Genomic DNA, 72,089 nt, shown 5'->3' on the forward strand with positions numbered 1-72,089 from the left:
AAAGACAGGGTCCTGAAAAAGGGACGTTTCTTTTTTTGCTGAGTTTGTATGGTTACACTGTAGGTGAAAGTAATTTCTGAATGTACCAATGTTATGTGTCTCTGTCCCTCTCTCTCTCCATCTCTTCTTTAGCAAGCAGCCATGTTGTCATTTCACTGGGAAACTGTTTACAGTCTCCAGACAATAACCGGTGCAGAGTGTGTATTTTTATCCTGTGTTCCCATTTAATTAGCTAGTAAATAAATAATTAAATAAATTTGTGTAGTTCTGAATCATAAGTAAGGCTTAGGTTTTTGCAGATGCAATGAGGTTACGAATGTTCAGAATGATAGTGACTGTTTATTACATGTGATAGGTAAAGACCTTTTAGAGTTTAATTCAGGAGATGGTAGCTCTTTAAAGAACCTCACCTGTGGTGCCAGTAACGTTCGTCGTCTTCCTCTGATGAGGAGTAAGAGAGGTCGGACCAATTTGCAGCGTAGTAAGGGTCCATTTTAATAAGACAAACTGAACACTACAAAAATACAAAATAACAAAGTGAAACAAACGAAACGGTCCCGTGTGGAAACAAACACTAACACGGAAAATAATCACCCACAACTCAAAAGTGAAACCAGGCTACCTAAATGTGGTTCTCAATCAGGGACAATGATATACAGCTGCCTCTGATTGAGGTACCATACCATGCCAAATAACAGAAATCCCAAAACAATAAAAAAGGAACATAGACAACCCACCATACTAAAACAAATACATAATAAAAGAACTAAGGTCAGAATGTGACAGTGCCCCAGATCATAATGAATTCATTGTTGCATGATTAATTTAATCGGGTAACAATTCAAATTGAATTAGATAAATAAAAGTCCACAGATTAAAGTTAAAGTCAAGTCATGACATGGCATAACACAACAGATGAGATCAACTGGAATGACACTCTGGCTCATGGTCACACAAAAACATCTGTGAGGAAACCACCACCCTAAATATTCCAATGAGCCACCGTCCGTACATTTACATTTTCACTAAAACAGGAAAGAACCCTTTTCTGAACTGCAAAGATCTATTGCGTGGCTCAAATGGTTATTTGAGTCATTATGCTTCCACATAGAACCATTACCCTTCCCAAAGAACCCTTGAAGAACCCTCTTTTATTAGTGTGTACTGAAGATGTACCATAGGCAGACACTGTCCTGTCAGCTGCTTAACAAAGTGTCTAGTCCTGCTGGCGTTTAAGTACTGATTGTAAACTATCCGAAAGAGGCAATTATGAAACATCTCTCACCTCTCGGTGGATTGTGGCCCAAATGTTGCCCTTTAGGAATATAATGAGTCACATCCCCAAGTCAATAAATTATCAGAATTGTTCTCCATCCATCAATCCACAGAGGTTAAGATATGTACATCTCAATGAGATCCGTTAAGTTTTAGCCTCGGACATCATATTTCCCTGTGATGCACATCAAAGTAGTAAGGGATGCAAGTCTGACATTTGATGCAAGTACAGCTTTAGAGGATGAAGGATTGGCTTGGCCAGACAGGTCAGAAATAGCACGTCACTGTGTTCTTAGCCTCTGCTTTAGACATGTTTACAGGGTGGTGCCTAAAATGTCAATCTGCTCCCCATATAATGTGCTTTGGACCTTTGTAGTGAAATAAGTGCACTAAACAGGTAATAGGAATATTTTTTAAATATTGAGGTGGCTGCATCACTGATTATACTCTCATTCATTCTCACTCTCATATTCTCATTCAGTGCAGCATCAGATTCACAACAAAATTAGTTGGGATGAGACAGTGTTATGGGGGGTGGGGTGATCCTCAGATGTCTGTCAGATTTAAGATATTATCACAGGCCCAGCTGGTGTGTGTGTTTCCTTCTTGCTGAGTCTTTTCTCATCGATTTTCTGTCTTTATATCAGGAGTGACTGATAAACTGGGCCCTTTCTTCCCTGACGCAGATACACGGTTGCACTACACACACGCACACGCACACAGCTGTGTTACCATTGTCTGCTCTGTTCTGGGAGGCTGGAAGGAAGGGGAAAATAGAGACAGACATATAGTCACGATGAAAGGCAATGGAACTCAACTTCAACTGATATGCTGCAATATTGTTGTCCCAAACCCTATTTATAGTGCACTATGTTTGACCAGCGCTGTCCCAAATGGAAAAAGTAATGCAATGCACTATAAAGGGAATAGGGTGCCATTTGGAATGTAGACGAGCTCTTCTCTGGTGTTTAGGAGATCATAACCTAATGTGAAAATGACAGCTGCAGTTGTGTGCATGGTGGCCTTTCACCGCTGCCAGCCTGAGTTTCTAAAACTTCTGCACACACGCACGCTCACACGCACGCGCACGCACGCACGCACGCACGCACGCACACACACACACACACACACACACACAGAGTTACAACTTAAATAAATTGGCTAAAGCCCTCAAATGCCCACTCTGAAAGGCATCTATTGTGTTGTTTCACTGTGACTTATGACTGGGTTATGAATTTTGCATCGAGGCTAATTATCTTCCGTGGAGGGTTTGAAGTAAATTTGTGGATTTAATTGCACCATTTGGGTTAATTAGCATATAGGATGTGAATGAATAAGCGTCTTTCATCTTAATATGTTAATTGTGACATTAATGCATCAACGAGCATGTCAAGACTCTGGCAGTGATGGGCTATGCTCTTTCTATCAGACTACACAATTAGCTAATGGATAAAATAAAAGCATCAATGGACTTTGAGTCGCTTCCCCAGGCTGATATTATGAGTAAACTATTCTCAAAATGGTTGATATCCTAATCAAAGCTGCATTCGGGGTGCATACCAAATGGCACCCTATTCCCTACAAAGTGCACTACTAGGCCTTCTACTGGACCCTGGTCAATAGTAGCCTTAGAGCAGAGGATCTGTCTTCATCTGTTACCATCGATATCCACCATTATAATGCATGTTGTTGTCTTCCTCAAAACTCCTAAGATGTTATATGTTATCATTAAATCATAAATCATATGAGGGAAGTATAGTGATTAAGACATCCATTATCAGACATTCCTGGCACTGGTTGCTCTTATAGAATATACTTTACAGTAGACTGTACTTCCTCTTCATAATTCTCACTCAGCACCCTGCATCCTCCTAAGCTAAGTCTATCTCTGGCTAGCGTCTCACAGGACAGGAGAGGTAAGAGAGGAGACCCAGACTGTGTCCCGAATGCACTCTATTCCCTATGTAGTCCCAAAGCCCTTATGGGATGTAGTGCACTATGTAGGAAATAGGGTACCATTTGGGATGTAGACAGAGTGGAAGCAAGGCCAAACCTTTAATTGCTCCTCTGGCTTGACTCTGTGAGCTATTGTTGTCCTCGTAATGAAAATGTATTAACCTTCCTGACTCTCATTTTCACTCTTGGAAATGAAGGCCAAATAGAATTTGCAGAGACCAACCTAGTGTAAAATATATAATGTATTTTTTCTACAGCAAAGTTCATCTAACCCAATCTAGCCTCTTTTCTTCTGTTCATTTGTGTGAGGCCATAATTAATGCAGTGTAATTGCAGGGCAGATGCATGTAATGTTTGGGGTTAATTGGACTTGGAGAATAACAGTGTGTTATTGTTTGGATCTTTCACCTTCTGCTAGTTGGATATAAAGGGTTGTTTGAAAAGTCAACTTTTCCATTGTGTTTTTGTACCAATTCTACCAATTAACTAGAACCAACCTCAATCAACGTCTATATTGAACGGTCCAAAGCACAGTCTGTTAGATTCATTATGAAATTATATCACATACTGTACATTTCAAAATTGGTGCCAAACATTAGCGCACCTTTCACACTGAAGTACCTGTTCACTTCCATCAGTTGGGGTTAAAACGTTTTATTGACTTTCACCAGAACAGAAATATCTCATCTGAGCCAACCCAAAGACAAGTTTTGTGTACTGTTTACAGAAGAATACACACACAGGAATTTCACTTGTTTTTGCTAATCGTATTTGTTTGTTTTAAACAAGGTGAACCTCAGAAAAGGTTAGAGACGGGAGGGAGATTGGGAGAGAAATTCAGAATCAACTGTTACATTCAGGTGCTTGCCTCTCAAAGATATAGTAAAATAATAACCACAAATAACAAATGGAGTATTGATGGATTAGTGCAGTAGGCTACACAATACTGTATCCAGAGGTGAAACTAGTATTCTTTTCTTCTTGTTGCGGGACATTTTTTATGGGCCTAATCGTAGATTTCCATATAGAGTCCCTATTAATTCAATAGGATCTCTGTGGGCCTAGTCTTAAAGGTTTGTCATTTAACTTTTAAAATGAATGACCTTTTATTGTGGCATAAACACAACCAGTCATGATGTTTTCATCTGATTGTCAAACAATCCCATTAAAGGGCTCCTTTTCTAGGCTACCCCGCATATGTCCATCCACTCGCAACATACCGTATTTCCAGCCTCCAAACAGTGGTGAATGGAAAGAGACATTTGGTGATTGTGCATCCACTGCTGTCTCTGTATCGGCCACTCATCTCTGCCTCATCTGACCACAGAGCATTTCGGAAAGTTCGCTCTACCACCCGTTTTCAAGTCCATTCGCACATTTTTTATGCCTCTGACATGAGGTAATGCTAAAAAGTGGTGTAATTGTCATGCTGGTGAATGAGGACCCAAAAGCGACTTGGCGAAAACAGAGTATTTAATCCAGAATAAACTTTACAAAACAAAAAGCATAATACTACACGTAAAGACGAGAACAGACTGGAGACTTGATCGAGAACTGCAGGTTGCCTCGGGAAGGCACTTGAACCTAGCAGACTCAGACACCTGCTCACCACGCAGCATCTGAGGGAAACACGACACGACAGGGCAAAACATAGACACAGCACGGTGAATTATAAATGAGGATCCGACAGGGCAGGTACGGGAAACAAGGAGAGAAATAGGGACTCTAATCAGGGAAAAGGATCGGGAACAGGTGTGGGAAGACTAAATGATGATTAGGGGAATAGGAACAGCTGGGAGCAGGAACGGAACGATAGAGAGAAGAGAGAGCGAGAGAGTGAGAGAGGGAGGGGGAGAGAGAGGGATAGAAAGAGGGAAAGAACCTAACAAGACCAGCAGAGGGAAACGAATAGAATGGGAAGCACAGGGACAAGACATGATAATAAATGACAAAACATGACAGTACCCCCCCACTCACCGAGCGCCTCCTGGCGCACTCGAGGAGGAATCCTGGCGGCAACGGAGGAAATCATCAATGAGTGAACGGTCCAGCACGTCCCGAGACGGAACCCAACTCCTCTCCTCAGGACCGTAACCCTCCCAATCCACTAAGTATTGGTGACCCCGTCCCCGAGAACGCATGTCCATGATCTTATGTACCTTGTAAATAGGTGCGCTCTCGACAAGGACGGGAGGGGGGGAGGGAAGACGAACGGGGTGCGAAGAAAGGGCTTAACACAGGAGACATGGAAGACAGGATGGACGCGACGAAGATGTCGCGGAAGAAGCAGTCGCACAGCGACAGGATTGACGACCTGGGAGACACGGAACGGACCAATGAACCGCGGAGTCAACTTACGAGAAGCTGTCGTAAGAGGAAGGTTGCGAGTGGAAAGCCACACTCTCTGGCCGCAACAATACCTAGGACTCTTAATCCTGCGTTTATTGGCGGCTCTCACAGTCTGTGCCCTGTAGCGGCAAAGTGCAGACCTCACCCTCCTCCAGGTGCGCTCACAACGTTGGACAAACGCTTGAGCGGAGGGAACGCTGGACTCGGCAAGCTGGGAAGAGAATAGAGGAGGCTGGTAACCCAGACTACTCTGAAACGGAGATAACCCGGTAGCAGACGAAGGAAGCGAGTTGTGAGCGTATTCTGCCCAGGGGAGCTGTTCTGCCCAAGACGCAGGGTTTCTGAAAGAAAGGCTGCGTAGTATGCGACCAATCGTCTGATTGGCCCTCTCTGCTTGACCGTTAGACTGGGGATGAAACCCGGAAGAGAGACTGACGGACGCACCAATCAAACGACAGAACTCCCTCCAAAATTGTGACGTGAATTGCGGGCCTCTGTCTGAAACGGCGTCTAACGGGAGGCCATGAATTCTGAACACATTCTCGATAATGATTTGTGCCGTCTCCTTAGCGGAAGGAAGTTTAGCGAGGGGAATGAAATGTGCCGCCTTAGAGAACCTATCGACAACCGTAAGAATCACAGTCTTCCCCGCAGACAAAGGCAGACCGGTAATGAAGTCTAGGGCGATGTGAGACCATGGTCGAGAAGGAATGGGGAGCGGTCTGAGACGACCGGCAGGAGGAGAGTTACCCGACTTAGTCTGCGCGCAGTCCGAACAAGCAGCCACGAAACGGCGCGTGTCACGCTCCTGAGTCGGCCACCAAAATCGCTGGCGAATAGACGCAAGAGTGCCTCGAACACCGGGATGACCAGCTAACTTGGCAGAGTGAGCCCACTGAAGAACAGCCAGACGAGTGGAAACAGGAACGAAAAGGAGGTTACTAGGACAAGCGCGCGGCGACGCAGTGTGCGTGAGTGCTTGCTTAACCTGTCTTTCAATTCCCCAGACTGTCAACCCGACAACACGCCCATAAGGAAGAATCCCCTCGGGATCAGTAGAAGCCACAGAAGAACTAAACAGACGGGATAAGGCATCAGGCTTGGTGTTCTTGCTACCCGGACGGTAAGAAATCACAAACTCGAAACGAGCGAAAAACAACGCCCAACGAGCTTGACGGGCATTAAGTCGTTTGGCAGAACGGATGTACTCAAGGTTCTTATGGTCTGTCCAAACGACAAAAGGAACGGTCACCCCTCCAACCACTGTCGCCATTCGCCTAGGGCTAAGCGGATGGCGAGCAGTTCACGGTTACCCACATCATAGTTGCGCTCAGATGGCGACAGGCGATGAGAAAAATAAGCGCAAGGATGAACCTTATCGTCAGACTGGAAGCGCTGGGATAGAATGGCTCCCACGCCTACCTCTGAAGCGTCAACCTCGACAATGAATTGTCTAGTGACGTCAGGAGTAACGAGGATAGGAGCGGACGTAAAACGTTCTTTTAGAAGATCAAAAGCTCCCTGGGCGGAACCGGACCACTTAAAACACGTCTTGACAGAAGTAAGAGCTGTGAGAGGGGCAGCAACTTGACCGAAATTACGAATGAAACGCCGATAGAAATTAGCGAAACCTAAAAAGCGCTGCAACTCGACACGTGACCTTGGAACGGGCCAATCACTGACAGCTTGGACCTTAGCGGAATCCATCTGAATGCCTTCAGCGGAAATAACGGAACCGAGAAAAGTAACGGAGGAGACATGAAAAGAACACTTCTCAGCCTTTACGTAGAGACAATTCTCTAAAAGGCGCTGTAGAACACGTCGAACGTGCTGAACATGAATCTCGAGTGACGGTGAAAAAATCAGGATATCGTCAAGATAGACAAAAACAAAGATGTTCAGCATGTCTCTCAGAACATCATTAACTAATGCCTGAAAAACAGCTGGCGCATTGGCTAGACCAAACGGCAGAACCCGGTACTCAAAATGCCCTAACGGAGTGTTAAACGCCGTTTTCCACTCGTCCCCCTCTCTGATGCGCACGAGATGGTAAGCGTTACGAAGGTCCAACTTAGTAAAGCACCTGGCTCCCTGCAGAATCTCGAAGGCTGATGACATAAGGGGAAGCGGATAACGATTCTTAACCGTTATGTCATTCAGCCTCGATAATCCACGCAGGGGCGCAGAGTACCGTCCTTCTTCTTAACAAAAAGAACCCCGCCCGGCCGGAGAGGAAGAAGGCACTATGGTACCGGCGTCAAGAGACACAGATAAATAATCCTCGAGAGCCTTACGTTCGGGAGCCGACAGAGAGTATAGTCTACCCCGAGGAGGAGTGGTCCCCGGAAGGAGATCAATACTACAATCATACGACCGGTGAGGAGGAAGGGAGTTGGCTCGGGACCGACTGAAGACCGTGCGCAGATCATGATATTCCTCCGGCACTCCTGTCAAATCGCCAGGTTCCTCCTGAGAAGTGGGGACAGAAGAAATGGGAGGGATGGCAGACATTAAGCACTTCACATGACAAGATACGTTCCAGGATAGGATAGAATTACAAGACCAATTAATAGAAGGATTATGACATACTAGCCAGGGATGACCCAAAACAACAGGTGTGAAAGGTGAACGAAAAATCAAAAAAGAAATAGTCTCACTGTGGTTACCAGATACTGTGAGAGTTAAAGGTAGTGTCTCAAATTTGATACTGGGAAGATGACTACCATCTAAGGCAAACATGGGCGTAGGCTTGTCTAACTGTCTGAAAGGAATGTTATGTTTCCGAACCCATGCTTCGTCCATGAAACAACCCTCAGCCCCAGAGTCAATCAAGGCACTGCATGTAGCACCCGAACCGGTCCAGCGTAGATGGACCGACATAGTAGTTGTCATGTTTGTCATTTATTATCATGTCTTGTCCCTGTGCTCCCCATGCTATTCGTTTCCCTCTGCTGGTCTTATTTGGTTCTTTCCCTCCTTCTATCCCTCTCTCTCCCCCTCCCTCTCTCACTCTCTCGCTCTCTCTTCTCTCTATCGTTCCGTTCCTGCTCCCAGCTGTTCCTATTCCCCTAATCATCATTTAGTCTTCCCACACCTGTTCCCGATCCTTTCCCCTGATTAGAGTCCCTATTTATTCCTTTGTGATCCGTTCCTGTCCCGTCGGTTCCTTGTATTGTATTCACCATGCTGTGATTGCGTTTCGCCCTGTCCTGTCGTGTTTTTGCTATGATTGTGTATCGCCCTGTCCTGTCGTGTTTTTGCCTTCATCAGATGCTGCGTGTGAGCAGGTGTCTCTGTCGACTACGGCCTGCGCCTACCCGAAGCGACCTGCAGTCTGTGGCCGCTTCTCCAGTTGTTTCCCTCTACAAGTCTAGAGGATTTCTGTTATTCCGTTTTGGACTTAAATAAACTCTGTTTCTGTTAAGTCGCTTTTGGGTCCTCTTTCACCTGCATGACAGAAGGAACCGACCAAGGAATGGACCCAGCGACTACAGACGCTCGTTACACTGCCGTCAGGATCCAAGGAGCCATGCTCGGCAGACACGAGCAGGAATTGTCTGCTGCTCGCCATGCCGTGAAGAACCTGGCCGCTCAGGTTTCCGACCTCTCTGGACAGTTCCAGAGTCTACGTCTCGTGCCACCTGTTACTTCCTGGCCTGCCGAGCCTCCAGAACCTAGGGTTAATAACCCACCTTGCTACTCCGGGCAGCCCACTGAGTGTCGCTCCTTTCTCACGCAGTGTGAGATTGTGTTCTCTCTCCAACCCAACACATACTCTAGAGAGAGAGCTCGGGTTGCTTACGTCATTTCACTCCTTACTGGCCGGGCTCGAGAATGGGGCACAGCTATCTGGGAGGCAAGGGCTGATTGCTCTAACAAATTCCAGAACTTTAAAGAGGAGATGATTCGGGTTTTTGACCGTTCAGTTTTTGGTAGGGAGGCTTCTAGGGCCCTGGCTTCCTTATGCCAAGGTGAACGGTCCATAACGGATTATTCTATTGAGTTTCGCACTCTTGCTGCCTCTAGTGAGTGGAACGAGCCGGCGCTGCTCGCTCGTTTTCTGGAGGGACTCCACGCAGTGGTTAAGGATGAGATTCTCTCCCGGGAGGTTCCATCAGATGTGGATTCTTTGATTGCTCTCGCCATCCGCATAGAACGACGGGTAGATCTTCGTCACCGGGCTCGTGGAAGAGAGCTCGCATCAACGGTGTTTCCCTGCTCCGCATCGCAACCATCTCCCTCCTCTGGCTTTGAGACTGAGCCCATGCAGCTGGGAGGGATTCGCATCTCGAATAAGGAGAGGGAATGGAGGATCACCAACCGCCTGTGCCTCTATTGCGGAGTTGCTGGACATTTTGTTAATTCATGTCCAGTAAGAGGCCAGAGCCCATCAGTAAGCGGAGGGCTACTGGTGAGCGCTACTACTCAGGTCCCTTCATCTAGATCTTGTACTACTATGTCGGTCCATCTACGCTGGACCGGTTCGGGTGCTACATGCAGTGCTTTGATTGACTCTGGGGCTGAGGGTTGTTTCATGGACGAAGCATGGGCTCGGAAACATAACATTCCTTTCAGACCGTTAGACAGGCCTACGCCCATGTTTGCCTTAGATGGTAGTCATCTTCCCAGTATCAAATTTGAGACACTACCTTTAACTCTCACAGTATCTGGTAACCACAGTGAGACTATTTCTTTTTTGATTTTCCGTTCACCGTTTACACCTGTTGTTTTGGGTCATCCCTGGCTAGTATGTCATAATCCTTCTATTAATTGGTCTAGTAATTCTATCCTATCCTGGAACGTTTCTTGTCATGTGAAGTGTTTAATGTCTGCCATCCCTCCCGTTTCTTCTGTTCCTACTTCTCAGGAGGAACCTGGCGATTTGACAGGAGTGCCGGAGGAATATCATGATCTGCGCACGGTCTTCAGTCGGTCCCGAGCCAACTCCCTTCCTCCTCACCGGTCGTATGATTGTAGTATTGATCTCCTTCCGGGGACCACTCCTCCTCGAGGTAGACTATACTCTCTGTCGGCTCCCGAACGTAAGGCTCTCGAGGATTATTTGTCTGTGTCTCTTGACGCCGGTACCATAGTGCCTTCTTCTTCTCCGGCCGGGGCGGGGTTCTTTTTGTTAAGAAGAAGGACGGTACTCTGCGCCCTGCGTGGATTATCGAGGGCTGAATGACAACGGTTAAGAATCGTTATCCGCTTCCCCTTATGTCATCAGCCTTCGAGATTCTGCAGGGAGCCAGGTGCTTTACTAAGTTGGACCTTCGTAACGCTTACCATCTCGTGCGCATCAGAGAGGGGGACGAGTGGAAAACGGCGTTTAACACTCCGTTAGGGCATTTTGAGTACCGGGTTCTGCCGTTCGGTCTCGCCAATGCGCCAGCTGTTTTTCAGGCATTAGTTAATGATGTTCTGAGAGACATGCTGAACATTTTTGTTTTTGTCTATCTTGACGATATCCTGATTTTTTCTCCGTCACTCGAGATTCATGTTCAGCACGTTCGACGTGTTCTACAGCGCCTTTTAGAGAATTGTCTCTACGTAAAGGCTGAGAAGTGCTCTTTTCATGTCTCCTCCGTTACTTTTCTCGGTTCCGTTATTTCCGCTGAAGGCATTCAGATGGATTCCGCTAAGGTCCAAGCTGTCAGTGATTGGCCCGTTCCAAGGTCACGTGTCGAGTTGCAGCGCTTTTAGGTTTCGCTAATTTCTATCGGCGTTTCATTCGTAATTTCGGTCAAGTTGCTGCCCCTCTCACAGCTCTTACTTCTGTCAAGACGTGTTTTAAGTGGTCCGGTTCCGCCCAGGGAGCTTTTGATCTTCTAAAAGAACGTTTTACGTCCGCTCCTATCCTCGTTACTCCTGACGTCACTAGACAATTCATTGTCGAGGTTGACCTTCAGAGGTAGGCGTGGGAGCCATTCTATCCCAGCGCTTCCAGTCTGACGATAAGGTTCATCCTTGCGCTTATTTTTCTCATCGCCTGTCGCCATCTGAGCGCAACTATGATGTGGGTAACCGTGAACTGCTCGCCATCCGCTTAGCCCTAGGCGAATGGCGACAGTGGTTGAGGGGGCGACCGTTCCTTTTGTCGTTTGGACAGACCATAAGAACCTTGAGTACATCCGTTCTGCCAAACGACTTAATGCCCGTCAAGCTCGTTGGGCGTTGTTTTTCGCTCGTTTCGAGTTTGTGATTTCTTACCGTCCGGGTAGCAAGAACACCAAGCCTGATGCCTTATCCCGTCTGTTTAGTTCTTCTGTGGCTTCTACTGATCCCGAGGGATTCTTCCTTTGGGCGTGTTGTCGGGTTAACAGTCTGGGGAATTGAAAGACAGGTTAAGCAAGCACTCACGCACACTGCGTCGCCGCGCGCGCGCTTGTCCTAGTAACCTCCTTTTCGTTCCTGTTTCCACTCATCTGGCTGTTCTTCAGTGGGCTCACTCTGCCAAGTTAGCTGGTCATCCCGGTGTTCGAGGCACTCTTGCGTCTATTCGCCAGCGCTTTTGGTGGCCGACTCAGGAGCGTGACACGCGCCGTTTCGTGGCTGCTTGTTCGGACTGCGCGCAGACTAAGTCGGGTAACTCTCCTCCTGCCGGTCGTCTCAGACCGCTCCCCATTCCTTCTCGACCATGGTCTCACATTGCCTTAGACTTCATTACCGGTCTGCCTTTGTCTGCGGGGAAGACTGTGATTCTGACGGTTGTCGATAGGTTCTCTAAGGCGGCACATTTCATTCCCCTCGCTAAACTTCCTTCCGCTAAGGAGACGGCACAAATCATTATTGAGAATGTATTCAGAATTCATGGCCTCCCGTTAGACGCCGTTTCAGACAGAGGCCCGCAATTCACGTCACAGTTTTGGAGGGAGTTCTGTCGTTTGATTGGTGCGTCCGTCAGTCTCTCTTCCGGGTTTCATCCCCAGTCTAACGGTCAAGCAGAGAGGGCCAATCAGACGATTGGTCGCATACTACGCAGCCTTTCTTTCAGAAACCCTGCGTCTTGGGCAGAACAGCTCCCCTGGGCAGAATACGCTCACAATTCGGTTCCTTCGTCTGCTACCGGGTTATCTCCGTTTCAGAGTAGTCTGGGTTACCAGCCTCCTCTGTTCTCATCCCAGCTTGCCGAGTCCAGCGTTCCCTCCGCTCAAGCGTTTGTCCAACGTTGTGAGCGCACCTGGAGGAGGGTGAGGTCTGCACTTTGCCGTTACAGGGCACAGACGGTGAGAGCCGCCAATAAACGCAGGATTAAGAGTCCAAGGTATTGTTGCGGCCAGAGAGTGTGGCTTTCCACTCGCAACCTTCCTCTTACGACAGCTTCTCGTAAGTTGACTCCGCGGTTCATTGGTCCGTTCCGTGTCTCCCAGGTCGTCAATCCTGTCGCTGTGCGACTGCTTCTTCCGCGACATCTTCGTCGCGTCCATCCTGTCTTCCATGTCTCCTGTGTTAAGCCCTTTCTTCGCACCCCGTTCGTCTTCCTCCCCCTCCCGTCCTTGTCGAGAGCGCACCTATTTACAAGGTACATAAGATCATGGACATGCGTTCTCGGGGACGGGGTCACCAATACCTAGTGGATTGGGAGGGTTACGGTCCTGAGGAGAGGAGTTGGGTTCCGTCTCGGGACGTGCTGGACCGTTCACTCATCGATGATTTCCTCCGTTGCCGCCAGGATTCCTCCTCGAGTGCGCCAGGAGGCGCTCGGTGAGTGGGGGGTACTGTCATGTTTGTCATTTATTATCATGTCTTGTCCCTGTGCTCCCCATGCTATTCGTTTCCCTCTGCTGGTCTTATTTGGTTCTTTCCCTCCTTCTATCCCTCTCTCTCCCCCTCCCTCTCTCACTCTCTCGCTCTCTCTTCTCTCTATCGTTCCGTTCCTGCTCCCAGCTGTTCCTATTCCCCTAATCATCATTTAGTCTTCCCACACCTGTTCCCGATCCTTTCCCCTGATTAGAGTCCCTATTTATTCCTTTGTGATCCGTTCCTGTCCCGTCGGTTCCTTGTATTGTATTCACCATGCTGTGATTGCGTTTCGCCCTGTCCTGTCGTGTTTTTGCTATGATTGTGTATCGCCCTGTCCTGTCGTGTTTTTTGCCTTCATCAGATGCTGCGTGTGAGCAGGTGTCTCTGTCGACTACGGCCTGCGCCTACCCGAAGCGACCTGCAGTCTGTGGCCGCTTCTCCAGTTGTTTCCCCTCTACAAGTCTAGAGGATTTCTGTTATTCCGTTTTGGACTTAAATAAACTCTGTTTCTGTTAAGTCGCTTTTGGGTCCTCTTTCACCTGCATGACAGTAGTACAAGATCTAGATGAAGAGACCTGAGTAGTAGCGCTCACCAGTAGCCCTCCGCTTACTGATGGGCTCTGGCCTCTTACTGGACATGAATTAACAAAATGTCCATCAAATCCGCAATAGAGGCACAGGCGGTTGGTGATCCTCCGTTCCCTCTCCTTAGTCGAGATGCGAATCCCTCCCAGCTGCATGGGCTCAGTCTCAGAGCCAGAGGAGGGAGATGGTTGCGATGCGGAGCAGGGAAACACCGTTGATGCGAGCTCTCTTCCACGAGCCTGGTGACGAAGATCTACCCGTCGTTCTATGCGGATGGCGAGAGCAATCAAAGAGTCCACACTGGAAGGAACCTCCCGAGAGAGAATCTCATCTTTGACCACTGTGTGGAGTCCCTCCAGAAAACGAGCGAGCAGCGCCGGCTCGTTCCAGTCACTAGAGGCAGCAAGAGTACGAAACTCTATAGGGTAATCCGTTATGGATCGATCACCTTGGCATAGGGAAGCCAGGACCCTAGAAGCCTCCCCACCAAAAACTGAACGGTCAAAAACCCGAATCATCTCCTCTTTAAAGTTCTGGTAATTGTTAGAACAATCAGCCCTTGCCTCCCAGATAGCTGTGCCCCACTCTCGGGCCCGGCCAGTAAGGAGTGTAATGACGTAAGCAACCCGAGCTCTCTCTCTAGAGTATGTGTTGGGTTGGAGAGAGAACACAATCTCACACTGGGTGAGAAAGGAGCGGCACTCAGTGGGCTGCCCGGAGTAGCAAGGTGGGTTATTAACCCTAGGTTCTGGAGGCTCGGCAGGCCAGGAAGTAACAGGTGGCACGAGACGAAGACTCTGGAACTGTCCAGAGAGGTCGGAAACCTGAGCGGCCAGGTTCTCCACGGCATGGCGAGCAGCAGACAATTCCTGCTCGTGTCTGCCGAGCATGGCTCTTTGGATCTCGACGGCAGTGTTACGAGCGTCTGTAGTCGCTGGGTCCATTCCTCGGTCGGATCCTTCTGTCATGCTGGTGAATGAGGACCCAAAAGCGACTTGGCGAAAACAGAGTATTTAATCCAGAATAAACTTTACAAAACAAAAAGCATAATACTACACGTAAAGACGAGAACAGACTGGAGACTTGATCGAGAACTGCAGGTTGCCTCGGGAAGGCACTTGAACCTAGCAGACTCAGACACCTGCTCACCACGCAGCATCTGAGGGAAACACGACACGACAGGGCAAAACATAGACACAGCACGGTGAATTATAAATGAGGATCCGACAGGGCAGGTACGGGAAACAAGGAGAGAAATAGGGACTCTAATCAGGGAAAAGGATCGGGAACAGGTGTGGGAAGACTAAATGATGATTAGGGGAATAGGAACAGCTGGGAGCAGGAACGGAACGATAGAGAGAAGAGAGAGCGAGAGAGTGAGAGAGGGAGGGGGAGAGAGAGGGATAGAAAGAGGGAAAGAACCTAACAAGACCAGCAGAGGGAAACGAATAGAATGGGAAGCACAGGGACAAGACATGATAATAAATGACAAAACATGACAGTAATAGCCTAAAGTTTTCTTGACATTTTGTTCGAATTACTGTGATAGTTTCATGTTTTACCGGTACGACATACCCCCACTATTTATTTTGCAGGGACGCTGTACCGGACCATCCTGCCTTACTTTCACCTCTGACTGTATCTCATATACTTTCTTCCCTACCCTTTGTGTATTACAGAAGGCTAATGTTCTCAGCCAACTAAGCAATATTCAGGAGTGTGTATTGGAGTGCATCCAAAAATCCATTCACCTGTCATTCTAAATGGAGGCAGAGAGCACTTGTAGAGCAGAGCTAGCTGGCTGGCTAACACACTGACTCTCCCCTTTCACTGTGTTTCTGCTGGTCAGCGGGGGAGGTGTTAACAGATCTGATTGACAGGCGGAGCAGCTTTAATCCTGAAGGTAACGTGGTCAAAGTTTTCTCTCTCTCTTGCTGTTTACATTGACACAGCTAATAAAGAAAAGTGAAATGAACAAAACAAAATTAACAGTAAACATTACACATGCAAGTCTCAAAGGAATAGACACATTTAAAATGTCATATTATGGTTAGGTACAGTGTTATAATGATGTGCAGATAGTTAAAGTACAAAAGGGAAAATAAATAAACATAAATATGTGTTGTATTTAAAATTGTGTTTATTCTTCACTGGTTGCCCTTGTCTTGTGGCAACAGGTCACAAATATTGCTGCTGTGATGGCACACTGTGATATTTCACAGAACAGATATGGGAGTTTATCAAAATGTGATCAAATTGTAATTATTTGTGGATGTAATCTGAGGGAAATGTGTGTTTGGGCAGTGTGCACATAGATAGGCCATGCTCACTGAATCTGTACATAGTCAAAGCCTTCCTTAATTTTTGTGGTCAGGTATTTTGCCACTGTGTACTCTTTGTTTAGGGCAAAATAGCATTCCAGTTTGCTCAGTTTTTTGGTAAATTCTTTCCAATGTGTTAAGTAATTATTTTTTGTTTTCTCATGATTTGGTTGGCTCTAATTGTGCTGCTGTCCTGGGGCTCTGTGGGGTGTGTTTGTATTTGTGAGCAGAGCCCCAGGACCAGCTTGCTTATGGGACTCTTCTCTAGGTTCTCTAGGGGATTACTTTGTTATAGAAGATTTGGGAATCATTTCCTTTTAGGTGGTTGTAGAATTTAAGGGATCTTTTCTGGATTTTGATAATTAGCGGGAATGAGCCTAATTCTGCTCTGCATGCATTATTTGGTCTTTTTTACGTTGAACACAGAGGATGTTTTTGCAGAATTATGCATGCAGAGTCTCAATTTGGTGTTTATCCCATTTTGTTCATTCTTGGTTGGTGAGTGGACCCCAGACCTCACAAAAATAAAGGGCAATGGGTTCTATAACTGATTCAAGTATTTTTAGCCAGATCCTAATTGTAATGTCGAATTTTATGGTCCTTTTGATGGTGTAGAAGGCCATTCTTGCCTTTTCTGTCAGATCGTTCATAGCTTTGTGAAGGTTACCTGTGGGGCTGATGTTAAATGCTGAAGTAGGTACTGTATAGTTTTTTGTGTGCTCTAGGGCAACGGTGTCTAGATGGAATTTGTTTTTGTGGTCAGGCAACAAGACCTTTTTGCAACACCATTATTTTTGTCTTACTGAGATTTTCTGTCAGGGCCCAGGTTTGGTGCTGCTGTAGGCCTTCTTCGGTTGGGGACAGAAGCACCAGATCATCAGGAAACAGTACACATCTGACTTCAGATTCTAGTAGGCTGCTGCAGATTGTTCTAGTGCACACGCCAATTTGTTGACAAATACGGTGCTGTAACGGCGTTCGTCTGTTGAAGAAAAAGAGTCGGACCGAAATGCAGCGTGTTGGTTACTCATGACTTTAATGAAAAGAATCGCGGTACATGAAATAACTGAATACTAAATACAAAAACAACAGAACGGAACGTGAAACTTATTACAGCCTATCTGGTGAATACTACACAAAGACAGGAACATACACCCACGAAATACAAAGCGAAACTATGGCTCCCTAAATACGGTTCCCAATCAGAGACAACGAGGATCACCTGACTCTGATTGAGATTCGCTTCAGGCAGCCAAGCCTATACAACACCCCTAATTAGCCGCGATCCCAAATACTACAAACCCCAATACGAAAACAACATATAAACCCATGTCACACCCTGGCCTACCCAAACATATAACAAAAACACAAAATACAATCACCAAGGCATGACAGGTGCCTTGCAAAAGTATTCACCCCCCTTGGCATTTTTCCTATTTTGTTGCATTTAAATAGATTTTTATTTGGATTTCATGTAATGGACATACAAAAAATAGTCCAAAATTGGTGAAGTGGAAAAATAAGTCAATAACTCAAAATCAAAAACAGAAAAGTGGTGCGTACTCACCTCCTTAGCTATGAAGTCCCTAAATAAGATCTGGAGCAACCAATTACCTTCAGAAGTCACATATTTAGTTAAATAAAGTCCACTTGTGTGCAATCTAAGTGTCACATGACCTGTCACATGATCTCAGAATATATACACCTGTTCTGAAAGGCCACACAGTCTGCCACACCACTAAGCAAGGGCACCACCAAGCAAGTGAAACAATGAGGACCAAGGAGCTCTCCAAACAAGTCAAGGACAAAGTTGTGGAGAAGTACAGATCAGGGTTCGAACATGCCACAGAACGCCATTAAATCCATTATTAAAAACTGGAAGAAATATGGAACCACAACAAACCTGCAAAGAGAGGTCCGCCCACCAAAACTGGCCTAGCGTAGTCAGGGTTAGGGAGGGTTTGGCCGGTAGGGATATCCTTGTCTCATCGCACACTAGCTACTCCTGTGGGTGCAGTGCACGCTAACCAGGTCGCCAGGTGCACGGTGTTTCCTCCGACACATTGGTGCGGCTGGCTTCCGCTGTGTTGGGTTCTGTTTCAGAGGACGCATGGCTTTCGACCTTCGTCTCTCCCGAGTCCATACCGGAGACAAGATAGTAACAACTAACAATTGGATACCAGAAACCAATATACACAGGCAGTTAGAAAAGGCTATCTTTTTCAAGCAGAAATTTGCTTCCTGCAACACAAACTCAAAAAAGTTCTGGGACACTGTAAAGTCCATGGAGAATAAGAACACCTCCTCCCAGCTGCCCATTGCACTAAGGATAGGAAACACTGTCACCACCGATAAATCCACTATAATTGAGAATTTCAATAAGCATTTTTCTACGGCTGGCCATGCTTTCCACCTGGCTTCCCCGGTCAACAGCACTGCACACCGCACAGCAATTCGCCCAAGCCTTCCCCATTTCTCCTTCTCCCAAATCCAGTCAGCTGATGTTCTGAAAGAGCTGCAAAATCTGGACCCCTACAAATCAGAAAAATCAGACAATCTGGACCCTTTCTTTCTAAAAAAATATATGCCGAAATTGTTGTTACTAGCCTGTTCAACCTCTCCTTCATGTCATCTGAGATTCCCAAAGATTGGAAAGCAGCTGCAGTCACTCCCCTCTTCAAAGGGGGGGGGGACACTCTTGACCCAAACTGCTACAGACCTATATCTATCCTACCCTGCCTTTCTAAGGTCTTCGAAAGCTAAGTCAACAAACAGATTACTGACCATTTCGAATCCCACCATACCTTCTCCGCTATGCAATCTGGTTTCAGAGCTGGTCATGGGTGCACCTCAGCCACGTTCAAGGTCCTAAATGATATCTTAACCGCCATCGATAAGCAACAATACTGTGCAACCATATTCATTGACCTGGCCAAGGCTTTCGACTCTGTCAATCACCACATCCTCATCGGCAGACTCGATAGCCTTGGTTTCTCAAATGATCAAAATCAAATCAAATCAAATTTATTTATATAGCCCTTCGTACATCAGCTGATATCTCAAAGTGCTGTACAGAAATCCAGCCTAAAACCCCAAACAGCAAGCAATGCAGGTGTAGAAGCACGGTGGCTAGGAAAAACTCCCTAGAAAGGCCAAAACCTAGGAAGAAACCGAGAGAGGAACCAGGCTATGTGGGGTGGCCAGTCCTCTTCTGGATGTGCCGGGTGGAGATTATAACAGGACATGGCCAAGATGTTCAAATGTTCATAAATGACCAGCATGGTCGAATAATAATAAGGCAGAACAGTTGAAACGGGAGCACAGCACAGTCAGGTGGACTGGGGACAGCAAGGAGTCATCGGGCACGGTCCTAGGGCTCAGGTCCTCCGAGAGAGAGAAAGAAAGAGAGAATTATAGAGAGCATATGTGGGGTGGCCAGTCCTCTTCTGGCTGTGCCGGGTGGAGATCATAACAGAACATGGCCAAGATGTTCAAATGTTCATAAATGACAAGCATGGTCGAATAATAGTAAGGCAGAACAGTTGAAACTGGAGCAGCAGCATGGCCAGGTGGACTGGGGACAGCAAGGAGTCATCATGTCAGGTAGTCCTGGGGCATGGTCCTAGGGCTCAGGTCCTCCGAGAGAGAGAAAGAAAGAGATAAGGAGAGAATTAGAGAACGCACACTTAGATTCACACAGGACACGAAATAGGACAGGAGAAGTACTCCAGATATAACAAACTGACCCCAGCCCCCTGACACATAAACTACTGCAGCATAAATACTGGAGGCTGAGTCAGGAGGGGTCAGGAGACACTGTGACCCCATCCGAGGACACCCCCGGACAGGGCCAAACAGGAAGGATATAACCCCACCCACTTTGCCAAAGCACAGCCCCCACACCACTAGAGGGATATCTTCAACCATCAACTTACCATCCTGAGACAGGGCTGAGTATAGCCCACAAAGATCTCCGCCACGGCACAACCCAAGGGGGGGGGGCAACCCAGACAGGACGAACACAACAGTGAATCAACCCACTCAGGTGACGCACCCCCTCCAGGGACGGCATGAGAGAGCCCCAGTAAGCCAGTGACTCAGCCCCAGTAATAGGGTTAGAGGCAGAGAATCCCAGTGGAAAGAGGGGAACCGGCCAGGCAGAGACAGCAAGGGTGGTTCGTTGCTCCAGAGCCTTTCCGTTCACCTTCACACTCCAGGGCCAGACTACACTCAATCATATGACCCACTGAAGAGATGAGTCTTCAGTAAAGACTTAAAGGTTGAGACCGAGTTTGCGTCTCTGACATGGGTAGGCAGACCGTTCCATAAAAATGGAGCTCTATAGGAGAAAGCCCTGCCTCCAGCTGTTTGCTTAGAAATTCTAGGGACAATTAGGAGGCCTGCGTCTTGTGACCGTAGAGTACGTGTAGGTATGTACGGCAGGACCAAATCAGAGAGATAGGTAGGAGCAAGCCCATGTAATGCTTTGTAGGTTAGCAGTAAAACCTTGAAATCAGCCCTTGCTTTGACAGGAAGCCAGTGTAGAGAGGCTAGCACTGGAGTAATATGATCAAATTTTTGGGTTCTAGTCAGGATTCTAGCAGCCGTATTTAGCACTAACTGAAGTTTATTCAATGCTTTATCCGGATAGTCGGAAAGTAGAGCATTGCAGTAGTCTAACCTAGAAGTGACAAAAGCATGGATTAATTTTTCTGCATCATTTTTGGACAGAAAGTTTCTGATTTTTGCAATGTTACGTGGATGGAAAAAAGCTGTCCTTGAAATGGTCTTGATATGTTATTCAAAAGAGAGATCAGGGTCCAGAGTAACGCCGAGGTCCTTCACAGTTTGATTTGAGACGACTGTACAACCATTAAGATTAATTGTCAGATTCAACAGAAGATCTCTTTGTTTCTTGGGACCTAGAACAAGCATCTCTGTTTTGTCCGAGTTTAATAGTAGAAAGTTTGCAGCCATCCACTTCCTGAAACACATTTTCTGAAATAACACACACTCACTAAACCCTCTGTAAATAACTCAGTTCTTAACGTAAAGACTTAAAACTCAGGATTCTGTAAAGGCATAACCCAATCAGGATATGAGTTTATTTATAGCTTCCTGTGCCAACCGGAAGTGCCTTAAATGGTGTCACAGTGGCAGTTTCCAAGGGTTAAAAAGGTCAGATCTTTTCAAAACTTCATATGTGTGATTAGGCAACCCCCATAAACTGTAAGTCAGTCATTTCTCCCAACAGATGTCAAAGAAAAGCTCTCTCTCACACACACACACACAGAAACACACACACAGCAAGGATGGAGTGACAAAGTGCGGTGCTTAAAGACACACAAAGCCTAAAATGGCATTTCCATATTCCCTAGGCCATGCCGAGTTCAACGAGATGCCCCGCTTGACCGTAGCTCGCTCGGCCTAAGCACAGCGACCATTAGAAAAGTAGGCCCAAAATGAAGGCTGGCCCTCAATGTCATTTGCTTTTGGGTGACAGTGAGAGAACTGTTAGAGTGAGAAGCACAATTCGACCTCAGGTACGTTCCTAAGGTCCTCACGATCCGTGCAAGCCTAACCTTGACCATGTGGCATTAACCCTTAACAGTTAAAAGAAGGTGTTTACATCAAACAGTTTGCATTGACCTCTCTCCCCATAGGAATACATTGCCTGCACCTCTAAATTCAACCTGAAGCCTATGTGGGTTATGAATGCCTAATGAACCTGTCTTTGGTAACAGTCCATCAGGCCAGTATGAGGTCTACCTGTGTTGATTCTAAGCTTCCTGGACCAACCGGAAGTGGTTAAAATCACCCTAAAAGTGTATATCCATACCCTGCCTGCAGTTTGATAGACATAGTGCATTCAACCCTGTGTAAACCAGTCAATTCTAAACATAAAGACTTAAAACTCAGGATTCTGTAACAGCATACCCCAGTGAGGATATGTGTTGACTTATAGCTTCCTGTGCCAACCGGAAGTGCCATAAGTGGTGTCTCTTGGGCTGTTTCGAGGGGGTTAAAAAAGTCAGATCTGTCCAAAACTTCATATGTGTGATTAGGCAACCCTCATGAACTGTAAATCAGTCATTTTTCCCATAAAATTTCAAAGGAAAACTAAATCACACAGACACACAACTTGGAAGGAGGGACGTATTGGGGTGCACAGTGCCTCCAATAGTTAGCTTTGTTCGAGCTAAAAAAGAAACGTCAGACCTAGAGTTCTGAAACTTTAGAAACCTGTTCTAGACCTCAGGTCGATAGTGCATGGTGAGTTAGGTGGCTCTAGAATGTTCTCGGACCGAGAAACAGCCTCGTACATTTGCAATGACTTCAATTCATTTTGACCATTACGAAAATGACAACATTTAGAAAAGTCTCAGAGACACAAGACTAGGTGCATTGAAACTGGCTCGGCCCATAGTGACGGACCTCAATGTTTCTGTCCGATAGCTCATTCAAGGACCCATAGCAAGGCATGGAAAAAAGTGGATTTTCAGCACCAATTAGGGTTTTGCTCGGACACCAAATGACCGATCGAGCCGAAACTTGGGATTCGGGGTCGCCTCAGCTAGGCCTACACGTAACATAAGAAATGGACCCGCAGCTAGAACGTAACTACGTGTTTTATGTTTTTTTATGGTTTGAACCAAAGGCGTTGTGAATTTTGGGCCAGCTCTGAAGTATGTGATAGTTGGCTACTAAACGAGTTGGAAAAAGTGGGTTTAGTGTCAGTTTGTATCAGTTTGGTGTCAGAATGATATCTAATTGACTGATGGACGGTGACTTGCTGGTGACTCTTGTCCATTTGCAATATGTTTAAACAGTGAGGTACCATCACCAAAAGTGACATTCTGAAATCAACCCTAACGAGCCATTGAGATGAACCAGAATCACTGCCCAGCCATCCCGAGTTCATCGGGCCAGTCAATTTCACATTCCTGCAGGATTTTTATAGCATGACAATTTCGTGATGGTACCTGCCCATTGAACCATATTGCAAATGCACGTGCACTTGCAATATGATTGTATAGTGAAAAAACATCACCAAATGGACACGATGAAATCAACACAACGAGTGATGGAAAGGTACAACTATCACTGCTCGGCCATCCTGTGTTCATCAGGCCAGTCAATTTTGCATTTTTGAGCATGTCAAATTTCATATGGTAAATGCCCATTGAAACATATTGCAAATGCATGTGCATTTGCAATTTGATTCTATAGTGAAAAAAACATCACAAAATGGATGAAATCAACACAACGAGTGATGGAAAGGAACAACTATCACTGCCCGGCCATCCAGAGTTCATCAGGCCAGTCAATTTTGCATTTCTGCAGGATTTTTGATGATGTCAAATTTCTTATGGCATTTGGCCCCCAAAAAAGTAACTTTTGACTTCCTATGAAATCATATTGTAAATGGAACAATCATATTCCTTATGCACAAGTAAAAAAAAATTATGATAATAAAATACAACTAAAGTATGTTGATACAGTTCTTATACGTGTGTAATTAACACAACATTTGAAAGAATTTCGAAAAACGGTCCAGAAAGCACTTTTTTAAGGGTGTGTGAAGTTTTTTACAAAATTTTGACATTTTTGACTTTTGACTTCCTATGAAATCATATTAAAAATGGACAAAACATATTACTTATGCGCATGTAAAAATTAAAATATATATGACAATAAAATTGGACAAAAGTATATTCATACAGTTCTAAAACACGTGTAATTGACAAAAAAAATCGAAAGAATTTCGAAAAACGGCCCAGAAAGCACTTTTCTAAGGGGTGATAAGTTTTTGACAAAAAATTCATTTTTTCAAAATTTTGCTTTTGGAGGTTGACTTGGGTTACATTTCCAATATGAAAATCCATGGTGGAGCGGATTCGCCACCTGTTGAATTTTTAAAGTGTTACAACTGGCAATTGCCATATGGCATTTGCAATACACTTTGCATGAATCAACGCCGAATTGGGTGGTATTGGACAATGTGTATATGGTTTGTCCGATGCCAATGACTTCCCATTCATTTTTGTCCAATACAGGGGGGTCTTCCCTTACAACTTCACTACTCTGGACGGTTCTGACTTAGAATATGTGGACAACTACAAATACCTAGGTGTCTGGTTAGACTGTAAACTCTCCTTCCAGACTCACATCAAACATCTCCAATCCAAAGTTAAATCTAGATTTTGCTTCCTATTTCGCAACAAAGCATTCTTCACTCATGCTGCCAAACATACCCTTGTAAAACTGACCATCCTACAGATCCTCGACTTTGGCAATGCCTCCAATACCCTACTCAATAAATTGGATGCAGTCTATCACAGTGCCATCTGTTTTGTCACCAAAGCCCCATATACTACCCACCACTGCGACCTGTACGCTCTCGTTGGCTGACCCTCGCTTCATACTCGTCGCCAAACCCACTGGCTCCAGGTCATCTACAAGACCCTGCTAGGTAAAGTCCCCCTTATCTCAGCTCGCTGGTCACCATAGCAGCACCCACCTGTAACACGCGCTCCAGCAGGTATATCTCTCTGGTCACCCCCAAAACCAATTCTTCCTCTGGTCATATAGAGGGAGGGTCCTGATAATCAACAACCTGGTGGCATCTTCCCTGTGGCATAAACTAGCTGTGGCTTTTACTCTGCGGTGCTGAGGGCGTGGCAGCTGTTAAGGCCCACACGAGAACGGGGTGTGGAGCCTGGATTGTGGGTGTGGGAGGAGCCCATCATCCATCCCTTTGATATTGGTTCAGTCGGCCACCCTCCAGAGGTGACTGATGGCAGCGGGTTTACTAAGGCTGGGTGACCTGCGACTGCTGGGACAGGAGAGGTGGAAAACCCTGGAAGTCCTGGCACAACAAACAGGAATAGTGTCTCTTAGGCTGCTGGAGAGATTCCTGGAGGAGGTTCTTGAGGCACTGTCTGTGTCGGTAATGCGGGTGTTTGAGCAGCCAAAGGGGGAGGGGCCACCAATGTTTCCGCCATTGCAGGTCAATCAATCGATCAAATTTATTTATAAAGCCCTTTTTACATCAGCCGATGTCACAAAGTGCTATACAGAAACACAGCATACAACCCCAAACAGCAAGCAAAGCAGTTGTAGATGTAGAGGCATGGTGGCTAGGAAAAACTCCAAAGGAACCAGGCTCTGAGAGGTGGCCAGTCCTCTTCTTGCTGTGCCGGGTGGAGATTATAACAGAACATGGCCAAGATGTTCAAATGTTAATAGATGACCAGAAGGTCAGATAATAATAATCACAGTGGTTGTAGAGGGTGCAACAGGTCAGGACCTCAGGAGTAAATGTCAGTTGGCTTTTCATAGCCAGTCATTCAGAGTTAGGGACAGAAGGTGTGGAAGAGAGTCCAAAACAGCAGGTCCGGGACAAGGTAGCACCTCCAGTGAATAGGTCAGGGTTCCATAGCCGCAGGCAGAACAGTTGAAACTGGAGCAGCAGCAAGACCAGGTGGACAGGGGACAGCAAGGAGTCATCAGGCCAAGTAGTCCTGAGGCATGGTTTTAGGGCTCAGGTCCTCTGAGAGAGAGAAAGAGAGAGAGAGAAAGAGATTCAATTCAAATTATTCAAATAAGGAGAAGGCCAAATGTGTTTTGTTGAATTTTCTGTTTGCTGAGGCAAAGTTGTCTATTTGGCTAACAAGTAGGAACAGGGTCAAATGTGGGTACATAACAGACCCTTTTCTATTATTTAATGGGATGGTCTCAGCGTACCTTCCGGTGGAATTTGAGTTCTACAAAATGATAAAAATGTGTGGAGATGTTTCAGGAGATATGGTGTGTCAGAGGGCAGTCTGTACAGCTGGGGAAGATGTTTTGTATATACGGTTGTAGAAGTTGTGAGGTTTTTGTCATTGTGATGTGTGGTGTTGTTTTGTATCGTGGGGTAGAGGGTAGGTGAGTATGGTATGCTATGCAGTACTGCAGTACAGGATATATGGTGTTATATTATTTTAAGGGGGGGGGGGGGGTTAAGGTTTTAATGGAATGAGAATGTTTAATTAAAGAAAGACAAAAAGTCCAAGTCTCTCTGTTATGCAGGTGAATGAGGACCCAAAAGCGACTTAGCGAAAACAGAGTCTTTATTCCAGTAAATGGCAAAAGTAATAATCCTGGAAAACTCAAGACGAAAACAAAACAGGAAAAAACTTAAATCCACTCGTAGTAACGAGGACAGACTGGAGACTCGACCATTGACTGCAGGTTGCTTCGGGAAGGCACCGACCGTAGCAGACTAAGACACCTGCTCACACGCAGCATCTGAAGGAGACAAGACACGACAGGGCGAGACAAGGACACAGCACAGCGAACATCATACAAGGATCCGACAAGGACAGAAGTGGAAAACAAGGGGAGAAATAGGGACTCTAATCAGAGGACAAAATAGGGGACAGGTGTGAAAAGACTAAATGAGTGAGTAGGAGAATGAGGAACAGCTGGGAGCAGGAACGGAACGATAGAGAGAAGAGAGAGAGGGAGGGGGAGAGAGAGGGATAGAAAAAAGGGAACGAACCTAATAAGACCAGCAGGGGGAAACGAATAGAAGGGAAAGCACAAGGACAAGACAATATATGACAAAACATGACACTCTCTCTCTCTCTCTCATTAATTAACAAAATCAATAACAACATAATTCAAAATATTCAAGATTGTGACAAACAGGACAATCAGTATCAAAAATATTTTTAGTCAAGGGTGGTGGGATGGGGTTTTATTAGAAATAAGCAAGAAAATAAGTAAATAAATAGGTAAATAACAAATAATCAGCAAAGTTCAAAATTAACTGCTCCTCCAAAACCAACTCTGTAGATTTCAAAGTCTCTGGCAAATAAATGCAGAATGCAAAATGCATTTCCTCGAATCCTCACGACTTCAAAAGCTATCAGATTTATTTTCATTGGTAATGGAGGGAGGAGAAGTAGTTTAAACACCTCTCCAAAGAATGATTATGTTTCCGCCGAACCACCACTCTGCCAGGGAAACTTAATCCAAACTGAATGATGCTGTATCATGGACGGATGCCTTCACAACAGTCAAATGACTTCCATTCTCCCTCTGCTGCCAATGTGGCACACACACATTCTAATACTCTCGCATGCTCACACAATCCTGAGCCTCTGCTTTAAACCAGGATATTGAAGTCGGAAGAGCGGCCTCAAATGTATGATTGATCTCTGTATGTGAGGGGGAACTTTAAATTGATTATGTTGTTTAGCAGTAAATAACACAAGGGAAGGCAGAAGGACTCACACACAGCCCACGTTTATTGATCTGACCACTCAGATACACACACACACACACTCTCAGATCAATGTAATTCATGGCCTGTCATTGTCGTGCTGCTGTCTCCCACCAGTGAAAGGAAACTGATAGGATTAGACGTTGTCTGATGCTCTGTTCTCTATTATAGAGATGTACCTGAGGATTATGACCCCTAGCCCACCCACAGCAGAACCTCAACTATTTAGTATGACATTACTTTGACAGAGGGTTCTGACATTTTCATAATCCCTGGGTGTGTCCCAAACGCAACCCTATTTCCTATTTTGGTGCAATACTTTTGATATTTTGACGTTGGCCCATGCACTAAATAGGGATTAGGGTGCAATTTGGGATGCAGACATAATCCCTGTGTCTCATCTCTTACTATACAATAAGTACCTGTCTGAAAATACCTATAGTGTGTTCCTGTAATGCAAGTATATGGTTTCATGCAGAGAACTATAGCGGTTATAGATATAGACCTAGTTCAGGTCTTTGAGACAATCCCTCAATGCCTTATTTCTGTTAAAGCACCATTCTTGTCTGTGGCCCCAGTGGGGCCTTCCTGGGTGTGTAGTGTGGCCCCAGAATGAGGCCCCTAAGAGGGTCCCCTGCTCCTCAACACCCAGACACATTTATCAGCCTCCTCTTTTTCTCCTCTTGTTACGTCTCACCTGTCTGAGAGGAGGCACCATCTCAAAACTTTGTCAGCTCTTATTGAAGGCGCAATCTGGGTTACAAACAACAAAGTAGGTATCTCCCCACTTTGTTTAGGCAAACAGCTGAGGGATGGAGCTAGGGATATTAAATGTCTCAAATTGCATAGATGGAGCTATGGATTGAAGGACTGACCATCTTTAACATCAAAATGATTGTTTTAACCATATTCACTGAGGCATTTATAAGTTTGATTCTTTTAGAATCAATGACTATACATAATTTAATTAGAAGTAAAAAAAAGTGATGTACCAATCCCAAATTGCCCCTTTAAAAACTCATCCAGGGCTCTCTCCATCTCTTCTCTCTACAGTACATCCCCATGCTGAACCACACACTGTAAATTTCTCAGTAGCACCCGGGCGGCGGTCGCTCTGGGCTCTATTACAGGTTCTGCAGGGCTGACAACATGCACCAGATCCACATACAGGGACCAGGACTGGATAGGAGCACAACAGGGGACTTTCCTGGGACAATTCAGGTGAATGATTTGATGTCACTGAGGAAGGGAAGTCCCACTTGGGTCGGTTGATCCAAATTTAAGGTCTAAACCCTGCTACTCAACTGAGCTATGATTGTCTGTTGTTTACACGCCTGTGAATATGAGCATATTTATAATGCGTGTCACAATGTGCTTCTCCAATCTGTGTCTCAAATTATAATTATTTTTTACCTTCTGTATCAATGTGTGTCACTAAAGATGGCATACATTTTTCTTTTCCTTCACTGTAAATACTATGTGGACCTTCCTCATTTTTCTTTTCATAACGCATAATTGTTTGCTTTCACACCTGTGTCCCGGGTTTTTAATGGGACAATCTGGGATTGGTACATTTCTTTTTTTATCTACACACCACAAATACCACAAGAATCCACAACCACATGTGCAATGCGTTTTCCCTTTTTCACTACCTACTATGTTTCACAATAGTCTATCCAATTCAGTAAATAGAAGGTTCCCAACCCCTCTTTTACGCTGCTGCTAATCTCTGTTTATCTTATATGCATAGTCACTTTAACTATATGTTCATGTACATACTACCTCAATTGGCCTGACCAACCAGTGCTCCCTCACATTGGCTAACCGGGCTATCTGCATTGTGTCCCTCCACCCGCCAACCCCTCTTTTTACGCTACTGCTACTCTCTGTTCATCATATATGCATAGTCACTTTAACCATACCTACATGTACACACTACCTCAATAAGCCTGAATAACAGGTGTCTGTATATAGCCTTGATACTCTTTTTTCAAATGTCTTTTTACTGTTGTTTTACTTCTTTGCATACCTACACACACACACACACACACACACACACACACACACACACACACACACACACACACACACACACACACACACACACACACACACACACACACACACACACACACACACACACACACACACACACATACACACCTTTTTTTTCTCGCACCATTGGTTAGAGCCTGTAAGTAATCATTTCACTGTAAGGTTTACACCTGTTGTATCCGGTGCACGTGACAAATAAACTTTGATTTGATTTGACATCAAATTAGTGTTCTTTTTTTTTTACACTAAATAACCAGGTTTCCATCCAACCTTTTTACGCGAGTAAAATACATGCAGGATTTTAAAAAAGACTACAGGCCTGACGGAAAAAGCAAATTTGCTGGTAAACTTTCTAAATGTAGACAAAAACAAAATAAGCTAGACAAGGTGGGATATTTTCTGTAGGTAATATTAATTTCGTGAGAAATGGCCATGGGAATGTTTTATGTGCAAATATTGATATAATAACCATCATGTCGAAGTTAACTTGGAGTCACACATGTTGTGTGGTCCTCCCACCACGACTCGGGAAAGGATGCAGTTTATTAAGCTACAGATGAAATAAGTTATGATGAACTTCACAGGGTGGTGAAAGCGCAAGGTGATGAGCTTGATGCTCCTTTCCAATAAATATCGAGGATCTTAATCTGGTGACATGATGATTTTTGCTTGGCTGCAGTTTGACAAATAAAAAATAATCTTGCTCACTTCGCCATAAAAATCTCATCACGTAGGCTATACCAGAGATATGTACATAATGAAGATATGCTCATGTCTGTCCCAAAGGTGGGAAGACAGGCCAGCACATACAACTCTGTTGCCAATTAGATAGAAACCTAGCTAATGAAACTACTTTTTGAGTCATCTCCTAAAGCATATGGTATTGCTATTATCTAGCTTCAGCCTGTACAGCTACCCCTTACAGACTTGGGGATAAAAGACGAAGACAGTGATAGAAAGAGCATAACAGACTAGCTCTTCTCTTTTAAAGTGACATATTCCCATTTCAGTCTGGCTTTGAACTCTCTTTGAATTGCATTGCACATTCCCTCTGAACTAATATTGTCTCAAAGCAAAGTACCAGTTGTCAACGTGTTTCCTATAATAAATAGAGCACAGAGATGAGCAGTACACATTCACGTTAACGTTGTTTTTCAAATGTAAGGACAGTTTGTGTCAGAAAATTGGTTATACTACTCTGAATGTTCAAACATGCAATTTCCCCACTGTGCTAATTTGAATCAGCGTTGGCATCGTACACAATTAAAGCTGAAATCATAGGGCGAAACTGTCACGTCAGTTTGGAATACTAGAAGAACAAAGGAGTACCATTTTATTTTTAGCACGCTGCCATATGCTCCTCTCCTCCGTTTCATGAATGAACAAAACCAATAACAATGCAGTTGGGGGCGAACAGTGGCGCTTTTCACTTAATGTGGATTTCAGCTTTAGGCTGTAGAACGCATTTGGCACAATGGTTTTATTTTTAAAAAACGTGTCCAGACAAACTCTCAGTTGTACCACAGACATTGTGTAAAATGTGTTGTAAAACAGTTGTACAACCTGAGTGTGTACAGGGCCTGGTACTGTAATATCCACCATCTCTCTCTGGCTGATTGAACGGCTGGAAATTGTTGTGCGTTAGTCCTCATGTCCCCAGACATCAGTATAGACCTGTAGACCTGATTGTAAATGAACGATCTCAAGGTAACCATTCAGCTAAATCACTACAGTCATTTACATCTGTTATCCCCACAATGGAATTGATTAATGTAGTTAACAAATTAATAAACATATTGCCTTTACATGAAAGGACCCAGTATCGCTACACTGGTAGACTGACTGTACAGTATTACCATATTACCATACTTCCTGTTTGGCCCTGTCCGGGGGTGTCCTCGGATGGGGCCACAGTGTCTCCTGACCCCTCCTGTCTCAGCCTCCAGTATTTATGCTGCAGTAGTTTATGTGTCGGGGGGCTAGGGTCAGTTTGTTATATCTGGAGTACTTCTCCTGCCACCGTGCTTCTACACCTGCATTGCTTGCTGTTTGGGGTTTTAGGCTGGGTTTCTGTACAGCTCTTTGAGATATCAGTTGATGTACGAAGGGCTATATAAATACATTTGATTTGATTTGATTTGATATTATTGATTGACCTCTTACTACTAAGTAGTAAGTAAGTCACACACAAACGCATGCACGCATGCACATTGCATGCACACAGTATTTATTTTTTTATTTCACCTTTATTTAACCAGGTAGGCAAGTTGAGAACAAGTTCTCATTTACAATTGCGACCTGGCCAAGATACAGCAAAGCAGTTCGACACGTACAACAACAGAGAGTTACACATGGAGTAAACAAACATACAGTCAGTAATACAGTAGAAACAAGTCTATATACGATGTGAGCAAATGAGGTGAGATAAGGGAGGTAAAGGCAAAAAAGGCCATAGTGGCAAAGTAAATACAATATAGCAAGTAAAACACTGGAATGGTAGATTTCCAGTGGAAGAATGTGCAAAGTAGAAATAAAAATAATTGGGTGCAAAGGAGAAAAATAAATCAATAAATAAAATAAATACAGTAGGAAAAGAGGTAGTTGTTTGGGCTAAATTATAGATGAGTTATGTACAGGTCCAGTAATCTGTGAGCTGCTCTGACAGCTGGTGCTTAAAGCTATTGAGGGAGATAAGTGTTTCCAGTTTCAGAGATTTTTGTAGTTCATTCCAGTCATTGGCAGCAGAGAACTGGAAGGAGAGGCGGCCAAAGAAAGAATTGGTTTTGGGGGTGACCAGAGAGATATACCTGCTGGAGCGCGTGCTACAGGTGGGTGATGCTATGGTGACCAACGAGCTGAGATAAGGGGGGACTTTACCTAGCAGGGTCTTGTAGATGACCTGGAGCCGGTGGGTTAGGCGACGAGTTTGAATCGAGGGCCAGCCAACGAGAGCGTACCGGTCATAATGGTGGGTAGTATATTGGACTTTGGTGACAAAACCGATGGCACTGTGATAGACTGCATCCAATTTGTTGAGTAGGGTATTGGAGGCTATTTTGTAAATGACATTGCTGAAGTCAAGGATTGGTAGGATGGTCAGTTTTACAAGGGTATGTTTGGCAGCATGTGTGAAGGATGCTTTTTTGCGAAGTAGGAAGCCAATTCTAGATTTAACTTTGGATTGGAGATGTTTGATGTGGGTCTGGAAGGAGAGTTTGCAGTCTAACCAGACACCTAGGTATTTGTAGTTGTCCACGTATTCTAAGTCAGAGCCGTCCAGAGTAGTGATGTTGGACAGGCGGGCAGGTGCAGGCAGTATAGTATAGCTACTCGTCTACATCCCTACACATTTAATAACATTGTTTTAGGTTGGTACCATTCTTTGACTCTCAATAGTCACCTTGTAAAAAAGCCAGATAAAAGTATACACTACACAACAACAATACTCCACTGTTGCATTATTATCCACGTTCAAAGAGTCTGGCTGAAAGCAATATAAAGTTCTTTAAAATAGCAAATACATGAAGTGAATTGAAATAGTTGGAGTACTCACACTGACATCAGGAACAGCACCTAACCCTCAGATACAGACACAAAATGAATAGTGTCTATGAGGATAAACTTTTCCTTTATTTTAGGCTGGAGGGATCAAGTTGGCACCCTATTCCCTATGGGCCAAAAGTAGTACACGATTAAGGGGAAAGCGATCTATTTGGGACACAGACAATGGTTTAACTCAGTTTAGGAATATGGAGAGGTTGGGTTGGTCACCTCTCAGTGGATCAGGCTCTAATACCAGGTATTACAATGGCACATCTCTTGAAATAATGGGGTTATGGCTCTCTTTGCTTCAAAAGCCATCATAAACCTGCATAATATTAAACATCTGCTGAGATTACGCTGCGTGAAGATATTAGCATTCACGTGTTGCATTCTATTCTGCCTGATTGTTTTTTTTTTTTTGTCTTTGTTGCTTGGGAGATGGAAGGTTGGGGACTCAGGATGATTCTGGAGGTAAATGAAAAATGAAATGGTAATTAAATGTGAGATGGAAGTAGCGGGGTTGTCAAAGGAGAGAAATTGAGGAAGTGGAGGCATTAGGTGTTTTAAAGGATTTCTGCTGCTGTGGGGGCAGCGAGAGAAAGAGAGAGCCTGCAGCACTGGGATGGAACAGTGGAGCCATTGTTTGGCCACAGACAGATCTCAATAAGGCCCTGCTAATTTATTACACAACTCTCATTACTGAGAGGCTCTGGCCCTCACAGGTGTTGCTCTATTAAAACGTGATGCATTACCATTAACTCTGCTTGGTAGCTAGGGTTCCACTCTGTCCGACTGGCTCCATGAAAAATGCACACTCTTAGATAAAAGGGTTCCATAAGGGTTCTTTGAAGAAGGATAGGGTTCTACCTAGAACCTTTAACATCCTAAGAATTGTTTTTGGAAGAAACGGTTATTTGATAATTCTTTGGAAGGCAAGAAGGGTTCTACATAGAACCATATATCATATTTCCCAGCATGCTCTATTGCAAGGTGATTTTCAGAATTGCTTGTTTTAATATCGGTTTTGCATGTACATTGATTCATACATGTTATGCTACACAAATAAAAATTGTATATATTTTTATAAACTAATCAAATTTGTTAGTAGTTTAACTGAGATGGTTGTTCCAGTTTAGATGATTGAGCTAGTCTCAGTATTCCATCTTCCCTACCCTGGCAGTCATTCTGAATTCAGGTTGTTGTTCCAATAGGAATTAAACATCACTTTGCAAGCCAGCACAATGTGACTTGCAGGCCTGATGTGGCCTGTAAAGCATAAGTGTCCTAATAACACTATGTTAGGGTATAACTACGCCCTCAAAGAAAGGCTTCGTAATATATGCCATAAATAATATGATTTTAAAGGCTAATATGGATGGTGGAACCATTCATAGAAGAATAACCATCCAAAGAGTGTTCATAGAGAGTTCTAGGTAACCATTTTACAGGGAGTTCTATGAAGAACCTGACAAAACTCTCCCTTTCTGCATCCTTTGACTCTCTATGTCCCCTATCTTCCAGGACGGCTCGGTCCTCCCCTCCCGCTCCGTGGCTTGACGACTCATTGCGAGCTCACAGAACAGGGCTCCGGGCAGCCGAGCGGAAATGGAGGAAAACTCGCCTCCCTGCGGACCTGGCATCCTTTCACTCCCTCCTCTCTACATTTTCCTCCTCTGTCTCTGCTGCTAAAGCCACTTTCTACCACTCTAAATTCCAAGCATCTGCCTCTAACCCTAGGAAGCTCTTTGCCACCTTCTCCTCCCTCCTGAATCCTCCTCCCCCTCCCCCCTCCTCCCTCTCTGCAGATGACTTCGTCAACCATTTTGAAAAGAAGGTCGACGACATCCGATCCTCGTTTGCTAAGTCAAACGACACCGCTGGTTCTGCTCACACTGCCCTACCCTGTGCTCTGACCTCTTTCTCCCCTCTCTCTCCAGATGAAAACTCGCGTCTTGTGACGGCCGGCCGCCCAACAACCTGCCCGCTCGACCCTATCCCCTCCTCTCTTCTCCAGATCATTTCCGGAGACCTTCTCCCTTACCTCACCTCGCTCATCAACTTATCCCTGACCGCTGGCTACGTCCCTTCCGTCTTCAAGAGAGCGAGAGTTGCACCCCTTCTGAAAAAACCTACACTCGATCCCTCCGATGTTAACAACTACAGACCAGTATCCATTCTTTCTTTTCTCTCCAAAACTCTTGAACGTGCCGTCCTTGGTCAGCTCTCCCGCTAATCTCTCTCAGAATGACCTTCTTGATCCAAATCAGTCAGGTTTCAAGACTAGTCATTCAACTGAGACTGCTCTTCCATGTATCACGGAGGCTCTCCGCACCGCTAAAGCTAACTCTCTCTCCTCTGCTCTCATCCTTCTAGACCTATCGGCTGCCTTCGATACTGTGAACCATCAGATCCTCCTCTCCACCCTCTCCGAGTTGGGCATCTCCGGCGCGGCCCACGCTTGGATTGCGTCCTACTTGACAGGTCGCTCCTACCAGGTGGCGTGGCGAGAATCTGTCTCCTCACCACGCACTCTCACCACTGGTGTCCCCCAGGGCTCTGTTCTAGGCCCTCTCCTATTCTCGCTATACACCAAGTCACTTGGCTCTGTCATAACCTCACATGGTCTCTCCTATCATTGCTATGCAGACGACACACAATTAATCTTCTCCTTTCCCCCTTCTGATGACCAGGTGGCGAATCGCATCTCTGCATGTCTGGCAGACATATCAGTGTGGATGACGGATCACCACCTCAAGCTGAACTTCGGCAAGACGGAGCTGCTCTTCCTCCCGGGGAAGGACTGCCCGTTCCATGATCTCGCCATCACGGTTGACAACTCCATTGTGTACTCCTCCCAGAGCGCTAAGAACCTTGGCGTGATCCTGGACAACACCCTGTCGTTCTCAACTAACATCAAGGCGGTGGCCCGTTCCTGTAGGTTCATGCTCTACAACATCCGCAGAGTACGACCCTACCTCACACAGGAAGCGGCGCAGGTCCTAATCCAGGCACTTGTCATCTCCCGTCTGGATTACTGCAACTCGCTGTTGGCTGGGCTCCCTGCCTGTGCCATTAAACCCCTACAACTCATCCAGAACGCCGCAGCCCGTCTAGTGTTCAACCTTCCCAAGTTCTCTCACGTCACCCCGCTCCTCCGCTCTCTCCACTGGCTTCCAGTTGAAGCTCGCATCCGCTACAAGACCATGGTGCTTGCCTACGGAGCTGTGAGGGGAACGGCACCTCAGTACCTCCAGGCTCTGATCAGGCCCTACACCCAAATAAGGGCACTGCGTTCATCCACCTCTGGCCTGCTCGCCTCCCTACCACTGAGGAAGTACAGTTCCCGCTCAGCCCAGTCAAAACTGTTCGCTGCTCTGGCTCCCCAATGGTGGAACAAACTCCCTCACGACGCCAGGACAGCGGAGTCAATCACCACTTTCCGGAGACACCTGAAACCCCACCTCTTTAAGGAATACTTAGGATAGGATAAATTAATCCTTCTCACCCCCCCCCCCCCTTAAAATATTTAGATGCACTATTGTAAAGTGGCTGTTCCACTGGATGTCATAAGGTAAATGCACCAATTTGTTAGTCGCTCTGGATAAGAGCGTCTGCTAAATGACTTAAATGTAAATGTAAAAGGGTTCCCCTATGGGGACAAACTGAAGAACCCTACATGGTCTACTTAGCACCTTTTTTTTCTTAGAGTAAAGACAGCAGAAGGTACCATTTAAACAGGAGGGCTTGGTAGGTCAGTTCAATCTGGTGGGGGCCATTATATATTGGTTTGTTTGCAGAGATGATTGTTATCAGACAGATGGTATCTCTTGCTTGAATGTGATCAAATCGAATCCAAAGCTGATTTCAATAACGCATGTATGCTGTGTCTGTCTATCAGTGTGTTTTTGTCTTACGATATCCCATTGACTATCAATGAGTCTCTCTCTCTCTCTCTCTCTCTCTCTCTCTCTTGCCCTGTGTATGAACTGTGTGGAGTAAGTTAAATGCGTCATAGCAGTGTACCCTTGAGGGTGTGTACTAAACTCCACATGAAAAGAGCCACGACAATCATTGCCTTTCTCCCCATTCTGTTATGCAGGTGAATGAGGACCCAAAAGCGACTTGGCGAAAACAGAGTTTTTAATCCAGTAAAGATACTTTACAAAACAAAAGGCATAATACTACTCGTAAAGACGAGAACAGACTGGAGACTTGATCAAGAACTGCAGGTTGCCTCGGGAAGGCACTTGAACCTAGCAGACTCAGACACCTGCTCACCACGCAGCATCTGAGGGAAACACGACACGACAGGGCAATACATAGACACAGCACGGTGAATATAGACAAGGATCCGACAGGGCAGGAACGGAAAACAAGGAGAGAAATAGGGACTCTAATCAGGGAAAAGGATCGGGAACAGGTGTGGGAAGACTAAATGATTGATTAGGGGAATAGGAACAGCTGGGAGCAGGAACGGAACGATAGAGAGAAGAGAGAGCGAGAGAGTGAGAGAGGGAGGGGGAGAGAGAGGGATAGAAAGAGGGAAAGAACCTAATAAGACCAGCAGAGGGAAACGAATAGAAGGGGAAGCACAGGGACAAGACATGATAATCAATGACAAAACATGACAGTACCCCCCCACTCACCGAGCGCCTCCTGGCGCACTCGAGGAGGAACCCTGGCGGCAACGGAGGAAATCATCAATAAGTGAACGGTCCAGCACGTCCCGAGACGGAACCCAACTCCTCTCCTCAGGACCGTAACCCTCCCAATCCACTAAGTATTGGTGACCCCGTCCCCGAGAACGCATGTCCATGATCTTACGTACCTTGTAAATAGGTGCGCTCTCGACAAGGACGGGAGGGGGAGGGAAGACGAACGGGGTGCGAAGAAAGGGCTTGACACAGGAGACATGGAAGACAGGATGGACGCGACGAAGATGTCGCGGAAGAAGCAGTCGCACAGCGACAGGATTGACGACCTGGGAGACACGGAACGGACCAATGAACCGCGGAGTCAACTTACGAGAAGCTGTCGTAAGAGGAAGGTTGCGAGTGGAAAGCCACACTCTCTGGCCGCAACAATACCTTGGACTCTTAATCCTGCGTTTATTGGCGGCTCTCACAGTCTGTGCCCTGTAACGGCAAAGTGCAGACCTCACCCTCCTCCAGGTGCGCTCACAACGTTGGACAAACGCTTGAGCGGAGGGAACGCTGGACTCGGCAAGCTGGGATGAGAACAGAGGAGGCTGGTAACCCAGACTACTCTGAAACGGAGATAACCCGGTAGCAGACGAAGGAAGCGAGTTGTGAGCGTATTCTGCCCAGGGGAGCTGTTCTGCCCAAGACGCAGGGTTTCTGAAAGAAAGGCTGCGTAGTATGCGACCAATCGTCTGATTGGCCCTCTCTGCTTGACCGTTAGACTGGGGATGAAACCCGGAAGAGAGACTGACGGACGCACCAATCAAACGACAGAACTCCCTCCAAAACTGTGACGTGAATTGCGGGCCTCTGTCTGAAACGGCGTCTAACGGGAGGCCATGAATTCTGAACACATTCTCGATAATGATTTGTGCCGTCTCCTTAGCGGAAGGAAGTTTAGCGAGGGGAATGAAATGTGCCGCCTTAGAGAACCTATCGACAACCGTAAGAATCACAGTCTTCCCCGCAGACAAAGGCAGACCGGTAATGAAGTCTAGGGCGATGTGAGACCATGGTCGAGAAGGAATGGGGAGCGGTCTGAGACGACCGGCAGGAGGAGAGTTACCCGACTTAGTCTGTGCGCAGTCCGAACAAGCAGCCACGAAACGGCGCGTGTCACGCTCCTGAGTCGGCCACCAAAAGCGCTGGCGAATAGACGCAAGAGTGCCTCGAACACCGGGATGACCAGCTAACTTGGCAGAGTGAGCCCACTGAAGAACAGCCAGACGAGTGGAAACAGGAACGAAAAGGAGGTTACTAGGACAAGCGCGCGGCGACGCAGTGTGCGTGAGTGCTTGCTTAACCTGTCTTTCAATTCCCCAGACTGTCAACCCGACAACACGCCCATAAGGAAGAATCCCCTCGGGATCAGTAGAAGCCACAGAAGAACTAAACAGACGGGATAAGGCATCAGGCTTGGTGTTCTTGCTACCCGGACGGTAAGAAATCACAAACTCGAAACGAGCGAAAAACAACGCCCAACGAGCTTGACGGGCATTAAGTCGTTTGGCAGAACGGATGTACTCAAGGTTCTTATGGTCTGTCCAAACGACAAAAGGAACGGTCGCCCCCTCCAACCACTGTCGCCATTCGCCTAGGGCTAAGCGGATGGCGAGCAGTTCACGGTTACCCACATCATAGTTGCGCTCAGATGGCGACAGGCGATGAGAAAAATAAGCGCAAGGATGAACCTTATCGTCAGACTGGAAGCGCTGGGATAGAATGGCTCCCACGCCTACCTCTGAAGCGTCAACCTCGACAATGAATTGTCTAGTGACGTCAGGAGTAACGAGGATAGGAGCGGACGTAAAACGTTTTTAGAAGATCAAAAGCTCCCTGGGCGGAACCGGACCACTTAAAACACGTCTTGACAGAAGTAAGAGCTGTGAGAGGGGCAGCAACTTGACCGAAATTACGAATGAAACGCCGATAGAAATTAGCGAAACCTAAAAAGCGCTGCAACTCGACACGTGACCTTGGAACGGGCCAATCACTGACAGCTTGGACCTTAGCGGAATCCATCTGAATGCCTTCAGCGGAAATAACGGAACCGAGAAAAGTAACGGAGGAGACATGAAAAGAGCACTTCTCAGCCTTTACGTAGAGACAATTCTCTAAAAGGCGCTGTAGAACACGTCGAACGTGCTGAACATGAATCTCGAGTGACGGTGAAAAAATCAGGATATCGTCAAGATAGACAAAAACAAAGATGTTCAGCATGTCTCTCAGAACATCATTAACTAATGCCTGAAAAACAGCTGGCGCATTGGCGAGACCAAACGGCAGAACCCGGTACTCAAAATGCCCTAACGGAGTGTTAAACGCCGTTTTCCACTCGTCCCCCTCTCTGATGCGCACGAGATGGTAAGCGTTACGAAGGTCCAACTTAGTAAAGCACCTGGCTCCCTGCAGAATCTCGAAGGCTGATGACATAAGGGGAAGCGGATAACGATTCTTAACCGTTATGTCATTCAGCCCTCGATAATCCACGCAGGGGCGCAGAGTACCGTCCTTCTTCTTAACAAAAAGAACCCCGCCCCGGCCGGAGAGGAAGAAGGCACTATGGTACCGGCGTCAAGAGACACAGATAAATAATCCTCGAGAGCCTTACGTTCGGGAGCCGACAGAGAGTATAGTCTACCCCGAGGAGGAGTGGTCCCCGGAAGGAGATCAATACTACAATCATACGACCGGTGAGGAGGAAGGGAGTTGGCTCGGGACCGACTGAAGACCGTGCGCAGATCATGATATTCCTCCGGCACTCCTGTCAAATCGCCAGGTTCCTCCTGAGAAGTGGGGACAGAAGAAATGGGAGGGATGGCAGACATTAAACACTTCACATGACAAGAAACGTTCCAGGATAGGATAGAATTACTAGACCAATTAATAGAAGGATTATGACATACTAGCCAGGGATGACCCAAAACAACAGGTGTAAAAGGTGAACGAAAAATCAAAAAAGAAATAGTCTCACTGTGGTTACCAGATACTGTGAGAGTTAAAGGTAGTGTCTCAAATCTGATACTGGGAAGATGACTACCATCTAAGGCAAACATGGGCGTAGGCTTGTCTAACTGTCTGAAAGGAATGTCATGTTTCCGAGCCCATGCTTCGTCCATGAAACAACCCTCAGCCCCAGAGTCAATCAAGGCACTGCATGTAGCACCCGAACCGGTCCAGCGTAGATGGACCGACATAGTAGTACATGATCTAGATGAAGAGACCTGAGTAGTAGCGCTCACCAGTAGCCCTCCGCTTACTGATGAGCTCTGGCCTTTTACTGGACATGAATTGACAAAATGTCCATCAAATCCGCAATAGAGGCACAGGCGGTTGGTGATCCTCCGTTCCCTCTCCTTGGTCGAGATGCGAATACCTCCCAGCTGCATGGGCTCAGTCTCTGAGCCAGAGGAGGGAGATGGTTGCGATGCGGAGCAGGGAAACACCGTTGACGCAAGCTCTCTTCCACGAGCTTGGTGACGAAGATCTACCCGTCGTTCTATGCGGATGGCGAGAGCAATCAAAGAGTCCACACTGGAAGGAACCTCCCGAGAGAGAATCTCATCTTTGACCACTGCGTGGAGTCCCTCCAGAAAACGAGCGAGCAGCGCCGGCTCGTTCCAGTCACTAGAGGCAGCAAGAGTGCGAAACTCTATAGAGTAATCCGTTATGGATCGATCACCTTGGCATAGGGAAGCCAGGGCCCTAGAAGCCTCCCTACCAAAAACTGAATGGTCGAAAACCCGAATCATCTCCTCTTTAAAGTTCTGGTAATTGTTAGAACAATCAGCCCTTGCCTCCCAGATAGCTGTGCCCCACTCTCGAGCCCGGCCAGTAAGGAGTGAAATGACGTAAGCAACCCGAGCTCTCTCGCTAGAGTATGTGTTGGGTTGGAGAGAGAACACAATATCACACTGGGTGAGAAAGGAGCGGCACTCCGTGGGCTGCCCGGAGTAGCAAGGTGGGTTATTAACCCTAGGTTCCGGAGGCTCGGCAGGCCAGGAAGTAACAGGTGGCACGAGACGAAGACTCTGGAACTGTCCAGAGAGGTCGGAAACCTGAGCGGCCAGGTTCTCCACGGCATGGCGAGCAGCAGACAATTCCTGCTCGTGTCTGCCGAGCATGGCTCCTTGGATCTCGACGGCAGTGTTACGAGCATCTGTAGTCGCTGGGTCCATTCCTTGGTCGGATCCTTCTGTTATGCAGGTGAATGAGGACCCAAAAGCGACTTGGCGAAAACAGAGTTTTTAATCCAGTAAAGATACTTTACAAAACAAAAGGCATAATACTACTCGTAAAGACGAGAACAGACTGGAGACTTGATCAAGAACTGCAGGTTGCCTCGGGAAGGCACTTGAACCTAGCAGACTCAGACACCTGCTCACCACGCAGCATCTGAGGGAAACACGACACGACAGGGCAATACATAGACACAGCACGGTGAATATAGACAAGGATCCGACAGGGCAGGAACGGAAAACAAGGAGAGAAATAGGGACTCTAATCAGGGAAAAGGATCGGGAACAGGTGTGGGAAGACTAAATGATTGATTAGGGGAATAGGAACAGCTGGGAGCAGGAACGGAACGATAGAGAGAAGAGAGAGCGAGAGAGTGAGAGAGGGAGGGGGAGAGAGAGGGATAGAAAGAGGGAAAGAACCTAATAAGACCAGCAGAGGGAAACGAATAGAAGGGGAAGCACAGGGACAAGACATGATAATCAATGACAAAACATGACACATTCATTCACCATACACCATCTGTATGTACTCCGCATGATAATTTCTGACTTGAGAAATATGCTTTTGCCACGTGTGATGGTGGTACCACGGATGATGGTGGTGATGAGTGGCTTTTGCAATGCAGAGTGTACTGTAAAGATGACTTGCAGTAATGTATGATTTGAACTCAAGTGCTATGGGCACAAGACAGATACACCTGCATGTGACTAAATCTATGGGCCGATGAGGTCTTTTGGAAGTGGTTGTGATGAGGAAATATGTGTCCCAAATCACACCCTATTCTCTATATAGTGCACTACTTTTAACCAGATCCTATGGGGCCAATCGGGCTCTGGTCAAAGGTAAGGCACTTTATAGGGAATAGGGTGCGATTTGAGAAGCAGCATATGCATAGAGATGCTGGTAGGAAGTATATTTTGGGAGGGGTGATGATGAGGTAACACAAGGCATAGAGAAATGGGTCTCTGTTCTCTCTGCAGTGCAGCTGTAGTAAGTTACTTATTTGTGAGCTGTGGGTAATGCAGTGGGAGCAGCAGCAGCGGCCTGTCTAACCAGGCATCACTGGGTCAATTTACTGGACCGTGACAGAGGGAGCCCGGGAGGAAGGAAATAGCTTGGGTGGATGGCCTGCTGATTGCACAGCCCATTCCACACATCTTATTCTGTCACAACACAGTGACAGGATGCATGCACACACACACACACACACACACACACAAACTGACACTGAGACACGCACACAAACACACACTGTGACACTGAGACACACACTAACACTGACACATACACACACACTGATGCAGACACACACACAGCACAGCGTTAAAGTAACTTTAATGTATGTATCACTCATCCCCTCTCCTCCCTTAGTCTCCCTGGTTATCAGTGTGTAATGAAACTGGACACAATCATTCGATCAAAGCAAAACTGTGGGGGGAGTCCTTCCCCAGATTTAAAAAATAATAATAATTTGAAAACACATTTCCTGCAATTCAAGACAGTTTGACATGACTTATTATGCCTTTTTTAGGAGTATATGGAGGGGTATTTTGAAAACAGTATAAGTGGAAGGACATTTTGCCATGGTACAGAGAGAAAATGCGCAGTTTTGTAAGAAAAAGAACAGAGCCCTCCAAAAGACCTCTCCAATCAGTCTTGAGAGAGAGAGAGAGAGAGAGAGAGAGAGAGAGAGAGAGACTTCTGTCTCGTTCTGTCTCGTATGACTGCTGGGTTTATCACTAACTTTGTTTTAAAAAAGCAACAGTCAACATGTAGTCCCCCACGAAGGATACAGTGCCCCCCTTTGGCATAATCAGTGGAATTTTGTAAATGACGGATGTCTATGGCAAGACACATCATTCACCCAAGTTTCGTACGAACATATGAACCTATGTACGAATGTACAAGCGTACGTACAAATGAACGGATCCACATTTCATCTTTATAGAAATCTGAAAACATTGGGCAGTTATTTTAAAGGTCGACTTTTGGCAATAACGCAAAAATAATGGCTTTAAACTGTATAACGGATCAATGCACCATTTATACCAGGTCATTAAATGCATACATATTTTTTTACGAATAACATATTTGGCTACAGAAGTGCAATTTCTTACCAATCTCTAAAGCTCACTTCCAAAACCAAATCCTGTGATATGATGTCAAAACATATTTCTACAAGTGGCTAGCTTAGCTGTTACATCGGTCGTGGCACGCATGACCAGAATGACACATCGATTAACCACCAAAGACACACACCCTTTCTGTTTCAAAATTGAGAAAATGGAGGAGTTTGACTATTTTTTTGCGCCGAAAGTCAACCTTTAAAGCTAATTTCCCGCTATTCTACACATTTTGCAATTGCTTCAGACATGTTCATATGCTATCTGGGGCCCCCAACCATGAGACAGTTTATCAGTGGCATCTCAATACGATGAACATATTTCAGTCGTTGGTTCATATCCGGCTCGAAGGACCATTTGCTCCAAATTGGTTGTGTTTTTAATTACATATGGTTAAATTCTTTATTTTTGCTGGGGAGTTGTGTTTTTCAGATGCTGTTTTGTTGTCTTGTAAATAACCTATTGTCTCTAAAAGCAACGTGTAAATGTGTACTTTCACATGTAACAAAAGAGCCCAGTTTACAGTAAACGTGTTTTAAAACTAATGTACCCGTTGAGACCATTGAGACTCCTGCTATAATTGATTCTATATATTACTCTGTCTTTATCCCTGGGAGATATTTGCATTACTTTTACACATATGTTTTATCGTATTTCCCTTTTTATAGTGAAATAAAAGGATATGATCAGTCTTTCCAGTCCTTTTATTTCCAGTCGTCTTTCTGTAGAGATAATCCTCTGCACTCTTCCGCCCTCCCCTTCCCTCGCTCCGGATTGCTTTCCTTTGTTAAGGACCCCCTCTGGTGCAAGCCTGTGTCTGAAGTGAAGATGAATGGAGGGAGAGCAAAGGAAGAGAATAATAAAAGATTGACAAAGTGAGAAAAACGAGAGAGAGAAAGCCACACTATAAATTGTGGAAAGAGAGGGATGAGGGATGCCCATGTAAAAAAAATCCCAGCAGAGGCAGGAAGTGATGAAGGCATCAAAGGGACATACTTCCACTGATAACTGGATCTCTTCCTTCTTCCTCCTGTTACAAATAGAACCCTATTCCCTAAAAAGTTTGGCAGGTAGCCTAGCAGTTAAGAGCGTTGGGCCAGTAACCGAAAGGTCACTGATTTGAATCCCCGAGCCGACTGTGAAAAATATGTCAATGTGCCATTGAGCAAGGCACTTAACCCACATTGCACTTGTGAGTCGCTAAGGATAAAAGCGTTGATGTAAGAGTAAAATGTAGTCCACTATTTTGACCAAAGCCTTAAGGGGACATAGGGTGCCATTTGGGACATACCCTCTATTCTCAGGTAGCTTTCAGCTCAGCTGTAAATATTGTGAGATTCTGTGAGACAGCAAAACCACTATCATTTCTGGGCATGAAAAAAGTGATTTCAGAAAGACTAACTTAATTTTGTTTTCTCCAAACAAAGAGGCTTTGCATTAAATTTAGTTTATAGTTTTGAAGTAAATGTTAGATAAAGATGTCTTCCTCTAAATCTAAGACCAGGGAACCAGTAAGATAATAGTACTGTATAACCATATAAATCCTTATTTCATTAGGGGACGCTTAGTATTAACACACACAGAGGGAAATGATTTCCCATGCACAGAGGAGATCTCTGTGACTGCAGAGCAGAGATGGTGATCACCATTTCTCATTACACCTCTCGTGTAAATAGATAGAGAATGAAGGAATGAAATATATGGAGGAGGGGAAAGGAGGTTTTAATGCAGTTCTGGAGTGTTCAAATCGGCAGGCCTCTGGACGACTAGACAGCTAGGAGAATGATCTCCCTGACACACATACTAATGGGAACGAATCAGAGGAATGAGATATGTCCAGTATTAAATCATTCCAGACTCTGACCCTAGGAAATGAAGCATGTGTCCCAAATGGCAATGAGCCCTGGTCAAAAGTAGCGCACTGTAAAGGAAATACGGTGCCATTTGGGATACAACCATACTGTAGGATGCTTTCATACTTAGACTGGAATTCAATAATGGCAGATAGTGGCTATTCAATGATTGAATTCCAGCAGTTCTCCCCCCCCCTCTCTCTCTCTCTCTGTCTTCCTCTCTTTAAATTTCAAAATGGAATGATTCATGAACAATATCAACAACAAAAATACAAGTAAATAGGTGAATAAACGTGAGGATGTGTGCAGGTTGGTTGGTCTGTCAGACACTGTCCTACATTTTAAGCCAGGCAGCAATGTAATGCGCTGCCAACCCACAGTTCTGTGTCCTACAGTACCCCACCAGGTCTTGGAAACCTTCAATAATGATTATTTCAAATCTGGGGAAGAAAAATGCTGTAATTACTTACATTTTGTAATTTTGTCAGGAAATGCTGCTCTGTCCTCTACAGGGAGCAAGGTTTTCCCGTGTCTACCCTTCTCAATGGCAAAGCTAAGCTAAGTCTCACTAAGTCTGTACTTTGTAAAGGTTTTTCTAAGGTTTTGATCAGAAATTATTATCAAACAGTTTGCCTATTTTGTTTGTGCTTGTGTTTGTTTCGCAATAGGTGACTGAATTCTGTTTTGACTGTTGTCATTTGTTCTGGTCCTGAAGTTACAGTGTGTTAGTAGCACAGGTTTGTGAAACTCAACCCCAGGACCAGCTGGATGCAGGGAGTCTTTTCTTTGCTCAGCTCTTGGCATATGCAGAACTTGGTAATGATATTAGAGGGGGTCACTGTATTTGAGCTGTTTCCAAAACTCAATTGTTAGTTTTTATTATTGGTGCATATTAATTAATCTCTCTCTCTCTCTCTCTCTCTCTCTCTCTCTCTCTCTCTCTCTCTCTCTCTCTCTCTCTCTCTCTCTCTCTCATAGTTAATTATTTTTACCATAAAAGGTATTAAAGGCTGTTAGCAAATTCATGCCTTATGTGAGTTGCATTTCCCTTAAATATCAATTTTAGATCACATACACTGCTGTTACTGTTTATTATCTATCCCATTGCCTTGTGTCAACTTTTTCCCTACCTATATGTACATATCTACCTCAATTACATTCTACCCCTGCACATTGACTCAGTACTGGTACCCCGTGTATATAGCCAAGTTATTGCACTGCTAGTCTACACGTGTGTTTTGCAAAGCATGTGACAAATACAAGTATATTTTTATTCAATCATACACCTCAAGCATGTGTTGTCTCATGGACTAAATCATTACACATTTTCCTACATACTGCTGCAATCAGCCAAACACACACAACACCTGGATGGACTCAAATGTATTCCCAATAAGTTATGCTACGAAAACATATCAAACCACCCACACTCATGTGAAATTAACCATTCAACAATGAAGTAAGTCAGGTAATGACTGTGCTATTATAGCTAGTTTATCTCCCGAAGGGCTGTATTGGAACCAATGGGTGGATGCTGACCCTGACCATTAGCTAGAACACACTGAAGCTACGACACCTTAGCATTTATCAGGTCCCCTGTGAGAAAAACACAGGACATGGAAAAATGCATTGTGAACTCAGAATGTATCTCCATAGTAATTTCCCTGGTTACGGCAGACATTTTTCATTTTGAGTCTCAACACAAATTAGTTTGTCATTTTGTGGTACCACATGGAAGTAAAAGCATATCTAAAATATATTTTGATTTGTTTAACCCTTTAATGGTTGCTGATTGATTCCATATGTGTTATTTCATAGTTTTGATATTTTATAGTTTTGACTCCCGAGTGGTGCAGCGGTCTAAGGCACTGCATCTCAGTGCTTGAGGCGTCACTACGATTCCAGGCTGTATCACAACAGGCCGTGATTGGGATTTCCATAGGGCGGCGCACATTTGTCCCAGCGTCGTCTGGCTTTGGCCGGTGTAGGCCGTCATTGTAAATAATATTTTTTCCTTAACTGACTTGCATAGTTAAATAAAGGTTAAAAAAAATAGAATCTTCATTTTTGACTCCTATGACGGAAGCCTGGAGGTTTTTATTCTAGGCATGTAGATATTTCAACGTCATGTCTAGACGATAATAGGCTATACTGATAACTTGTGCTTGGCTGCCAAATGTATACACACCTACAGTACTCATTCAAGGGTTTTTCTTTATTTGTACTATTTTCTGCATTGTAGAATAATAATTGTAGAATAATAATAATGAAGACATCAAAACTATGAAATAACACATATGGAATCATGCAGTAACTGTAACGATCGTCGTTGGAATGAGGTGAGGACCAAAACGCAGCATGGTATGTGTTCATGATGATATTTATTTTCACTCAGAACACTAAACAAAATAACAAAGAGAAAGAAACCAAACCAAAACAGTTCTGTAATGTGACAAAACACAATAACCACCCACAAAACACAACAGAAAAAGATATACATATATTTTACCCTCTATGGTAAAAGACCAAGTCCATATTATGGCAAGAACAGCTCAAATAAGCAAAGAGAAACAACAGTCCGTCATTACTTTAAGATTGAAGGTCAGTCAATTCGGAACATGTCAAGAACTTTGTAAGTTTCTTCAAGTGCAGTCGCAAAAACCATCAAGCGCTATGTTGAAACTGGCTCTCATGAGGACCGCCATAGGAAAGAGTTACCAGCCTCGGAAATTACAGCCCAAATAAATGCTTCACAGAGTTCAAGTAACAGATACATCTAAACATCTGTTCAGAGAAGACTGTGTGAATCAGGTCTTCATGGTTGAATTTATGCAAAGAAACCACTACTAAAGGACACCAATAATAATAAGAGACATGCTTGGGCCAAGAAACATGAGCAATGGACATTAGACTGGTGGAAATCTGTCCTTTGGTTCCAACCATTTTGACTCCGCATGAGTCAAAATGTTTGATTTTTGGTTCCAACCGCCGTGTCTTTGTGAGACCCCGAGAATGTGACCGGATGATTTCCGCATGTGTGGTTCCCACAGGGAAGCACGGAGGTGTGATGTGTGGGGGTGCTTTGCAGGTGACACTGTCAGTGATTTATTTAGAATGCAAGGCAGACTTAACCAGCATGACTACCAAAGCATTCTGCAACAATAAGCCATCTCATCTGGTTTGCGCTTAGTGGGACTATCATTTGTTTTTCAAAAGGACAATGACCCAACATACCTCCAGAATGTGTAAAGGCTATTTGACCAAGAAGGAGAGTGATGGAATACCTGGCCTCCACAATCACCCCACCTCAACCCAATTGAGATGGTTTGGGATGAGTTGGACCACAGAGTGAAGGAAAAGGGCTCCGGGCAGCCGAGCGGAAATGGACGAAAACTCGCCTCCCTGCGGACCTGGCATCCTTTCACTCCCTCCTCTCTACATTTTCCTCCTCTGTCTCTGCTGCTAAAGCCACTTTCTACCACTCTAAATTCCAAGCATCTGCCTCTAACCCTAGGAAGCTCTTTGCCACCTTCTCCTCCCTCTTGAATCCTCCTCCCCCTCCCCCCCCTCCTCCCTCTCTGCAGATGACTTCGTCAACCATTTTGAAAAGAAGGTCGACGACATCCGATCCTCGTTTGCTAAGTCAAACGACACCGCTGGTTCTGCTCACACTGCCCTACCCTGTCCTCTGATCTCTTTCTCCCCTCTCTCTCCAGATGAAATCTCGCGTCTTGTGACGGCTGGCCGCCCAACAACCTGCCCGCTTGACCCTATCCCCTCCTCTCTTCTCCAGACCATTTCCGGAGACCTTCTCCCTTACCTCACCTCGCTCATCAACTCATCCCTGACCGCTGGCTACGTCCCTTCCGTCTTCAAGAGAGCGAGAGTTGCACCCCTTCTGAAAAAACCTACACTCGATCCCTCCGATGTCAACAACTACAGACCAGTATCCCTTCTTTCTTTTCTCTCCAAAACTCTTGAACGTGCCGTCCTTGGCCAGCTCTCCCGCTATCTCTCTCAGAATGACCTTCTTGATCCAAATCAGTCAGGTTTCAAGACTAGTCATTCAACTGAGACTGCTCTTCTCTGTATCACGGAGGCGCTCCGCACTGCTAAAGCTAACTCTCTCTCCTCTGCTCTCATCCTTCTAGACCTATCGGCTGCCTTCGATACTGTGAACCATCAGATCCTCCTCTCCACCCTCTCCGAGTTGGGCATCTCCGGCGCGGCCCACGCTTGGATTGCGTCCTACCTGACAGGTCGCTCCTACCAGGTGGCGTGGCGAGAATCTGATTCCTCACCACGCGCTCTCACCACTGGTGTCCCCCAGGGCTCTGTTCTAGGCCCTCTCCTATTCTCGCTATACACCAAGTCACTTGGCTCTGTCATAACCTCACATGGTCTCTCCTATCATTGCTATGCAGATGACACACAATTAATCTTCTCCTTTCCCCCTTCTGATGACCAGGTGGCGAATCGCATCTCTGCATGTCTGGCAGACATATCAGTGTGGATGATGGATCACCACCTCAAGCTGAACCTCGGCAAGACGGAGCTGCTCTTCCTCCCGGGGAAGGACTGCCCGTTCCATGATCTCGCCATCACGGTTGACAACTCCATTGTGTCCTCCTCCCAGAGCGCTAAGAACCTTGGCGTGATCCTGGAAAACACCCTGTCGTTCTCAACTAACATCAAGGCGGTGGCCCGTTCCTGTAGGTTCATGCTCTACAACATCCGCAGAGTACGACCCTGCCTCACACAGGAAGCGGTGCAGGTCCTAGTCCAGGCACTTGTCATCTCCCGTCTGGATTACTGCAACTCGCTGTTGGCTGGGCTCCCTGCCTGTGCCATTAAACCCCTACAACTCATCCAGAATGCCGCAGCCCGTCTGGTGTTCAACCTTCCCAAGTTCTCTCACGTCACCCCGCTCCTCCGCTCTCTCCACTGGCTTCCAGTTGAAGCTCGCATCCGCTACAAGACCATGGTGCTTGCCTACGGAGCTGTGAGGGGAACGGCACCTCAGTACCTCCAGGCTCTGATCAGGCCCTACACCCAAACAAGGGCACTGCGTTTATCCACCTCTGGCCTGCTCGCCTCCCTACCACTGAGGAAGTACAGTTCCCGCTCAGCCCAGTCAAAACTGTTCGCTGCTCTGGCCCCCCAATGGTGGAACAAACTCCCTCACGACGCCAGGACAGCGGAGTCAATCACCACCTTCCGGAGACACCTGAAACCCCACCTCTTTAAGGAATACCTAGGATAGGATAAAATAATCCTTCTCACCCCCCCCCCTTAAAAGATTCAGATGCACTATTGTAAAGTGGCTGCTCCACTGGATGGCATAAGGTGAACGCACCAATTTGTAAGTCGCTCTGGATAAGAGCGTCTGCTAAATGACTTAAATGTAATGTAAATGTAAAAGCAGCCAACAAGTGCTCAGCAAATGTGGGAACTCCTTCAAGACTGTTGGAAAAACAATCCAGGTGAAGCTGGTTGAGAGAGTGCCAAAAGTGTGCAAAGCTCAAATCAAATTTATTTGTCACATACACATGGTTAGCAAATGTTAATGCGAGTGTAGCGAAATGCTTCTAGTTCCGACAATGCAGTAATAATCAACGAGTAATATAACCTAACAATTCCAAAACTACTACCTTATACAGAAAAGTGTAATGGGATAAATAATATGTACATAAAGATATATGAATGATTGATGGTACAGAACAGCATAGGCAAGATGGAGTAGATGGTAGGGAGTACAGCATATACATATGAGATGAGTAATGTAGGGTATGTAAACAAAGTGGCATAGTTTAAAGTGGCTAGTGATACATGTATTACATAAAGATGCAGAGTACAGTATATATAAAAACATATGAGATGAGTAATGTAGGGTATGTAAACATAATATTAAGTAGCATTGCTTAAAGTGGCTAGTGATATATTTCTACATCAATTTCCATTATTAAAGTGGCTGGAGTTGAGTCAGTGTATTGGCAGCAGCCACTCAATGTTAGTGGTGGCTGTTTAACAGTCTGATGGCCTTGAGATAGAAGCTGTTTTTCAGTCTCTCGGTCCCTGCTTTGATGCACCTGTACTGACCTCGCCTTCTGGATGATAGTGGGGTGAACAGGCAGTGGCTCGGGTGGTTGTTGTCCTTGATGATCTTTATGGCCTTCCTGTGACATCGGGTGGTGTATGTGTCTTGGAGGGCAGGTAGTTTGCCCCCGGTGATGCGTTGTGTAGACCTCACTACCCTCTGGAGAGCCTTACGATTGTGGGCGGAGCAGTTAGTGTACCAGGCGGTGATACAGTAAGTAGTGAGTGCTTTTGGAGACAAGCCAAATTTCTTAAGCTGCCTGAGGTTGAAGAGGTGCTGCTGCACCTTCTTCAACACGCTGTCTGTGTGCGTGGACCAATTCAGTTTGTCTGTGATGTGTACGCAGAGGAACTTAAAATTTAATACCCTCTCCACTACTGTCCCATCGATGTGGATAGGGAGGTGCTCCCTCTGCTGTTTCCTGAAGTCCACAATCTTCTCCTTTGTTTTGTTTAACGTTGAGTGTGAGGTTATTTTCCTGACACCACACTCCGAGGGCCCTCACCTCCTCCCTGTAGGCCGTCTCATCGTTGTTGGTAATCAACTCTACCACTGTAGTGTCGTCCGCAAACTTTATGATTGAGTTGGAGGCGTGCATGGCAACGCAGTCGTGGGTGAACAGGGAGTACAGGAGAGGACTCAGAACGCATCCTTGTGGGGCCCCAGTGTTGAGGATCAGCGGGGTGGAGATGTTGTTACCTACCCTCACCACCTGGGGGCGGCCCGTCAGGAAGTCCAGTACCCAGTTGCACAGGGTGGGATCGAGACCCAGGGTCTGAGTTTGAAGGGTACTATGGTGTTAAATGCTGAGCTGTAGATGAAGAACAGAATTGTCACATAGGTATTCTTCTTGTCCAGATGGGTTAGGGCAGTGTGCAGTGTGGTTGCGATTGCGTCGTCTGTGGACCTATTTGGGCGGTAAGCAAATTGGAGTGGGTCTAGGGTGTCAGGTAGGGTGGAGGTGATATGGTCCTTCACTAGTCTCTCAAAGCACTTCATGATGACGGAAGTGAGTGCTACGGGGCGGTAGTCGTTTAGCTCAGTTACCTTAGCTTTCTTGGGAACAGGGACAATGGTGGCCCTCTTGAAGCATGTGGGAACAGCAGACTGGGATAATGATTGATTGAATATGTCCATAAACACACCAGACAGCTGGTCTACACATGCTCTGAAGACGCGGCTGGGGATGCTGTCTGGGTCGGCAGCCTTGCAAGGGTTAACACGTTTAAATGTTTTACTCATGTTGGCTGCAGTGAAGGAGAGTCCACATGTTTTGGTAGCGGGTCGTGTCAGTGGCACTGTACTGTCCTCAAAGCGGGCAAAAAAGTTATTTAGTCTGTCTGGGAGCAAGACATCCTGGTCCGCAACGGGGCTGGTTTTCTTTTTGTATTCCGTGATTGACTGTAGACCCTGCCACATACCTCTTGTGTCTGAGCCGTTGAATTGCGACTCTACTTTGTCTCTATACTGACGCGTAGCTTGTTTGATTGCCTTACGGAGGGAATAGCTACACTGTTTGTATTTGGTCCTGTTTCTGGTCACCTTGCCCTGGTTAAAAGCAGTGGTTCGCGCTTTCAGTTTCACGTGAATGCTACCATAAATCCACGGTTTCTGGTTTGGGAATGTTTTAATCATTGCTATGGGTACGACATCGTCAATGCACTTTCTAATGAACTCGCTCACCGAATCAGCATATTCATCAATGTTGTTGTTGGACGCAATGCGGAACACATCCCAGTCCACGTGATCGAAGCAGTCTTGAAGCGTGGAATCAGATGGGTCAGACCAGCATTGAACAGACCTGAGCGCGGGAGCTTCTTGTTTAAGTTTCTGTCTGTAGGCTGGGAGCGACAAAATGGAGTCGTGGTCAGCTTTTCCGAAAGGAGGGCAGGGGAGGGCCTTATGCGTCGCGGAAGTTAGAATAATAATGATCTAGGGTTTTACCAGCCCTGGTTGCGCAATCGATATGCTGATACAATTTAGGAAGTCTTGTTTTCAGATTAGCCTTGTTAAAATCCCCAGCTACAATGAATGCAGCCTCAGGATATGTGGTTTCCAGTTTGCATAGAGTCAAATAAAGTTTGTTCAGGGCCATCGATGTGTCTGCTTGGGGGGGAATATATACGTCTGGGATTATAATCGAAGAGAATTTCCTTGGTAGATAATGAGGTCGACATTTGATTGTGAGGAATTCTAAGTCAGGTGAACAGAAGTTCCTGTATGTTGTTATGATCACACCACGTCTCATTAATCATAAGGCATACCCCACCGCCCCTCTTCTTACCAGAAAGATGGTTGTTTCTGTCGGCCCGTTAGCGTATCTCGAGTGAGCCATTTTTCCGTGAAGCAAAGAACGTTACAGTCTCTGATGTTTCGTTTGCCTCTTTTACGACGTCGTTGTTTTGCGTTGCCAGTTGGGATCCAATCCATTGTCCCGGGTGGAAGGCAGAACACAGGATCCGCTTCGGGAAAGTCATATTCCTGGTCGTAATGATGGTGAGTTGACGTTGCTCTTATATTCAGTAGTTCCTCCCGACTGTATGTAATGAAACCTAAGATTACCTGGGGTACCAATGTAAGAAATAACACGTAAAAAAACAAAATACTGCATAGTTTCCTAGGAACGCGAAGCGAGGCGGCCATCTCTGTCGGCGCCAAAAGCTGTCATCAAGGCAAAGGGTGGCTACTTTGAAGAATCTAAAATCTAAAATATATTTTGATTTGTTTAACACTTTTTTGGTTAATACCTGATTCCATATGTCTTCACTGTTATTCTACAGTGTAGGAAAACGTTTTTTTTGTTATATAAAAGAAACTTGAATGAGTAGGTGTGTCCAAAGTTTTGACTGGTGCTCTAGGTGTCCCCATAATATTGAAATTGATGAAGTGTGATCATAATCATTACTTTAGCAATCCATGGTAGACGTCCTTCCTGATATTCCTAATAGCAATGCTAATCTGTTGATTTTAGCTGCTGAACCATATTTGCACTTGAGACGTGTTTATGGATGACAAAGTGGACTTGCTATTTTCAAAAGGTTTAGCGGGGATACACTAATTTGCGATCCGTTGCCTAGGACAGGGCTCTCCAACCGTGTTTGTGGAGAGCTAACACGCTGTAGGTTTTCCAAACCTAACCTAATCTAGCGCATCTGATTCAATAATTAGCTGGTTGATCAAATTCATCCGATGAATTATAACGGGTTGGAGTGAAAACCTGTAGAAAGGTAGCTCTCCAGGAACAGGGTTGGAGAACCCTGACATAGGACATCAGCCGATAGATAGGGTTTTATTAAATAAGCTATAGGCACAGTACTTTTTATTGCACATTTAGGCCTAATTAAAGTGATGCATTTGGCGATGTTAAATTTAAATTCACTGGCACTATGAAGAATAGCTTAGCGATACTCATTGACAGTCTAATATATACTTGAATATACACTGTGCACAAAACATTTTAAGAACACCTGCTCTTTCATGACAGACTGACCAGGTGAATCCAGGTGAAAGCTGTGATCCCTTATTGATGTCACTTGTTAAATCCACTTCAATCACTGTAGATAAAGAGGAGAGGGGACAGGATAAAGAATAATTTTTAAGCCTTGAGACATGGATTGTGTATGTGTCATTCAGAGGGTGAATGGGAAAGGCAAAATATTTAAGTGCCTTTGAACGTGGTATGGTAGTGGGTTCCAGGCGCACCAGTTCTTGTCAAGAACTGCAACGCTGCTGTGTTTTTCAGGCTCAACAGGTGCATCAAGAATGGCCCACCACCCAAAGAACATGAAGCCATCTTTAAGCATTGAAGTCGACAGATCTCAGAGTCCATGCTGCGACAAATTCAGCCTGTTCTGAGAGCAAAAAGGGGTGCAATTCAATATTCCTCATGTTTTGTTCACTCGCTGTATAACAGCTCTTTGGTCCTCAATGTTTTATTTTAGAAAGAAGTTGTAATATACCTGGGAAAGATGCGATGCATATGGAGATATCATTGTTCAATTTCTTTCACATTCAGAGGTTGAGCTACAACATTCTTTAGCCAAGCAAACAACAAAAATAGACTTTGCTTGCAAATAAATCTAATTCTGTCACTATCAATTGATTAAGCTATTCGCTTTCGGTACAATAGAAGATGTTTCAACCCAGACAGGGAAACACTTGAGACCTTCTCTCATTGAGCTAAGCTAAGAAGAGTAGCCAGAAGTTAAAGCTGACCTTTTTCTGCATCAGTAGGCCTACTCTGTCTGGGGTGAAAAGGTAGGTCTAACTTTTGAAAGTACCATGCTCAGATTCCTAAAGAATTCTCCTATTTCATTATTTGCGAACAGGGGACACATTTCGTTGCAAAGAAGATACACATTGACATTGGAGAAAAATGCTAGCCTGTAATTTCCGTAATTTGTGTGGTATTAAAAAAAAGATTCAGCTAATATGTCAAATGAAATGCTTATAAAAGGCCTTTTTATTCCTCGGACTCGTGGAGGTGCTGGACTGGCGTGGTTACACGTGGTCTGTGGTTGTATGGCCGGTCTAAAACAACGTAGGAGGCAGCCTATGGTGGTGAAATTAACATTGAATTCTCTGGTAACAGCTCTGGTGGACATTCCTGCAGTCAGCATGCCAATTGCACGCTCCCTCAAAAGAGACATCTGTGACATCGTGTTGTCCCACAAAACTGCACATTATAGAGTGGCCTTTTATTGTCCCCACAACAAGGTGCACTTATGTAATGATCATGCTGTTTAATAAAAATCTTAATATGCAACACCTGTCATGTGTGTGGATTATCTTGGTAAATGAGAAATGCTGATTAACAGGGATGTGAACAAATTGTTAACATTTTTGAGGAATAAACTTTTTGTGCATATGCAAAAATATCTGGGACATTTTATTTCAGCTCATGAAACATGGGACCAACATTTTACATGTTGCGTTTATATTTTTGTTCAGTGTAGTTAAGTTACCTTCACGTGTAGTCAATGCTAATGAAAATTTCCCCCATTGAACAGTATTGAAAGAAGTTTTTACCCTCTTGCACTTAATTGCCTGAAATTAATTGGTGTTTATCACCTTTTCAAAATGCTTACATCTCTCCCCAGGTATAATAGGCTGGGTTTACACAGGCTTCCCAATTGTGATATTTTTTCCCACTAATAGGACCAATATTTTTCAAAGCTGACCAATTAGTGAAAAAATTATCAGAATTGTGCTGCCTGTGTAAACACAGCCATATATTGACAGAGAGAAGCAATGACAGAATCAGATTGCCGTCTATTTTTAATGAAGAAACTTTTCTCTTCTCTGTCTATTTCTCTCTTTCTCTTTCTCTCACACATCAAACGACATAAAATCAGTTTGATAATCTTTGATGGGAGCCATACGGCTTCCCTGTGGACTGAGTTAACATGGCTTTGAAGTCACAAGAATTTGTTCTAAATTGCTGCTTTGTTCCCACATCTACAAAGAAACCCCAGTTTATCTCTTGTTATGTTATCAAAGATAAATATTCCCCTTTTTGGTTGTTGTTGACTTGAACACAGAAAAATCATACTTGTCATTTTTTAACTCTGTGTAATTGGTTACGTGTGTGCATTTGAAATTGTGTCTCAAGTGTTTGAATATAATAAACAGGTTCCTATATATATAATATCAAATATATTTATGGAAATTAAATATTGAATTTGTGTCAAAGGGCACATTGTTCCCTATGTTGTGCACCTACTTGGCTGCATTTATACAGGCACTCCAATTGTTATCTTTTTTTTCACTAATTGGTCATTTGACCAATCAGATCGTCTGTGGAAAGATCTGATGTGATTGATCAAAAGATCAATTAGTCTCGAAAAAAAATCTGAATTGGGCTGCCTGTCTAAACGCAGTCCTTTTGGCCAGTGCCCAGGGCTCTGGTCAAAAGAAGTGCACTATATAGGGAATATGGTGCCATATGCTACAGTCTTTCTAACCCTAAGTCCACTGCTGCAGTGTCCATATCCCCCATTTTCTCCAATTCTGTGAGATTTGTCTCTCTTTCCCACTCTTACTACTAAAGTACTGGTTACTCAATCGACAGTGTGTGTGTTCCCTGATCATTAGTGAACAAGGAAAATATAAATGAGGTCAATAGAATTGGTCACTATGGAGCTTGTACTGACCTAATGGGATTTTTGCCTCCGGCAGAAATCAGCAGATGGACTTTTACTTTGTTTGTGTTAGGTCATTATACTCTGCCTATACTGCATATTGAATGTAATTTAGCATGTGGTCTTTGGTCAGGGACAACAGACCCAGAACCATGGATGGTCCCCAACTGGCACCCTATTCCAAATGTAACGCACAAAAAGCAAAAAAACGTCAAAAGCAGTGCACTATATAGGGAATTTGGTGGCATTTGGGATGCACCCTATTACTTCAGCTACTTTGGCTGACAACCACATTTACCTGGGTGACTGAGTCTAATGTACTGTGATATTAGCAGGGAAAAGAACATTTGCAATTTACCAACTTAAGCTTAATTAAGAACGAGCTAATACCATCAAATATGTGGTGATTTGTTTATGATGATTAAATGAAGAGAGACATTCTTATAGATTGCACAGCCAGGTGGTACTTTGTCTTCTCTGTTCCTTCAACCCACCTACTGCAATGTTTTTCCAATAGAAATTGTACATACTGTATCTATCACTTTGAGCTGATAAATCCCTGGTTAGAAAAACCTACCGGGTAGATTTTTAGTCAAGCATGGAGGATCCCTCATGAATTAATCTGAATCCGTGTTTATCTTGTCATTGAGTAATGTCCAAATAGATTCCGCAATATGAATGAACAGGTTTGATATTATATTGTAATTTATTCTATATACTATATTCTCATTTACACTTTGGCAAAAAAAATAGATGAGCATTTGTTCGCTTAGAGAACACCATGTCTGTGTAACGGAGTAGGATTGGTAACCTCACTCCTCAACTATAAAATAGTTGTCCAGAGTTTCTAAACACTTTGGAAATTTGTGTTTCAATTGCATTCCGATTCCGGTCCACTCCCCCCGTCCAGTCTCTATTTGTGGATGCAGTGGTGTGGCTCTATGAGTTGGCAGTAGAACACTCATTACCATTCTATGTGCTGATTAGTATTAGCATGTCCTACCTGCCAACAGACAGCTGCTAGGTAACATTAGCCATCCCATCTATAACTCTCCCTTCACATTACTGTTGTTCCGCTCACCACTATAAGCCCAAGCCAGGGGCTAAGCCAGGCGTCTGTCTGGCAGACTACACCCCTGACATGAATCGAAGGCCCGATCCCTATGCTTGCTCCCTACTTGTCATGATGGGAGTGCAAACACAAGCTTCGGCTCAATAGGAGGAAATTGATACGGCGGCTAGACTGGCACACCACTGCACTGCTGTCTAAATCACTACAGCATCATGGGTATTGGGCGGTGTTGCACACGACTCGACTCAACGCGAGCAAGGCAATAGATCTAACGCAGTAGCCTCAATGGTAGTTGAAGCAAAATACAAGCGTTATAATGTTTTTTTAATCTTCTTTTTAATTCTGCTCCTTTTCATGTTCATATTCAACACATGCTTACCCCCTCTGTTTCTTCGTCACAATCCTTGGCATTATTTCATTCCTCTTCCTTCATCACTTACACAGCCCGTCCCAGATGACAGCTCCCAAATGGCAGAAAAATGTGCCGACAAAGCAACGATTCATTTCGTCTGACAACCCTCCTGAGAGCCAGCTAAGGAGTATGTTGCTGTACAGATTGAACAAGCTAGGGTGTCACTGTTTCCCTCCCTCCCTCTCTCTGAAATGTATCTATCTTATTGTTTTCTTATGAGATTCCGATGAGCATCCTGATTGCGCACTTGGATTCCGATGCATTCGTCACTTTCATGACTCCATGGGGAGGGGAAATGAAAGCTCCAGATCTGACATGCTTGTCTCAGGGAGAGAATATAAGTGTTTTTCCGTCTGTCTGCAGGCAGGCGGGGCGTAGTAGCAAGGGACCTGGCTGGCTCTTATTCTTCTCTAGTCTTGAATCCAGGCTTGTGATTAATTAGACCCTGTATCTGGACCTGCCCTGCCACCCCGGGGGAGGAGTGCTCCCAGCCCCCTAAAACAGTCACTCTGGGCCGAGGTGTTGAGTTTTATCCCCAGACAGCACCATAACGAACCACACTTGGCCTCAGGGTGCCTGTCCTATATACTGTATTTCAGATTGTGTTTTTTTGGTTCCCATGCATGTATTCCTATTTGAATTGGATGAGATGACACACATATAAGAGCACAATGTTCCAGGTCATTTGACAAAAGACCTTAGCTGTAATGGTTTCACTGTGGAGGGCTTTGGAATGAGGTTGAGTATAAGGAAGGAAGGAAGGAAGGAAGGAAGGAAGGAAGGAAGGAAGGAAGGAAGGAAGGAAGGAAGGAAGGAAGGAAGGAAGGAAGGGACATGTGTGTAGCAGATGGATGGGTGGGCCTTACCTGTGTGTTGTGGGTTTTCATGTACCATTAGTCTAAAGGCAGACGTCCACACTCTCACAACTCCAGTTATAGAGACAATGAATGAAAGCGGAGAGTTTTAATACCACAGTAGAATCACGTCTACATATCAATTTCCACTCATGTCGCTCTATCAAACAGATTCTGAGACACATGTAAAACCATACAGCAAATGATTGTCACAGCCTACAAATCTGACTTGGAAGAGCAATCACTACAGGCTCATAATGAGGGTGAAGTACGAAGAACCTCCTCTGATGTAGATCAGACAGAGCTGTAACTTTGTGTCCCAAATGGCACCCTATTCCCTTAATATTGACACTACCTTGACCAGGGCTCTGGTCAAAAGTAGAGCACTATAAAGGGAATAGAGGACCATTTGGGATGCAACTGGGATGCAACTGAATTTCACTCCTACCCATATGTCTCTGTAGTAAGATTGTGTTACCTCGGAAATTCCCCTGATCTCTTATTTAGCTGACAAGCCAACGCATGGATTTTCCTATAATGGGACAGAGATGCTCTGGCAAAGAATGTATGTTGAAACTGCATATCATTTTCTATATGCTATGCAGGTACTTTTATTCAGATAACATCCAGCTATTTCGCTACACTCGCATTAACATCTGCAAACCATGTGTATGTGTATGTGATAAATAAAAATTTGATTTGATTACTTCACCAAATTTAAAGAACCTCTCTATACAACCAAAAAGTCAACCAAGAACTAGGTAATCATGGGGCGGCAGGTAGCCTAGTGGTTAAGAGTGTTGGACCTGTACCTGAAAGATTGCTGGTTCAAATCCCCAAGCTGACGAGGTGAAAAATCTGTTGATGCGCCCTTGAGCAGGGCACTTAACCCAAGTTGCTCTGAATAAGAGTGTCTGCTAAATTAATACCATTTTAATTAAAGACTGCATATCAAAGACTATTGTTTGCAAAGGTCGCTATATTGTAATGAAAAGTCATACTTACTGTGTCTCATTTTAGATGAAGTTGCTTGGTCCAGAGTAGGTACATCATAATTACAAGTGTATCCGTTGTAGCAACATTGTAGTTACACAACATTAGATTCAATGTGCCCGTTGGGCCAGGTTAAAACATGGAAATAAATGACTGGAAACAACCTGTATTTAATGGCAAGGTGTGCCTTGTTACAAGTGTTGTTACCAGGTCTATTAGCATCCAAATATCAAGACCATATCAACCTTGCAACTTGGTTATTGCTTATACTGACCCCGTGGATAAGGTCATATTTTGGTGGGAGTTATTTACATGGTTATTCACAGATGACTTTTTAAGTGTGTCATTACAAAACATGAGTTACATAGTGGAACAAGACCATGTATAATAACATTAGTAATTACACATGTGGAATAACCATCAGGAAGTGCCTTCAGAAAGTATTCATCCTCTTGACTTATTCTACATATTGGTGTGTTACAGTCAGAATTTTAAACTAACAAAATAAAGAGAGTCGCACTCTCCATATATAAACTCCCAGTAATTTATTGGGTATTTACCAACCATACATCATTGTACCTTCTTCAGGCTAATGTTATGAATACTTGAACCAGGCTATGTAGACAAACAGTGCAATTAGTACAATCAATGACATTACCCTGTGTGTCATAATGATTAAGTTCATTCGAATAAATTAGTGAAACTGTTAAAAAAACAATAGTTTATGGAATATTAAATATATTAGGTTATTGTTATCATATAGAAACATAATTGAATATTGTACATAATATTAGCATCAACATACATTATTGTTTAATTCAGTTTCGTATTTCATTTTTGTTATATGTAATCTTTTGGTTCAACCTTATTCCATAATAAGCATCATCAACAGGGGTAACTTAGTAAGTGTACGGTAGAAAGAATATATCAATTTGTAAGACTTGTTCATAAAATAATTGTTCATAAGAAGGGCCTGAGAGCAAAGTCAATATTCAGACCACTAGGGGTCAATGTTTTTAGAGAGGATATCCAGTCAGCCTCCCTTTGTGGTTGTAGGATCTCGATGTTACCTCCTCTCCTTGATAGAGCAACATGCTCAATGCCTGTGTAGTTGAGGGAGGATATTGGATGGTTAGCTTCAACAAAGTGAGCTGCTACTGGATAGTCAATGTTCTTGTACCTGATTGAGCTGCGGTGTTCAGCTATGCGTTGTTTTAATTGTCTTTTTGTTTGTCCTGCATAGGCTTTTCCACATGAACAGGTGATGAGATAGATTACTCCCTTGGTCTTGCATGAGATGATACCTCTAACAGGGATTTTTCAAACTGTATGTTGGTGTCTGAAGAAGGATGTTTTTATAGTGCAATTGCACTGTGCGCATGAACCCCATTTGTGGTTCCCTTTTGTAATGGGTGTCAAGAGAGTCTGAGTGGGCTCAGCCCGGTCAATTCCTGCCAGTCTGCACAGCAATATCAACCCAGAGCATATTGGACTGCTTTTTCTCTACCACATCTCCAGATTCCTACCGCAAGCTCTGAACCTTTTCTCCAGATCAACATAGCTAGCTAGCTGCTATCCGAGTGGCTACTCCTGGCTAACGTCTCTGTCCCGAAGCAAGCACGAGTTAGCCTGGAGATAGCCTCGAGCTAAGCCCATCTCCAGGCTAGCCAAAGAGATCCATCAGACTTCCTAGGTTTCAATACCTCTTTTGTCAATTGGCCTGGACCCTTTGCTGCCGACACGGAGCAACGCCGATCCATCACGACTGGTCTGCCGACGTAACCGTCCGAGGGGGTTTCAACAGGCTCTTCAGTTGCGACATCCCCTTGAGGCCCATCTGCTAACCTGCTAGCGCCGACCTGCTAGCTGTCAGAATCGCCGTGTCTCCAGCCTGCCTAGCTACTCACTGGACCCTGTGATCATCTGGCTACACATGCCTCTCCCTAATGTCAATATGCCTTGTCTACTGCTGTTTTGGTTAGTGATTTTTTTCTTGTTTCACTGTCGAGCCTCCAGCCCTGCTCAATTTTATATTTATTTTTATTTCACCTTTATTTAACCAGGTAAGCTAGTTGAGAACAAGTTCTCATTTACAACTGCGTCCTGGCCAAGATCAAGCAAAGCAGTGCGACACAAACAACAACACAGAGTTACACATTGAATAAACAAGCATACAGTCAATAACACAATAGAAAAAAAAGTATATATACAGTGTGTGCAAATGGCGTGAGGGTGTAAAGGCTATAAATAAACCATAGTAGCGAAGTATTGACAATTTAGCAGATTAATAATGGGGTGATACATGAACAGATGATGATGTGCAAGTAGTGATACTGGTGTGCAAAGAGCAGAAAAGTAAATAAAAACAATATGGGGATGAGGTAGGTAGATTGGTTGGGCTATTTACAGATGGACTATGTACAGCTGCAGCGATCGGTTAGCTGCTCGGATAGCTGTGGTTTAAAGTTAGTGAGGGAAATGTAAGTCTCCAGCTTCAGTGATATTTGCAATTTGTTCCAGTCACTGGCAGCAGAGAACTGTAAGGAAAGGCAGCCAAAGGATGTGCTGGCTTTCAGGATGACCAGTAAGATATACCTGCTGGACCGCGTGCTATGGGTGGGTGTTGTTATCGTGACCAGTGAGCTGAGGTAAGGTGGAGCTTTACCTAGCATAGACTTATAGATGACCTGGAGCCAGTGGGTCTGGCGACAAATATGTAAGCGAGGGCCAGCCGACTACAGCAAACAGATCGCAGTGGTGGGTGGTATAAGGGACTTTGGTAACATAACGGATCGCACTGTGATAGACTGCATCCAGATTACTGAGTAGAGTATTGGAAGCTATTTTGTAGATGATATCGCCGAAGTCAAGGATTTGTAGGATAGTCAGTTTTACTGGGGTAAGTTTGGCGGCGTGAGTGAAGGAGGCTTTGTTGCGAAATAGAAAGCCGATTCTAAACTTGATTTTGGATGGGAGGTTGAACAGACTGGTAATATGGGTTGCAACTATGACGGCGGATAATCTTAGAAAAAGAGGGTCCAGATTGTCTAGCCCAGCTGATTTGTACGGGTCCAGGTTTTTCAGGTCTATCAGAACATATGCTATCTGGATTTGGGCGAAGGAGAAGCTGGGGAGCCTCGAGCAAGTAGCTGGGGAGCCTCGTGGAGCTGTTGGCCGGGGTTGGGGTAGCCAGGAAGAGAGCATGACCAGCCATAGAGAAAGGCTTATTGAACGTTTTGATTATCATGAATTTATCGGTGGTGACCGTGTTACCTAGCTTCAGTGCAGTGGGAAGCTGGAAGGAGGTGCTCTTGATCTCTATGGACTTTACCTTGTCCCAAAACCTTTTGTAGTTAGAGCTACAATTTGCCTTAGCAAGCCCTTTTCTTCCACCTCACCTGGTTTAATGGTGCTTCTAGAGAAAAAACCTCTCTCGTTGTCACTCAATGCCTAGGTTTACCTCCACTGTATTCACATCCTACCATACTCTTGTCTGTACATTATGCATCGAATCTATTCTTCCGTGCCCAGAAATCTGCTCCTTTTACTCTCTGTTCCGAACACACTAGACAACCAGTTCTTATAGCCATTAGACATACTCTTATCCTACTCCTCCTTTGTTCCTCTGGTGATGTAGAGGTCAACCCAGGCCCTGCAGCCCCCAGCATCACTCCCATTCCCCAGGCGCTCCAATTGGTTGACTTCTGTAACAGTAAAACATTGGTTTTGTTGCATGCATTTTCTCTAGGATTTTGCCTGTGCTTATAGCTGTATTGCATTTATTTTTATCCTAAAAATCCCCATTGTCCTCGCCGATGGCAAGTATACCCATAACATGATGCAGCCACAACCATGCTTGAAAATATGGTACTCAGTGATGTGTTGTGACAAATTAATTTATTGACAAATTAATTTATTTGACACACTTTTTGCAGTATTACTAAATCCCTTGTTGCATACAGGTGCATGTTCTGAAATGTTTGTATGGTATACAGGCTGTATCCATGTAGTGACTGGGTGTAATGATACACCATCCAAAGCCTAATTAATAACTTTACCCTGTTCCAAGGAATATTCAGCGTCTGCTATTAAAATGTTTACACATCGACCAATCAAAGCATTGAAAAACCTCCCTGGTCGTTGTGGTTGAATCTGTCCTTGAAATTTGGTTAAAACCTGTTGACGGGGTAGGGTTCCCTTTTGGGAACGACCCCTCCCACGTTCAGCTGGAACGGTGACACATGGAATGCAAAAATATTCTTCGAAATATTTAACCTCCACACATTAACAAGTCCAATAGCTCAAATGAAAGATAAACACCTTGTTCATCCAGCCAGCAAGTCAGATTTCTAAAATGTTTTACGGCGAAAACATAGCACATATTTATGTCAAACCACCACCAAAGACACAGCTAATTTGAATAGCCAAGTTGAACAAAATATGCAATCAACAAACAGGATTCAAAGAAAAATAATTCACTAACCTTTTGAAAATCTTCATCAGATGACAGTAATAGGGACATGTTACACAGTACATTTATGTTTTTTTCAATAATATGCTATTTATATCCATAAATCTCTGTTTACAATGACGCAATGTTCAAAAAATGCTACTCAAATGTCCGGAGAAATGACGATAGCTCCGGCAGATAACGTCAGATAACAAGCAATACACATCATAAACTTTGACTAAATATACATGTTCTACATATAGATAGAAAGATACACTTCTTCTTAACCACTTGCTCCTACCTGGCACGCAGGCGTCCCATCTAGAGCTCTGGAAATGCAAATGCGCTACGCTAAATGCTAATAGTATTAGTTAAAACTCAAACGTTCATTAAAACATGCAGGGTATTGAATTAAAGCTACACTCGTTGTGAATCCAGGCAACATGTCAGATTTTTAAAATGCTTTTCGGTGAAAGCATGAGAAGCTATTATCTGATAGCATGTAACACCCCAATAGACCCGCAGGGGACGTAAACAAAATAATTAGCATAGTCGGCGCTACACAAACCGCACAATAAAATATAAAACATTCATTACCTTTGACCATCTTCTTTGTTGGCACTCCTAGATGTCCCATAATCACTATTGGGTCTTTTTTTCGATTAAATCGGTCCATATATAGCCTAGATATCATTCTATGTAGTCTGTGTGATAAACAAAAATAAATAGCGTTTCATAACGTAACGTCATTTTTTAAAATTAAAAAAGTTGACGATAAACTTTCACAAAACACTTCGAAATATTTTTGTAATGCAACTTTAGGTATTAGTAAACGTTAATAAGCGATCAAATTAATCACGAGTCTAAATGTTTTCTATAGGGCTCCATCTTGAAATACTGTCCGTGTATTTCTCAACCAAAATATCCGGTCAGAGACCGGAAGAAATGGGCTGTCTCTTGTTCGTTTGACCAAGAAACAAATCCTAGGCAAATGACAAGACTGGTGATATCGTGTGGAAGCTGTAGGTACTGCAACCTCAGCCATATTTAATGTCTTTCGCCCATAACAATGGGTTGAAGCGGAGGATGGATATATTTTTCTACTTTCAGTGATCAGATATTCCTGCACTTTTCAATGAAACGCACGTTCTGTTAAAGCCACAGCCGTGATTTAACCAGTTTTATAAACGTCTGAGTGTTTTCTATCCACACATACTAATCATATGCATATACTATATTCCTGGCATGAGTAGCAGGGCGCTGAAATGTTGCTCGATTTTTAACAGAATGTTCGAAAAAGTAGAGGGTAGACTGAAGAGGTTAATGCAACCGCTGTGTTACATTTATTTTTAATGTTACAGAATACGTTCACTAGGCTATATTATGAGACGGCGCTCACACATGAGCATTATGGTCTCCACTATGTTGGACTCCACAAGAAACACAAAAATAACCACATAAATATTCCCTTACCTTTGATGTTCTTCGATCATAAGCCGTGGAAGTAGTCATACTTACCAAAAACTGAGTTTGGTTTTCAAGTCTGTCTTTGGGCTATCAAACACTTCAAATTCCGTCTGAAATGCAGCCAAAATTCTAGTGGATGCATTACATTTACATTACATTTACATTACATGGGCTCCGGGCAGCCGAGCGGAAATGGAGGAAAACTCGCCTCCCTGCGGACCTGGCATCCTTTCACTCCCTCCTCTCTACATTTTCCTCTTCTGTATCTGCTGCTAAAGCCACCCAACAACCTGCCCGCTTGACCCCATCCCCTCCTCTCTTCTCCAGACCATTTCCGGAGACCTTCTCCCTTACCTCACCTCGCTCATCAACCCATCCCTGACCGCTGGCTACGTCCCTTCCGTCTTCAAGAGAGCAAGAGTTGCACCCCTTCTGAAAAAACCTACACTCGATCCCTCCGATGTCAACAACTACAGACCAGTATCCCTTCTTTCTTTTCTCTCCAAAACTCTTGAACGTGCCGTCCTTGGCCAGCTCTCCCGCTATCTCTCTCAGAACGACCTTCTTGATCCAAATCAGTCAGGTTTCAAGACTAGTCATTCAACTGAGACTGCTCTTCTCTGTATCACGGAGGCGCTCCGCACTGCTAAAGCCAACTCTCTCTCCTCTGCTCTCATCCTTCTAGACCTATCGGCTGCCTTCGATACTGTGAACTATCAGATCCTCCTCTCCACCCTCTCCGAGTTGGGCATCTCCGGCGCGGGCCCACGCTTGGATTGCGTCCTACCTGACAGATCGCTCCTACCAGGTGGCGTGGAGAGAATCTGTCTCCTCACCACGCGCTCTCACCACTGGTGTCCCCCAGGGCTCTGTTCTAGGCCCTCTCCTATTCTCGCTATACACCAAGACACTTGGCTCTGTCAAAACCTCACATGGTCTCTCCTATCATTGCTATGCAGACGACACACAATTAATCTTCTCCTTTCCCCCCTCTGATGACCAGGTGGCGAATCGCATCTCTGCATGTCTGGCAGACATATCAGTGTGGATGACGGATCACCACCTCAAGCTGAACCTCGGCAAGACGGAGCTGCTCTTCCTCCCGGGGAAGGACTGCACGTTCCATGATCTCACCATCACGGTTGACAACTCCATTGTGTCCTCCTCCCAGAGCGCTACACCCTGTCGTTCTCAACTAACATCAAGGCGGTGGCCCGTTCCTGTAGGTTCATGCTCTACAACATCCGCAGAGTACGACCCTGCCTCACACAGGAAGCAGCGCAGGTCCTAATCCAGGCACTTGTCATCTCCCGTCTGGATTACTGCAACTCGCTGTTGGCTGGGCTCCCTGCCTGTGCCATTAAAACTCTACAACTCATCCAGAACGCCGCAGCCCGTCTGGTGTTCAACCTTCCCAAGTTCTCTCACGTCACCCCGCTCCTCCGCTCTCTCCACTGGCTTCCAGTTGAAGCTCGCATCCGCTACAAGAACATGGTGCTTGCCTACGGAGCTGTGAGGGGAACGGCACCTCAGTACCTCCAGGCTCTGATCAGGCCCTACACCCAAACAAGGGCACTGCGTTCATCCACCTCTGGCCTGCTCGCCTCCCTACCACTGAGGAAGTACAGTTCCCGCTCAGCCCAGTCAAAACTGTTCGCTGCTCTGGCCCCCCCAATGGTGGAACAAACTCCCTCACGACGCCAGGACAGCGGAGTCAATCACCACCTTCCGGAGACACCTGAAACCCCACCTCTTTAAGGAATACCTAGGATAGGATAAAGTAATCCTTCTACCCCCCCCCCCTTAAAAGATTTAGATGCACTATTGTAAAGTGGCTGATCCACTGGATGTCATGAGGTGAATGCACCAATTTGTAAGTCGCTCTGGATAAGAGCGTCTGCTAAATGACTTAAATGTAAATGTGGTGCATGCGCATCTAAACTTCAAAATGACATATTATATGTCGACGAAACTGGTCAAACTAAGTGCAGAATCAAGCTTTAACATGTTCTGAACACGCAAACCAATCCTTAGCTCGAACAGACAAACACACGTTGTTTGGTCAACCCTGGAAGAAAGAGAGCTCTGGACCCGGCGCGCGCATCAAAGTGCATGTATTTTCACGTGACCTGAAGGTTTCAGCCCGCCAAAAGTAGAGGCAGCGCGCGATTCTCACAATGACAAGCCCCATTGAAAGCAGACATCGCTCTGAAGACATAGAAACTGTTCCCAGATATGTAGCTGCTTGGGAAGGGTGGGGGCTATGACGTCAAAGTTGGCCCAACTTTCTTGATGACAAGAGAGAGTTTGGGAGAATGGCTGCCCTGAGAGTTCTGCTTTACATACAGACATAATTTGAACGGTTTTAGAAGCTTTAAAGTGTTTTCTATTCAATTATAATTATTAAATGCATATATTAGCAATTTTGGACAGATTTGTTTTCTGTTTACTATGGGCACGCAATTCCTCCAAAGGGGGCAGTAGTCAGCCCTATCTTTAACAGGTTTTAAGTGACTTTACAGATAATTGTATGTGTGGATGGGGAAGAGATGGGGTAGTCATTAAAACATCTGGATAAACACCATTATTGAACACAGAATGAGTCCATGCAACTTATTATGTGATTTGTTAAGCACATTTTTCCTCCTGAACTTATTTAGGCTTGCCATTTCAAAGGGGTTGAAAACTTATTGACTCAAGACATTTCAGCTTTAAATGTTTTATTAATTTTAAAAAAATTTCTACAAACATAATTCCACTTTGACAATATGGGGTATTGTGTGTAGATCATTGACACAAAATCTAAATGTAATCCATTTTAAATTCAGGTTGTAACACAACAAAATGTGGAAAAAGTAAAAGGGTGTGAATACTTTCTGAAGGCACTGTATAATAACACAGTCTTTTTTTCCAATTGTGTAATAACTGATACTGCTAAACCCTGTTACGATGTAATTACATATCAATACCTATGTAATTACTATGTAACTACTGTTTAGTTACATTTAAAATATATATTTGAATACAATCCTATGAATACAAATTCTCGGATATTTTTTCTCTTCAATGCACCAGTTGAGTGTAGTGGGTTCAAGAACCAGAGTTCTCCATCCACACAGCCACGATTATGACATACTTCAGCCAATATCTAGTGTGGTTGTTCCTCTAAAGGATTGCCTTGGCCTTTTCCTGGAAGTTCCAACTTGTAATAAAGACTTATTGAAAGGTCACAGCTACTGAGGTCTCTGTCATTGTCATGTGACCCCATCATGCCACCATCACCTAACTCCCTTAATGAGGCAAAACACGTGGCCTCGGACTGCATCTCAAATTCACCCTATTCCCTGTATAGTGCACTACTTTTGACCAGAGCTTATTCAGAAAATTAAATTAACAAAGCAGTAAGGTGCCTCTATACAATCACTTTTGCAAAAGCTTGCCTTGGCTTATTCAGTCAACAAGTTATGTAGTGCACTATATAGGGCATAGGGTACCATTTGGGAAGGAACCTAGTCTTTTGGTGGAGGGACAGTGGAATCAAACTGGGCGGGGGTGGTACATGTAGATAGATCCTTCACCCGCTTCTCTACTCTCCTGTCAGCTGACCATGGCAAGAGGATTGTGGGTTATGTGAAAAGGTCAAAGGTGGAGTGTGAGGTGGCTCAAAGTATCGTCCTAGTCTCCGTGGTTACAAGCCTGCCTTTGAAAGTCTGGTAAAGGTCATTGGTGAAGGAGAGGAGCGAGAAGAGCGAGAGAGAGAAAAAATAGAGAGAGACAGAGAGACACAGATGGAGCTGAGAGAAGAACCACTGAGCACACACTGGTTGAATCAACGTTGTTTCTTCGTCATTTCAATGAAATTACGTTGAACTGATGTCTGTGCCCAGTGGGACAATACAACCCACAGGACCTGTAGCTGCCTTTGCAGGTCAGTTATGTCTCTGTAAGATTAATATTATCACAATACTGACTATTTTCCCAACCACATCTAGAGTTATTGCACTGTAAACAGATATTTGTTCACAAAATAACTCTATCCAAACCCAGTAGGAAAAGTCTTGATGACTCATTATGTGGCAATTACTTGTACCAGCTGAACATTTCATTCTAGCATTAAAAATTACATAACAGCAGTCAGCCATGGCAAAACTAAGGAGAAAAACTGACGAGATGATTATCAAGAATCATGTATCATAATAGTCCCTGAGACGAGTACAGAAGGTATAGATGCATCCTCACTCTACAGAAACACAAGATATGCTCCTGCCCAATGGGCTGTTCTGGCTTGGACAAGGCTACTTATTTATGTAGCCTAATAAAGCATTCTGATAGCTGTAAATGTATTCATATTATTTTAACTGAGGATAAATATACCCAGCACCTCCAATGAACTCTGTCGGTTTGGCCTTATCGTGAAATGTTGAACTGTGTCCTTTCCGCCAGCTTGAGTACTGAAGCAACGTCACAGAAGGTAGCGGTTGGTAAAGGGGATAAACTAAGGGGTATTGTTTGCTAAAATAAGTCACCACCCGACAAAAGACAGAAAGGAATCAATTAATCAATTTGCATCCATATGTTCCGCTTGTGGAG

The sequence above is a fragment of the Oncorhynchus gorbuscha genome, linkage group LG17, assembly GCF_021184085.1.
Source record: "Oncorhynchus gorbuscha isolate QuinsamMale2020 ecotype Even-year linkage group LG17, OgorEven_v1.0, whole genome shotgun sequence".
NCBI lineage: Eukaryota > Metazoa > Chordata > Actinopteri > Salmoniformes > Salmonidae > Oncorhynchus > Oncorhynchus gorbuscha.